The sequence below is a fragment of the Schistocerca nitens genome, chromosome 7, assembly GCF_023898315.1.
Source record: "Schistocerca nitens isolate TAMUIC-IGC-003100 chromosome 7, iqSchNite1.1, whole genome shotgun sequence".
In the NCBI taxonomy this organism is placed as follows: Eukaryota; Metazoa; Arthropoda; class Insecta; order Orthoptera; family Acrididae; genus Schistocerca; species Schistocerca nitens.
Window position 1 is genome coordinate 535,298,465 of NC_064620.1, and position 72,089 is coordinate 535,370,553.

The window sequence follows — 72,089 nt, forward strand, 5'->3', positions numbered from 1 at the left end:
AACGTTCAGTATGTGTGGCCTCTCTATACACCTCATGGCCCAACGTCCCATCCCGTTTAATCACAGACATCCAGAAAATTTACTTCCCCGTTACTCTCCGACTCCATAGTAAATTGGATTTTCGGATTAATGCTGTTTAGATGTGTCAGGAAACCATTCATCTCCTCTACTCCGTGTGTCCAAATTACGAAAGTGTCATTGACATAGCGATACCATCTGGCTGGTCTTTTGCTGGCAGTCGGCAGTGCCCATTGTTCAAAAGTCTTCATAAACAAGTTATCCACCGGAGAAATAAGAGGACTGCCAATAGCCACTCCGTTCATCTGTTCCAGAAAGCCACTATTGTAATGAAAGTAGGTTGTGGAGAGGCTGTATCAGAATAATGCCACAATATCGGTAGGAGAAATATCCGCTATGCATGAGACAGCTTCGTGGTAAATAGCGACACAGTATCAAAACTAACGAGGATATAATCCAGGCCCACGTTCATTTCCTTTAACTTGTCAGCGAAATGAGCTGAATTTTTAATATGACTGTCAGTCATACCAACATAAGGTTACAGCAATGAGGCAAGGTGTCTAGCCAACTAGTGAGTGGGACCGCTTACAGCGCTGACAATTGGCCTCAAAGGAACATCAGGTTTATGCACATTTTGTAATCCATAGGGCCTAGGGGGGTACGTTTCTGTTTTACAAAGCAGCTTTTTATAGCTGGAGGAGAATGACGACGCTTTTACCAGTCAATTGATCATCTTTAAAATCTTCATAGTCGTATCCCTCTGAATATTTTTGTAATTGGAGGGATCCAAAATATCGTAGATCTTTCCATGATAGTCCTCACTCTTCAATATGGCGGTGGCATTACCCCTATCTGCAGTAAGAACAATAATATTTTTATCTGCTTTGATATACCTCAGCCGGCCGTTGTGGCCGAGCGGTTATAGGCGCTTTAGTCCAGAACCGCGCTGCTGCTACGGTCGGAGGTTCGAATCTTGCCTCGGGCATGGATATGTATGATGTCCTTAGATTAGTTAGGTTTAAGTAGTTCTAAGTTCTAGGGGACTGATGACCTCAGATGATAAGTCCCATGGTGCCCAGAGCTATTTAAACCATTTGATATCACTCAGCGCCTTCCTTGGTGCCTGCGACAAATTATTGTTAGGTGGCTTACATGCACTTAAAATCCTAGCTGTTTCCATCCTAATTACATCAGCGGACTGCTGCCTCAATATTTGCTACAATATCCTCCGTGGTTACGTTTTGTGGCTTCACAGCAAAATTGCCTCCTTTGGCTAGTACAGAAATTTCAACTTCTGACAAATCTTTTTCAGACAGGTTAACAACAATTCGAAAACTGTCCTCAACTAATCCTCACAAAATGATCCTCTGCAAGATGACGAACTTCGGTCTATTTACTGATGTTTCTGGACCAACTTCCGTGGTTTTGAATGTTAGACCATCAATCCTATTCCAATCACCACACTGCATAGCATTACTAATAACCAAGTGGAGACGAAAAAGCTTACTGCTAGTTTCGGCCATTGCTCGCCGCGTCTGATGAATCCTCTCCCGTAACGTTGCAGATTCCATACGGTTGTAAATACGATAAGCCTGAGCCGAGCGAAACATCCTCTTCACCTGCAGAAATTTCGAAACGGTCGAAGTGTCCCTGCAGCGTAACAGGAAGGTGAGGGTAAACAGTTGTACTTTATTCATGAACATTCCTCAGAATCGTCGAACAGATGATGACATATCCTCCCCGTAGAGGCGTTTGATCATAAAATGTAGGCTTTCACCGCTGGTATTGTCTTCACTAAAAACTTTCGGGCTGATAGGCCGTGGTCGATGTATGAAACTGTCCCCTGACGTTTCGTCTCCGACTGCGTATACGAGGTGTGGCTAGAAAAAAACCGGACTAGTACTGGTGAAACAATAAAACGAATGCAATAAGGCTGAAAGTCGCGTGGCCTGTCACGTGACTCTCGCTCCGCCTACTGCTCGAGTTTCATCTGCCTCCTGCACTCAGTCTGCCCGTGGCGTCTGTTTTAAGTAGTTGACGTTTTGTCTGTGCGTCGGAAAAAGTTGAGTGTACAGAAAGAACAGCGTGTTAACATCAAATTTTGTTTCAAACTAGGAAAATCTGCAAGTGAAACGTTTGTAATGTTACAACAAGTGTACGGCGATGATTGTTTATCGCGAACACAAGTGTTTGAGTGGTTTAAACGATTTAAAGATGGCCGCGAAGACACCAGTGATGACACTCGCACTGGCAGACCGTTGTCAGCAAAAAGTGATGCAAACATTGAAAAAATCGGTAAACTTGTTCGACAAGATCGCCGTTTAACAATCAGAGCAGTGTCTGAGTTAACAGGAGTTGACAAGGAAAGTGTTAGGCAGATTCTTCATGAAAGTTTCAACATGAACAAAGTGTGTTCAAAAATGGTTCCAAAGTGTCTCTCAATTGAACAGAAGGAACGCCGAAGAATGATTTGTTCTGACATCCTGGAAAACATTGAAAGTGATCCCACCTTCTTACAAAATGTTATTACTTGCGATGAATCGTGGTTTTTTACTTACGATCCCGAAACTAAACGCCAATCGATGCATTGGAAAACTGTTGGTTCTCCACGACAAAAAAAGCACGAATGTCAAAATCGAAATTCAAGGCAATGATGATTGTTTTTTTTTTTGACATCAAAGGGATTGTGCACATTGATTGGGTACCAGAGGGACAAACAGTGAATCAGCATTACTACATTAGCGTCCTGGCTACCCTACGTGAGCGAGTACGGAGAAAACGGAAAGATTTCTGGAGAAAAAAGTCATGGATCCTTCACCAAGACAATGCCCCAGCTCACAGTGCGTTGTCAGTGAAGACGTTTTTGGCAAAACACAACATTCCCATCTTAGATCATCCACCCTACTCACCTGATTTGGCCCCCTGTGACTTTTTTCTTTTCTCTAAAGTCAAGTCAGCTTTGAAAGGAACTAGATTTGAGACTGTTGAAGCAGTAAAAGAAAAAGCGACGGAAGTAATGTATGGACTTACCGAAAATGATCTGCAGAATTGCTATGAACAGTGGAAAATTCGTATGGAGCGGTGTAGAGACCGAGGAGGAGAGTAAATTGAAGGAGATAACATGAAATTGTAAATAATTGTAAATAAATATTTTTTCCAGCATCAGTCCGGTTTGTTTCTAGCCGCACCTCGTACATCCTCTAAGATAAAGCGACGAACTGCAAAGCGCTCTGTACTGCCTACATAATCAGCGCTTCCTCGAGTTCTCTTTGCAGTTCACCGCTTTACCAGGGAGGATGCCTCCCGCAGTCGGAGACGAAACGTCAGGGGAGAGTTTTATAAATCGAGAACGGCCTATCAGCCCGGAAGTTTTAAGTGAGACCCTGTATGCTGTTCGTGATCAGCAGGTTGACGTAAAAATCAGCGTTCAGAATGCGTGGGCTATGCACGAGAGTGCTCCCGGAGTTGTACGGAACACAACAGACCTCCACCCTGCCCTCCAGAGAGATGTAGCCCGACATCACTGCAGTCGCATATGGCCGTGGTTGGGCCCTGTACAATACACTGTACAGAGCGTCTGGTAAATTAACGTCGCTGAAGTAATAGATCTGTAACAGTTCGTTGTATCACTAAGGTGCAAACAGCTGTTCAGACTACTACTGCGGATACAGTGCCATGCTCCGAACACGTTGTTCTTTCCTTTCGGTAGTTCCACGTGGCCGTACGAAGCCAGGTCTTCTTGTGACCGAACTTGGTCGTGACCACCGCAGCCTGCAATCAGGTGCAGTGGCTACTTTCCAGCCAATCGTTCTGCAATGTCGCAGAAGGAATATCCAGCCACGCCTTTTTCAACCTCAGTAATGCGGTGTTCGTAATGGCGTCTTTATCATCTTAGAGGTATTATTGACTAACATTAACTCACCACGTCGACTTCCAAAGGCCACAAATGACCATGACCGTTACAGTGTGTATTTACAACAAACACTATTTGCGTCCCTATAGTGGCGCTACTAGTGCCACTCTCATGCTACTGGCGCGAAACGTGAATAGACATCGCCTTCCAGATGTAAAAACACGCCTACCAACTTTTGTTTACGTCGCTCAACTTCTCCTTGCTGTTGCGATTTTCTTTCCGTAGGTGGTCAGTGAATTTACCCAGGAATTACAGCACTTGTCTTTAATAATGGTATCCGAAATATCTATACTGTTATCCCGTGATGACGTGGTCACATACGGCGAGTAATTGCAATGAAACGGTCTCCACTCACGGAAGCTAATGCTCTGATACGATTCGTTAACAAGGTTACGTAAGACAACATGGTTTCAGTGCCAGAAACAATCGCAACGATAGATTACACCAAGCAGGTAACTGTTAAGTCTTCATTCATGATGAATGACGGTTTAACTCCCTATTTTGATTCCACATGGATTCCCCAAATCTATTACAACAACAGCAAGAAAGCTGCTCTGAGAAGGACACTGTCGCTTTCTTTCCGTTTCCCCCGCCCCAGCTTCGGTTTCATCTGTAATGGCCACTTCGTCGATGGATGCTCGTAGCCTAATCTTTCGCCTTTTTCCCAATTCAAGAACAAATATACAGGAAAACGCTGTGAAATCTGCTAAGGTACCAGCTTCGTCAGCTAAAGAGTCCTCATTTCAGAATGAGTAACAAAAACTACATTGTCAGAATGAAAGCAAAGTAGCCAAAATTTTCTCTTGAGAAGAGGAGGAGTTAGAATCATGCCTCTTAAGTAGTTAACCTTGAGACATACTGGTTCGCTACATCTTTATAGAAAATACGATGTAAATGTATTGGTGTGTTTGTGTGTCAAGCAGCGATAACTAAACTCACCTGGACGACCATTTCTAACGCTTAGTGATGATTTACATATTTAAATGCAATGCTTTCGTTTTATTTGAACGTGTTATTCAAATTAAAATTGATTGTAAACGTATGTTACAAAAAGATTATCTTGTTGTTTTGTAATACAAAACGTTAAATAAGTAACCTTTCCAGGGCAGCTTGAACATAAAATACACAACACTTATAACAGTTACATGTGGTGAGGTAAAACACGAAAGAAAAAGAAGGTGATGTGATCGATATAACACCTAATAAAAGACGGAAGAAAAAGAAAGTGATGTGATCAATACAACATCCATCGAAAGCGTGGAAGCAATGAGAATAACATAAGAACAGGTACAAAATAAAACTTCATTTATAAATTTATAACAAAACTACTTCCACCAAAATTAATATGAAAAAAAGTTTGTTAGTCAGAGCAGAAAAGGAATACGTTGAATTAAAGAGAAGTTGGAAAGCAAGGAAGGAAATCGATTACAGATGAAAACGAATGCAGAGAGTATCTATTTCCTCGAGATTCGAAATGTAACTGTATTTCCTCCAGAGAAGCACGCCGCAAAAACAAAATAACAAGTTTTTTTCTGTAAGAGTTTTCGTTAAAACTCTTTGCCTGCAAACACCCACGTTTAACTTGAAAGAAGTATTTCAAATTACAATTTTACCCAAGCATCCGCTGTGTCCGCAGCACGGCTTCAGGGGCCTAGGTCGAAGCGCTTGTTACTTCGGGTGTCACATTTGGAGAGCTGTCCACAGTGTCCAATAGACAATTACGCTGGTTTTATTGCATTAATCACAGTACAACGCTGGCCCATCAGGAAATCCGATAACAAGCCACAAATAATGCAATTTTTACCGGTACAGCGACCAGAAATTGTTTCTGTCCCGATACGTGGCTTTGAGGTCGGTCTAACTTAATTGTTTTAGTGAATCGTATTAAAAGTCTGATCCTCTCTTCATCTCTCTGCTCGTCAGTTGTATGTTGTCACGAAAAACATTGAGCTGGTTGAGGTGACTGCAGGCAAGTTTCCAGCAAGAACCCATGTAGCTTTCGAAGTAACTGTTGGTAGGCAGCGTCTCTTGAATCAGCATGAGGAAATATTGTAATAACGTTGTGTGTTGGAAATTGCGTTTGACAATGGTGTTTCACAAAAATAGTCCGTGGACTTCCGTTTGTAGCTAGATTAATCAAATCAGTCATATCACCAAGCGTTTAGGCATGACTTCATACACACATTAATTAATTGTGTCTAGCGTAGCTGTTTCATTCGTGAGACGACACAGGTCATGGCAGTGACATAAAACTGGCGAAGCTTTGGAAGTGCTATTCCGTCTGGGAAAAAGTATAGATAAATAATAGTTTGAGACTCAGGCGGCGACACGGTCGTTAAAGATGGAGCAGAAGACAGGAACACGGAAACAATGTGAAGGAAATGTGGCCCTGTTCTTTTCACAGCAAACATTGCGCATTTGCTTGAAATATCGATGGTCAAACAGGTTTCAGAATCTCCGTTATCGCGGATGCAAGTCCAGCGTCTTAGTAATGCGTCTGTTGGCTGCAGTTTTAGGTGCGATGCATGTCTTCACCTCAGTTCAGTTAAGGTATAAAATTAAATTTTTTGGTAAGGTCCTGCATAAATTTGTGAATTACAGCCAGACTACGTAGTTACGGAGTTGGATTTAAGGAATATTTGCTCGTATTTGACAGGATTATATCCCATGTTTCTACACAACCTCAACTCAATGGTTTCGGTTAAGCATCGTTCCGCCATAGACACAGCTTTGTTGATTATACTATGACAATCGTATGCTACAGCGTGCTGAAAAATTATGCCCCCGAACTTGTTATCCTCTTCTCAATATGAATTGAGATATTATATGTCATGCACATCAGTCAGCCGACGTTCACGCTTCGCGGGCACAAGTTTGACCTCACTACCGCTAGGAGCCTTAGAATTGTAGCAAGTAACATGACAGTATATAACGTAACAAACGGATGGTGCATTGTGGACTCTATACATCGCAGGATGCTGAAACATAGGAGGTATGTTCATTAATAGATGCGCTCTCGGAGTGTGTTGAAAAAATAATAGTTCCACTTTTTGCCACCTGAGTATCAAGATGTTGGGAGAGTTCAGGGAAAGGGGAGAAGCGAACAATTACACGATCACAATGGTTATGGCTCGTTTGTTAGGGTATGGTTATAAGTTGCAACATATGTTGAATATGGTCTTCCGACTCAGCAACATGCTGCATCCATAACATGGCATGGTCGACAGTTGCTCACAGCATATACATTGTAATCAGAGCAATATATGATCGCGTACTGTGCTTCAGATTAGGAAGAGTCCCGATAAATCCCTCATACACCGATATTTCACATGTCTCCACAACCAGAAGTCACAGGCATTATATCGAGATATCTGGATGGCTGCAGATCTTGAAACTCGTATCTAGAGACGATGGAGTCGTTCCCAAAGGTTTCTCGAAAGATGACGTTCACCTGCCAATGGACATGTGGTGTCGCCCCATCATGCATCAAAATAGTGATTTGGCCATAGTTGTGTTCTTTCAAAGCTGAAAGATGGAGGTCCTTATAAATTGCAGATGTCACTGTACACTAAACAGGCTCGCAAGACTTCATCTCCTCGAGGAAAAGCGGACTGAGATGAAGGAGTTTGTCAAACCATACCATAAGTCCACATAAGGTGAATGGGGTGGATGTTCCTGCAGAATACGTCAGAGAGTAGAAACCAATATGCGATGGCTGTATGCATCCACGGCAGCGTGCATAGGAAAATGTGCCTCATCCGTAAACAGCATATTCCCTAACCACGCGTTATCTATTTCTATGCGTGCAAGAAAACAAAGGGCAAAGTCAACGGGTTGTAGCCTATCTTGGGGCTTACTTAGATGCATATTCTGAATATTGTCGGAATGCCAGCATAAAAAGCGCCTCAAAATCTTTTGAACTATTCACCGGACGAGACACAATTCCCGTGACACAGCTCGAGCACTGGTTGTAGAATTTGAGGCATGTGCTGCGTGGCAGGATATAGTTGTACCAAGGTCATCAACAACTGTAGCCTCCCACTCTCAACTGCACCGAATAATTCACCTGCTTCTTTAAATTCCTGTGTCGTTATTCTTTAGCCAGTTTAATTGACATGGGACCTCTTCGCCGCTGTTTCAATCAGCGATATTCCCGCAGTGCAGCACTGGTATTGCTACAGTTCTGATGACACAACTTTAACAGTAGTGCACTGTCTTTCTTCACAACAGCCGTCGAGTTTCGCACAGTTCAAAACTCTTAATACTTTACATGAACGGTCACTTCATAGAAGATATCAATAGACGTCGCAAAGCGAAAAGCAGCAGACTGACATTAAAGCAGAGACTTTACACATTATAATCGCTTACAACGCCATATTTCCACGTGGTGGCAGAAAGTGGAACTATTGTTTTTTGAGCAGACTCCTCGGGCTTACCGATTAATAAACATACCGACTGGGTTTCATCATCCTGCAACGTAAACTGCCTGCACTATAGCACTCGAAACACCGTCAGTTACATTATAGCCATGTAGTACATCGATGAGTGGAAAAAATTCGTGCTGTAATCTAGTTTCTAACCGCAGGTAACGTGCCTCCGGTTGATATCCATAGGAGACTGAAAGCTGCGCACGTTGATGATCGTATCGACGATAGTAATGTTCGACGTTTGGTGCTTCGTGTTCGTAATGAAATAAACGGTGGTGCTAACCTTAGTGTATGTGACAGAGATCGGAGTGAACGAACACATATGGTAACCGACGACACTTTTCGGAATCGGGCTGATCAACTAATCAGCGGAAATCGTCGCATTACACAGACACGGCTCTCAGTTAAGTGTGGCATGGGATGATGGGATGAGAAGTTCCGCCTTATGCAAGACACCTTTTTTCTTTTTGTTTCACCCATACATGTTTCACCTACATAAACCACACACCACTAACACCAAATACAATTCAAACTCGCGCGCCTAACCCAGCAGAACACGCTACGAAACAAATGAACGCCACACAGCCACAACAACACATAATGGCAGCGAAAACTCCGCCTATGTTTTGAGTAATCGGAAAAACTGCATTGCCACGCGAACACAGGCAAAGAAGTAAGCCTATTTACTTCGCCAACAACACAGGAAAACGTACCAAAACTTCAAAACTGTATGTTACAGAAAGAAAACGTGATACAGTCTTATTTCCGTTCGTAAACGCATAACAAACAGAAAATAAATTACGTTTTGCTGTTTGCGAATGACAATTTGTATATTGTGTAGCAGAACAGCTACCAAAACAAGAGGACCATAACATCATGTAAGGTATGTTACTTTTGGCCAATTACGTTATAAATGCAACTTTTACATAACGTTGTAAACGACGCAAATTTTAATATGTTAACAACAAATTTACAGTTAAAAATAAAAATAGAACCCACTGACGATAGCACAACAGTGCTGAAACATGTATGGGTGAAACAAAAAGAAGAAAGGTGTCTTGCATAAGGCGGAACTCCTCATCCCATTTTCTTAGCAAGCACGGAGACAAGAAGAAGAACTGCACCACAGTGTGGCATATATCAAGAGTTTGTACAGGCCATGACTGCAGAACTTCGGCACAGAAAAATGTGTCATGGTGGGTGCCTCGAATCGTCACTCCTGACTTGAAACAGAGGACACTGGACATCTGTCAACTGTTTTGAGAGGCCCTGCTAAACCCGCAGGACAGGACAAGTAATAGGAATTGAGGACGGCAGCCAGAATGAGCGTCTGTCAGTTAAACTCCAAACATAACACTTTATTTAGTTGTCCAAACATTACTGCGCTACTTCTAAGCTTGACTATCGACAGAAAACGTCTGTAACACTAAAATGGGTGAAGGCCCATGAATTAAATACAACTGCTATAATAATAATAATAATAATAATAATAATTATTATTATTATTATTGAGACAGAAGGCTCTAGGCTTTAACCTTAAATAGTATTTAAAGCCAAGCGATGTAAGACTTGACTGGTCAGATAGATTAAGTTTTTAAAAGCGGCTGAACGCCCATAAATTTAAAACAACCTAACTGCAATAATCTTTCAATAGGCAGAAGGCCCAAGCTTTATGACCAATAAGAAACCTCACTTACAACGGCTGAAGGCCTTTGTTAAAAAAATAAAAAATAAATAAAAAAAGCTGCAACCAGTTTTCCAAGGCAGATGGCCCAACACTTTTAACCTTAAACAGTATTTAACCTCAAGTGATGTAAGACCTGATAAGTAAGAATCCAAAATTTTAAAGTGGCCGAAGGCCCATCATTTTAAGAACAACACAACGACAGTAAATTTTCAACAGGCAGAAAGGCCACAGCTTTATGCTCATATGAGCAATACTTGATAATTAGGTTCCTTAAAACTTAAAACGGCTAAAGGTCGATGTTTTAAAAACAATAAACTACAATAAATTTTCAACAGGCAGAAAGCCCACAGCTTTATGTTCCAAAAGGTAATACTTGATAAGTAAGATTGTTAAAACTTAAAGCGGCTGAAGGCCGATGCTTTTAAAAACAATACATTAAGTTTTCAACAGGCAGAAGGCCAAAGCTTTATCTTCAGACTACGTAAGGCTTGCGCAATTTAGAAAACCTTGCTTTTAAAACGGCTGAAGGGGTTTGTTTTTAAAAACACACTTACAAGCATACAAAATCCAACCATCGGCTATGAGCCATTAAAAATACACAATTAAAGGCTAATAAGAAGGCAGTATAGGCAGCAGTGCTCAGACGTTTCTTGGGGGCTCAGTCTGCCCTTGAAATCTTAAACTTCACTTAGGTGAGACAAGAAGTCGGCCGAACTATATTCGATCCGCCGGCAACACAACGAAGAGACAGTCAGCGACCAGCCGGCAGCTGGTGGCCGAGCGGTTCTGGCACTACAGTCTGGAACCGCGCGACCGCTACGGTCGCAGGTTCGAATACTGCCTCGGGCATGGATGTGTGTGTTGTCCTTAGGTTAGTTAGGTTGTTCTAAGTTCTAGGGGACTTATGACCTCAGCAGTTGAGTCCCATATTGCTCAGAGCCATTTGAACCATTTTGAACCACTTGAGTCAGGGACCCACCGACAAGACGACTTGCTAACCACCGACCAGTATACGAGAATACCAAAGCCAAAACTTTACAGAGACAGTCGACCACAACCAAAAATACATTAAGCTGTCAGAAACTACACACCATAACAGGTGAGGAAAGGACACTGCCTGAATTTACGTCAGCGACCAGGGCAGGTAACCGGAACACTAATGGCCACAAAGCAGAAAATTCCGTTGGTGCACTTGCATTTCAAACCGACAAATATAGTTAATTCCACCACACGGCGGCTAAATCTTCGCCAACTCTAATACTCGCTGTTGGTCCCAGGAATACCGCCAACAGCGAATCCCCAACCAAGGGGACAACGTGAACAGACGTGGTTTGGGAAATAAAATCACCACTCAGCTTTCATGTGCAGGGTCGGTGAGCCACGAACCTCGTAGCACTCGGAACAGCCCCCACATGCTGCGATACTACGTAGAGACCGCCATTGGGCCCGGCCGACTGCGCTGAGCGGAGACTTGCCTGCTGATCCGCTCCAACCGACCGACTCACTGCCAGTACGCCGACAACATTTAAAACAAGTTGTCAGTGGAAATGACGCCAACTACACATACAGTTTGACAAACACTAGTACGAAGACTTGAACGACACACAGCAGTGGCTGTGCAATCACGAGGACAAATCACGAGTCGATACAGCCACCCATAAGCGATCGGCGAGCCCATTCGCGAGGTACAGCAGGACGACCGACAGACGATCCACAAAGAGTGTCCCCAGCTCAGGTGATGTGTGGCGACAACGGTTGGGCGAGCCATGGACATCCAGGCATCACTGCCGCTCGAACCTGACTGAACTTGTGCCGCATTCCAACTCCACGACTGGCAGGTTCGAACTGCCCTCCTCGCACCTTCTAGCTTAATCACGACAGACGACAACCGGGAAGTAATAGCAGTGCAGCAAAGATAACACGTGAGGGCTATATCGATAGACGCTGCTGCTGCCACTGGTGAGCAGACAAAGCAGCAACTCCGTGGCAACAGAAATCGAAACTAACGAGGTGGCAACACGAAAAAACAGGATGTAAAATAACAGATGGCACGAGCGTGAGCCACGCATGGCTAAGTTTGTTTTGCGTTTTGAGCGTGAGGTTGATGGGTCCCTTATCATAATTGTGACAGTTAATGAAAGCTCTGCTTATTTTGACCTTGAAACCAGAAGCGCATCAGTGGAGGCCCGTCACGAAGCATCACCAATTCAAGACCATGCTAACAGCAGGCAAACTCATTCTAACAGTGTTTTGATATATTAGAGGTGTGGTGCATTTATAATTCACTACTACAGGCACTGCCTTAAAGTCTACCATGTACTAAGCAAGTGTGAGAAAACTGAAAGCACGAATTGGAAGTGGTTCGTCCACACACGGAGCAGCCCCTCCTTCAGCAAGACACTGCCAGACAACATACCAGAGCAGCGACATCTGCAGCAATCAGGCACCTTGGGTTCACCGCCATCGATCCTTCTAGGATTTCACTTCGGTAACGACGAAGCGATGCAAACTGAGTACTGGTTGCAGCTCCATTAAGAAAGCCAAACTGGTCTCTAATTGGGAGACATTTGTCTTCGCCTTGGTGACTACGATGAGAAATAAATATGTATGGATGAAGGATAAAGATGTATAATGTTAATAAAGTTTGTTTTGTGTTCGCATAAAACATTTGGAGCATTACTTTGCAGCAGGACCTGGTAGCTACCCTTCATGTTTTATTTGTTGCGAAAAATTCACCTTTTACTGTGATGACACTGTTTTCCACAGCGGAATTTTTTAGTAAGAAGTTTTGCATACATATTCGTAGCCACATTAAAATTAATATACCGGGTGATCAAAAAGTCAGTATAAATTCGAAAACTTAATAAACCACGGAATAATGTAGATAGAGAGGTAAAAATTGACACACATGCTTGGAATGACATGGGCTTTTATTAGGGGGAAAAAAACAAAGTATTGCTAGGCGCTTGAAAGATCTCTTGCGCGCATCTTTTGCAGCATCGTTGACAGAACCGACTGTGGACCTTTGGTGCAGAGCCGGGTCGAGGGTCTGAATCAGAGGCTCAGACAGTTTTGCGACCGTGTTGGCTGCACATTCCTTGACTTGCGCCATAGGGTGGTGGGGTTTCGGGTTCCGCTGAATAGGTCAGGAGTTCACTACACTCAGCTGGCGGCTACACGGGTAGCGGAGGCTGTGTGGCGTGGACTGGCGGTTTTTTTAGGTTAGAAGGCCTCGGGAAAGTACGGGTTGGGCTGCAACCTCAAAGGGTGCATGGCAAATACAGGACGTGCTTGGATCAAGTACACTCGGAATTGTAGTTATAAATTGTTGTAGTTGTGCTGGGAAAGTCCCTGAGCAACAAGCGCTAATAGAAAGCACAGAAGCTGAAATCGTTATAGGTACAGAAAGGTGGATAAAGCCTAAATTAAGTTCTGCAGAAATTTTTACGAAGTCTCAGACGGTGTTCAGGAAAGATAGATAGGCAGAATTGGTTGTGGAGTGTTTGTGTCTGTCAATAGTGGTTTATCTTGTAGTGAAGTCGAAGTAGATACTCCGTGCGAATTGCTATTGGTGGACGTTATATTTAACAGCCGAACAAAGATAATAATTGGCTCTTTCTACGGACCCCCAGACTCCGATGATATAGTTGCTGAACAGTTCCGAGAAAATTTGAGTCTCGTAACAAATAAATACCCCACTCATACGGTTATAGTTGGTGGGGACTTCAACCTTCCATCGATATGTTGGCAAAAATACTTGTTCAAAACCGGTGGTAAGCTGAAAACATCTTCCGAGATTGTCCTAAATGCTTTCTCCGAAAATTATTTCGAGCAGTTAGTCCACGAACCCACGCGAATTGTAAATGGTTGCGAAAACACACTTGACCTCCTAGCCACAAACAATCCAGAGCTAATAGAGAGCATCATGACTGATACAGGGATTAGTGTTCACAAGGTCGTTGTAGCTAGGCTCAACACCGTTTCTTCCAAATCCACCAGAAACAAACGCAAAATAATTTTCCTTAAAAAAGCGGATAAAGTGTCACTAGAAGCCTTCCTAAGAGACAATCTCCATTCCTTCAGAACTGACTATGTAAATGTAGACGAGATGTGGCTCAGATTCAAAGATATAGCAGCAACAGCAATTGAGAGATTCATACCTCATAAATTGGTAAGAGATGGAACTGATCCCCCATGGTACACAAAACAGGTCCGAATGCTGTTGCAGAGGCAACGGAAAAAGCATGCGAAGTTCAGAAGAACGCGAAATCCCGAAGATTGGCTCAAATTTACAGACGCGCAAAATTTGGCACGGACTTCAATGCGAGATTCCTTTAATAGGTTCCACAAGGAACCATTGTCTCGAAATTTGGTAGAAAATCCGAAGAAATTCTGGTCGTATGTAAAGTACACAAGCGGCAAGACGCAGTCAATACCTTCGCTGCGCAGTGCCGATGGTACTGTTATCGACGACTGTGCCGCTAAAGCGGAGTTATTGAACGCACTTTTCCGAAATTCCTTCACCAGGGAAGACGAATGGAGTATTCCAAAATTTGAAACACGAACAGCTGCTAGCATGAGTTTCTTAGAAGTAGATACCTTAGGGGTTGCCAAGCAACTCAAATCGCTTGATACGGGCAAGTCTTCAGGTCCAGATTGTATACCGATTAGGTTCCTTTCAGATTACGCTGATACAATAGCTCCCTACTTAGCAACCATATACAACCGCTCGCTCACCGATAGATCTGTACCTACAGATTGGAAAATTGCGCAGGTCGCACCAGTGTTTAAGAAGGGTAGTAGGAGTAATCCATCGAACTACAGACCTATATCATTGACGTCGGTTTGCAGTAAGGTTTTGGAGCATATACTGTATTCGAACATTATGAATCACCTCGAATGGAACGATCTATTGATAAGTAATCAGCATGGTTTCAGAAAACATCGTTCATGTGCAACGCAGCTAGCTCTTCATTCGCACGAAGTAATGGCTGCTATCGACAGGGGATCTCAAGTTGATTCCGTATTTCTAGATTTCCGGAAAGCTTTTGACACCGTTCCTCACAAGCGACTTCGAATCAAGCTGCGCGCCTATGGGGTATCGTCTCAGTTGTGCGACTGGATTCGTGATTTCCTGTCAGTAAGGTCGCAGTTCGTAGTAATAGACGGCAAATCATCGAGTAAAACTGAAGTGATATCAGGTGTTCCCCAGGGAAGCGTCCTGGGACCTCTGCTGTTCCTGATCTATATAAATGACCTGGGTGACAATCTGAGCAGTTCTCTTAGGTTGTTCGCAGATGATGCTTTAATTTACCGTCTAGTAAAGTCATCCGAAGACCAGTATCAGTTGCAAAGCTATTTAGAAAAGATTGCTGTATGGTGTGGCAGGTGGCAGTTGACGCTAAATAACGAAAAGTGTGAGGTGATCCACATGTGTTCCAAAAGAAATCCGTTGGAATTCGATTACTCGATAAATAGTACAATTATCAAGGCTGTCAATTCAATTAAGTACCTGGGTGTTAAAATTACGAACAACTTCAGTTGGAAAGACCACATAGATAATAATGTGGGGAAGGCGAGCCAAAGGTTGCGTTTCATTGGCAGGACACTTAGAAGATGCAACAAGTCCACTAAAGAGACAGCTTACACTACACTCGTTCGTCCCCTGTTAGAATATTGCTGCACTGTGTGGGATCCTTACCAGGTGGGATTGACGGAGGACATCGAGGGGGTGCAAAGAAGGGCAGCTCGTTTTGTATTATCACGTAACAGGGAGAGAGTGTGGCAGATATGATACGCGAGTTGGGATGGAAGTCATTAAAGCAAAGACGTTTTTCGTCGCGGCGAGACCTATTTAAGAAACTTTCAGTCACCAACTTTCTCTTCCGAATGCGAAAATATTTTGTTGAGCCCAACCTACATAGGTAGGAATGATCGTCAAAATAAAATAAGAGAAATCAGAGCTCGAACAGAATGGTTTAGGTATTCGTTTTTCCCGCGCGCTGTTCGGGAGTGGAATGGTAGAAAGATAGTATGAGTGTGGTTCCATGAACCCTCTGCCAAGCACTTAAATGTGAATTGCAGAGTAATCTTGTAGATGTAGATGTGGATGTATATGTGGATGTAGATGATGATCGTGTGCTCAGCCGCCACTTTCGTCATGCTTGGCCTCCCAGGTCCCCAGACCTCAGTCCGTACGATTATTGGCTTTGGGGTTACCTGAAGTCGCAAGTGTATCGTGATCGACCGGCATCTCTAGGGATGCTGAAGGACAACATCCGACGCCAATGCCTCACCATAACTCCGGACATGCTTTACAGTGCTGTTCACAAGATTATTCCTCGACTACAGCTATTGTTGAGGAATGATGGTGGATATATTGAGCATTACCTATAAAGAACATCATCTTTGCTTTGTCTTACTTTGTTATGCTAATAATTGCTACTCTGATCAGATGAAGCGGCATCTGTCGGACTTTTTTGAATCTTTGTATTTTTTGGTTCTAATAAAACCCATGTCATTTCAAGCATGTTTGTCAGTTTCTACCTCTCTATCTACATTATTCCGTAATTTATTCAGTTTTGAAATTTATACTGACTTTTTGATCACCCGACACATATAAATTTGTAAAGTTTTTCCCGCTTTCCCCGCCTTAAACACGCATACATCCAGGTATCTGTGAACACAAAGGTTTTGTAGTCTACATCTATGCGAAATATAATAGTAACTTATGGTAGTCGAAGGTGGAAACGATCTTTTACCTGTTTGATCCTACATCAAGAAAACCAGACCTCGATTTCTCATTTATCGCTTTTTCTTAGCAAACAGGAGCAGGAAAGCGTTCTTACAACGCCCGTGGCTTTTCATTGTGTTTAGTACGCGTCTGAACGTACCCTGTACTAGGCAGAAGAGTAATAAGCCAGGCAAGGTGCAGTCTTCTTGGAGGACCACAGAACAATAGTTTGGACTGAGAGTTACGTCTGAGGTGTACAAATCGGACTTGTTGAATGCGGGCCATATAGAATCGCTGTTGCATTACCTCCCAGATGTGGATCAGTGCGCAGGTGGGTGTAATGTTTTGGCTGCTCAGTGTACACTAATATCTCGCTCTCTTTCGTTTAATTACTATTGGATAATAGGAAGTGGTTAATAGTTTGACATCCCTCACACCATTTGCAAAGTGCATATTGAGTCATTTAGAAGCGTTTATAATGAGTTTTTGGATTTGCATGACCCGTCAAAATTTCTGTAAGGACCGGTGATGGTTTTACGTTTATTCCTTTTTCTAGTTTTTTGCTACTCAATGTCGCATTTATTTTCTATGTTTTTTAAAAAAACACTCTGTATATAATATTCTGTGGCTCACTGTTTTTCACGACCTGGATGTCCTCTTAGATAAGTAATCAGCTAGTTCATGGTCCATCTTTGTTGTATGAGATACGGTCTACCCTAAATGTACGTGTTAGCTGCGCATTTTCAGTCTTATGATATTCCGTCAAGTGTAATCAATCTGGTACCATCCTTCGGATTTCCTAATGATCCAAAGTTATCCTCCTCTTAGTATATACTACAGCAATTCTGAAGTATTTCTGGGCTCTGGAGCATCTTTAATGGCTAAATGTGCTGCTTGATCTTTTTAACAGTCATTGACCAATTCGGGCTGTAGCTGGCAAGTTTCTCATTGATGAATATTGCAGGTTTTGTATCAGCCATATCGTTTGAATCGCTTCCATCTGTCCGTGTGCCAACGGAGTGGGCCTTACTTCCGTCCAACTCATTCTTGAAAAGTCTCCAGGTTGTGGTTAGCTTCTGTACTGTAATGTACTGTGATCTACAGTTTATTACGTGAATTGAGATTTAACTAAAATTCGGTTTTTGCCACTCATTGTTTTTTAATCACTGTGGATTCTAAAACACACATTACTGAATTTGTTGTTAATTTCTCACTATCCTTAAACTAAGTAATTGGCATTCTTCTTTAATTGCAAAACTGTTTTATTTTCCCTCCAGTGCAGCGAGGCTCTAACTATGTTACCACCGACCGGACACTGTACTCGTAATCTGTCTTTCTCACTTTACTAAATTATTCACTTCAGTAAGGAAACAAATTGCCGCTACTTCATAGACTGAACTTTACCTGTTTTCCTACGCAAAGTTGTATGGGTTCTCTTAATTTACATGAACTTGCCTACAGATAATCTGAAGAGTGCTCGGAGAATCTATACGGACAACAATATCTTTGTTTCTACCTGTCACTTGTGTGACTAATCATTTGCTTCCCACCAACAAAATTATCTACAGCTCTGAGTTCACATAACAACTCTGAAAGGCGAGTTGTACAGATTTAGTCAACTACGATGGTAACCCGAAATCAGGGACTGCCGTTAGTGCGATCGACTGAGTAGCCCAGTTACTGTCCATGTATGCGGTGGCCTGACTAGTATATCCTGCGCAGGCCGGAATCTCTTGGCAAGAGAGGCATGACAAGTGATTCAAAACCCTCCACACAAACTAGAAACTAGAAGAGTTATAATGACGTGAGAAGACATTTACCGTTCAGGTGGCGTAGAAATAGGTACTTAAACCAATGTGTATGACTTCATTGACTCATCTGCTTGGACAATAACGGTAAATATGAGTCTGATACTTGTAGCCTACTCATAAACTACTAACTAGATTGACAGTAGTACCGACTGCTGGACGATGTTGTTGCAGTAGCCTCCAGTGGAAGCAAATGGGTATACAAGCACTCAAATTCGCAACAGTGTGGTTAGCAGGTTAACCCTGTTCTTAGCATCTCTCTGTCTCCATTCTTTCTATTTCTTTCATACGATGACCCATGTTAAGCTCTTCCTCCAGATAATCTTCCACTAGCAAATTCCTCTATCATTCCATTCAGGATCCTCATGATTAAGTAGGTGAACAACAGAAGACGAATCATCTGCTCTCTCCTACCCACAATCTATTTTCACAAATTTTCTAGTCGTATGGTGAAATTTTAATTTTCAGCATGCACCAGTAAAATTACACTGTAACACCACTCGACTGAATTCTGCGGAATTTTACTACAACAGTCCCATCATTGAAATAAAAACTGTGGAGTTTCTATTTCATTTCTACGAAGTCCATGACTTTGTATGACGCTGTGGTCTCCAGGCTAAACTAAACGCCTATGTACTTACAGTTATTTAAGTTGGATGTTCTCCTTCCTTTCTAACCAATAGCCCATCCTTGGCCACCATGAACAACAAAAATTTTCATACCTTCCATACAGCAACAGAAGAGCTCCAAAGCTCCATCCCCTCTCCATTCCCATATATGCATCTCACTGTTGACAGCCCAAATTACTACGTCTTGTCCATCTCCACCAGAACGCCGATAACACTGCCATCCCAGATCTCTACAATACGCTCCATAAACTCAAACGGTCCTTTCACCTCCGTTTAAACCAGTAGACTTCCTGCTGCAACAATTTTTTCCTCAAGAAAATATATATAATAGCATGAATGTATATTGTAGCACGAACAACGTTCAGTTTCTGTCTCTGCAGCTCTTTTCCAACAGTTTATTACCGTCCTGTCCAATTTACAAACACTAAAATTCCTTTAACACTTGACCACTAATAAAGAAACCCAACTACTAACCATCCAACAGAAAGCTCACAACGGATTTAAGGGGGTCTATACTGGTTGAAATATTCAGATTTTCAAATACGTTTCTGTTATTGATCTTAATCTATGGAACTTCCTCATTCTTATGATCATTCATCATTTCCATGGGCCTTTGTCCCACTTCAACGCGGGGTCGGCCTTGTTACTACGGATTTGTCAATGTTATGGTTGGGGGGTGGTCGGATGCCCTTCTGTCAACCCCCCCTCCCCCCTCACCGTACCCACCAGGATGGAATTAGTGTACCCCAGCTGTCTACATCGAGTGTAGGCCATGAAATTTTTTTTCAAATGTCTGCGAGTCTTTTAACTAAGGCGGGACATGGGGACCAGCCCGGTATTCACCTAGTGGGATATGGAAAACCACCTAAAAACCATATCCAGGCTGGCCGGCCCTCATCGTTAGTCCGCCGGGGGGATTCGATCCTGGGCCGGCGCGCCAACCCGAGTCCAGGAAGCAGCACATTAGCGCCCTCGGCTAACTTGGTGGGTGAATTTCCTCTTTCCTATGATATATAATACATATATACTATTGCATTATTTCAGGTTTAGTAATTCATTTAAACAAAACACTGTATGGTTGTGACTATTTTCCAAAAATTTGAAGAGTTGAAGAATGTGCAGTAACCAAGTAATACAAGAAACCGATGCAAGTGGCACAAATATGGCTTTATTGATAAACCTCTGAACAACAACGGAAATAAGCCTCTTTTGAATCCACATGTAACAAGACACAGAACAACTGATGTATGTGGTACAACTGCTGAATGTAGAGAGAGTCAGTCAACGCTGCTCCACACATATATACTCGTATATATGCGCAGCAGAGACTGAGTCGCACGCACGGCTCCCACAGTTGGCCATCAGCAGCCGGCCCATGCTGATACAGTTGGCGACCAATTCAAGTACATACGCGCGTCGCCACCACACTTGGCGCACTCACATTCACACACACTAGAAGCAGGATGCAGCACACCTCTCCTTTGTGTGAAGTGGACACGCAGGCAACAGAGGAGACGCTGGTGACCCAACGAGAGACACATCCGTCAGACCCCGAGCGGCGGCAGCCAGTGTGGTGACCAGGGAGGGGGAGGGGGGAGGGAGGAATGATGTGCCAGGTGGACACTGGAACATAGGGCTCGAATGCGCAGAGATGCAGGCACACCCTTGGTGACAGCACCGGAGAGGTGGGTGCCATAACCGTGTCATTATCAGCAGGCAAGAGACTGGACTGCACCAACTGGCGACAATGGGCGAGGTGGCCAGTTGAGCAACCTGGTCAAAACAGTAGACTGCAGCAATGGACCCAGGCTGGTGAAGGAGGAACACCCAGCGCCAGAAAGCTGTAATCACTGAGTGACATGCATGGAGGAGGCAGCCAATGAGATGTGGACGCCTCCACAGCAGGAGACGATGGGCTTGACACAGTGGGCGATGGGCAGGCTGCAGTGACTGAGGCTGCACCTGTGAACTGGTAGCTCCCGGTGGTGAATGGGATGCAGCTGATTAAAGTGGCACACTACCAGCCCGTTAGCAAGACGGCGTCCCTAGCGGTGGTAAACAGTGACTGGTGCCCTCTTGGACGGTGGCGACCAAACCTTCGCGCCCACACCCACGATCCCGACACAAAGCCTCCACACGAACCCGATCGCGACAGCTGCAGCGCAGGCAGCAGAAAGTAGGAGGAGAAGTGTGCATGGCTCCTGGTCATGAAGCAACTCAGCTTGACTCAACTCCCCCACAAGTGCTCAGAAAATGGAGAAAGGCTTCGTCCAGCAAATAATCCACAACAAACTTTTCCATTTGCGACTTGAATATCAACACTAATCGTTCTGCTTCGCCATTTGATCGAGGGCAGAATGGTGGAGCCATAACATGACGAATTGCATGACAGGAACAAAATAACTGAAAGGGTTGAGAAACGAACTGGGGTACGTAATCAGAAACTAAGGCATATGGCAAACGATCAGTAGGAAAAAACCCTTAAATGCTCATGAATTGTGACATCAGCCGACGTCGATTCACACTGGAGAATGTAAGGAAACCGGGAAAACGCATCCATAATGAAGAGCCAATACAAATTCCAGAAGGGATCGCAAAGTCTGCATGAATGCGCTCCCATAGGTGGTGGGGAACTGTCGACGGATACACGGATGCCATGGGAGTTTCCAGTGGATGAAACTCCCCAATGGGCATAGAGGAGAAGGCGTAGAACCTCACGGGAATTGCCACTCTGTGAGATAAGTCTTCCGTCAAACAGACAGAGGCGATATCATAAGGAAAAACGATTGTGCAGCAGTTCAGAAGCCTGACCCAACAATTTATCTGGCCAGCCCTGTTGACAAACTGAACCACCTGGCAGAGAACCGGGTCGGCAGCAGCGGCAGCTGCTATGTATGAGCACGTAACTGGGTAAAAATCTCGATCTAAGCCTGTGTTTCACTATCTGGATGGAAGTAATTCATCACGATGAAAGTTGGGATCAGAACCTACTGGAAGGCTTCCATTTAGCATGTTCAGACGTAAGTCTAAAATGAATTTTGTCTTTGTAGTGAGACAAGAACAGCGTCCAGCGTTGTAGGCGGTTAGGTGGTGTGCTGCCTAGTCAGGCAAGGAAGTGTGAGGGTTAAACAAGGAAACCGAATGTTAATGGTCAGTAATAAGGTGAAACTTGGATTCATACAAAAAAAAAAAGAAAACATCAAATATCTGGAGTACATAGACTACGGAAAGAGCATCTGTTTCCGCCTAGGAGTAATGCTGCTTGGCTGGAGAGAGAGAGATTTAGAAACAAAAGCAACAATTCGTTCAAAGCCATCAGCTACTGGTCCGCAGGCATCGTGCCAAGGCTTTACTGTGAAGCATCAGCCGCCAAATCTGCAGTGTGTTTTGATCCGGAGGGAACATAGCTAAACAAGGGGCCGAGGTTAGTTTGGATTTCAATATTTAAAAAGATATATTCTTGCAAAAAAGCATGCAACGGGTGAGCCTATGTCGCCACCCCCTGGCAAGAATTTATGGCAGAAGGCTATCTTCCGTAGGAAGTCCTGAAGCTCCTTCGTGGACGACGGGAGAGGCATTGACGTAACAGCGAAAATGTTGTCTGGCAGAGGGCGAACCCATCCTGCGGAGAGACCTCGGACCCCAAATAGACAATAGGAGATTGGGAAAAAAAAAGATTTCGCGAGCTGTCACTGTAAGCCTGCAGACTGTAAGACAACAATATTTTCAAGTGATCGGCTGTGGAGGAGCCAGTGACGACAATACATCCAGATAACGAATTCAAGCCAGGACAGGCATATTCAGTTGCCATAAACTCACTGGAAAAAAGCAGGGACGCTAGCCACACCGAAAGTAAGGCGCAAATATTGACAGAGACAAAAAGAAGTATTCAAAACCAGTGCTGCCCACCCGATATTTTCGCCAGCAGTTCCTCCTGGCGTGGAAGAGGACGCTTATCCACGATCGACTGCACGCTGGCAGTAGTGCTGGTACTGCAAACGGCTGAACCCAGGGGGAAACTACAGCCGTAATTTTTCCTGAGGACATGCAGCTTTCCGGAGGTAAAATAGCCCACCATTCGGATCCCCGGGCGGGGACTACCCAGGAAGCCATCGTTATCAGTAGAAACCAAACTGGCGTCCTACGGATCGGGGCGTGGAATGTCAGATGCCTTAATCTGGCAGATAGATCAGAAAATTTAAGAAGGGAAATGGATAGGTTAAAGTTGGATATAGTGGGAAATAGTGAAGTTCGGTGGCAGGAGGAATAAGACTTTTGGTCTGGTGAATACAGGGTTATAAATACAAAATCAAATAACAGTAATGCAGGAGTAGGTTTAATAATGAATAAAAAAGTAAGAATGCAGATAAGCTACTACGAACAGCATAGTGAACGCATTATTGTAACCAAGATAGACACGAAGTACACGCCTACCACAGTAGTACAAGTTTATATGCCAATTAGCTCCGCAGGTGATGAAGAGATAGAAGACATGTATGACGCGAAAAAATAAATTATTCAGATAGTTATGGGAGACGAAAATTTAATAGTCATTGGGGACTGGAATTAGACTGTAGGAAAAGGAAGAGAAGGAAAAGTAGGAGATGTATATGGACTGGGGGTAAGGACTGAAAGAGGAAGCCGCCTAGTAGAATTTTGCATAGAGCATAACTTAATCATAGCTAACACTTTGTTTAAGAATCACGAAAGAATGTTGTATACATGGAAGAGGCCTGGAGACACTGGAACTCTCCAGCCTAAAACTGAAGAAACTGCAAAAAGGTAGGAATTTATGGAAATGGGATCTGGATAATACGAAAGAACCAGAGGCTGTAGAGAGATTTAGAGAAAGCTTTAGGGAATGATTGACAAGAAGACGGGGAAAGAGATACATTAGAAGAAGAAATAGTGAAGGGAGCAGAGGATCGAGTAGGTAAAAAGACGAGGGCTACTAGAAATCCATGGGAAACATAATAAATATTGAATTTAATTGATGAAAGGAGAAAATATAAAATTGCAGTAAATGAAGCAGGCAAAAAGGAATACAAACGTCTCAAAAATGAGATCGACAAGAAATGCAAAATGGCAAAGCAGGGATGGCTAGGGGACAAATGTAAGGCTGTAGAAGCATCTATTACTAGGTGTTCAGATAGATACTGCCTACAGGAATATTAAAGAGACCTTTGGAGAAAAGAGAAGCACCTATATGAATATCAAGAGCTCATATGGGAAACCAGTCCTAAAGAAAGAAGGGAAAGCAGAAAGGTGGGAGTATATAGAGGATCTATACAACGGCGATGTACTTGAGGGCAATATTATGGAAATGGTAGAGGATATAGTTGAAGATGAAATGAGAGATATGATACTGCGTGAAGAATGTGACAGAGCACTGAAAGACCTAATTCGAAAAAAGGCCCCGGGAGTAGACAACATTGCTTTAGAACTACTTATAACATTGAGAGAGCCATCAATGAGAAAACTGTATCAACTGGAGAGCAAGACGTATGAGAAAGGCGAAATACCGTCAGACTTCAATAAGAATATAATAATTCCAATCCCAAAGAAAGCATGTGCTGACAGGTGTGAAAATTACCGAACTATCAGTTTAATAAGCCACGGTTCAAAATACTAACACGAATTCCTTACAGAAGACCAGAAAAACTGGTAGAAGCCAACCTCGGGGAAGATCAGTTTGGATTCCGTCGAAATGTTCGAACGCGCGAGGCAATACTGACCCTACGACTTATCTTTGAAGGAAGGTTGAATACTAATTAGTATTCGATGAATTGTGTACAAAGCCAGACCAACAGGCATTACATGCATTGACAAAAGAGGATAGTGCATTGAGAATGGCTGCTTTGTAGCTGAAATCTAGATCTGCCAATAAAAATTCCAAAGGACGACTGATAGCTGAAATCTATTATTTACAAATCAAAATAATGGTCGGTGCGTGCAACAGCCTCTGAATTGAGGGTAACCTGATTAAAAAATCTGATAATACGACTAGCTTGCACATACCTTCTGTGGCATCTAGCAGTGCAGAAATTAGGCTCAATTTGGGGGGGGGGTTTAATCAACTCTGTAGATTTCTATCGAAGGTCTTACACAGATGAAAGAGAAGTGAATTGCAGCCGAGGCTGTTTTGACGATTGGGACCCGCTTCTGGTTTCATTACTGATAGTGTATTGAGTGGTGAGTGTTCCCAGCACAAGGACGAAATGTTTATAATGATTAGTCTTTCGTGGGCCATATGTCTCAATTATAGCACTTTCTAATAACTCTACCCATTTCGAATTTACCCTAATTTTTTCTGGTACCGGTACACTGATAATGGTCTTCCACAATCTCTGCAGCTGAACTAGGTTATCCGACAACACACTTAAAATCTTTCGAAACTCACTGTCAAGTAGTTTCCTGTAAAGCATTCGACTGATTGCACTGAAAGTTACAGTTTACAGTTTACTGCGTTTCTCTATAAGAAAAATAGTAAATGGCATAATAGTCAGAAAATTAGAAGGTAAAGGGGACTAGGACATTTCAGTCTTATGTAGGTCGTTTTCCTTCGTGCCGAACTTATCAACTGAAATGACGTTCGATCTGGCGCGTCCAGGAAACCACGCGCAAAATTTGTGGTAACTGCACCAAATGGTGGTGTTGCGTCAAGTACAGAGCAATTTGTAGCTGTAATGGAGAGAGACGAAACGTAAATGCAAATCGAGGGTCAGCTACGCCAATTTCAAAAGGCCACTCCGTATTTGCTCGCAATTACCGAGAGTGGAGTGTTCTATACGTATTTGATGCTTTAATAACGACCAGAGGATCCAGCTTCGTGAGACAGCGAAACACATACCGACCAGGATAAAACAGTACTCCACAAAATTGCTGACCTCTGGATGTTAGCAAATAACACACTACCGACTGAAAAACACTCACTATCTGAACTATAACGTTTGCAAAGTTGTGTTCGTGAAATAAAAGTGGAATATTTGGGTGAAAAGTAGTGAGCGACGATACCAAAAGTTACCAATATTTTCCAGAAATAGTTTGTAAGCAAAAGATACAGTTTATACTCTTATAAAAATGTTACACCTAGTAAGGCAACGAAATAATTTTATCAGTCCTCGATCATATTTTATTCAGTCAGAATTGATGTTGAAAGTATAGGACAGCGGAAGTGAGTGTGTAAAATAAAGATAAAAAAAACCCAACCTAATCACTTAAGATGTCATGACTAGCAATGAAATTTTGCATTGTGCCCGTGAACTTGACATATTTAGTTTTTCAGCAGTGTCAGTAACATACACAGATTCTGCAGCCACGCACGATCATCTACGTGACATTCGAAAGAGGGGAACACGTTCTGACAGGCTGACTTTAGGATCAGTCTTCGTGAGTTTCTGCTATACCCTTTTCTATATAGAGAGATATATCTAATATAAAAAAGTGCTGTATGGGAGACATGTACAGTCCACAGCTTTGAAAAGTAACATAGTCAAGAGAGAAACATTTAAGTCAGTTTACTGTTTTTAAAATCGTAAGCGTGGTGTGGATACTTTTTATCATAATTTGAAACAAGTGAAAAACGCTGAACTCCTTACTCGTGGGTCAGGTAAATTACGATAGCACCACGAAGAGTCGAATACGTCATTACATATCTGATCGTGCTGCAATACAGGCTGTTAATCAGCATCGGTTTAAGATTAGTACACGGGTTCGAATTGTAAGTAACTGTCTTACAGGTGCTGTCCTTTTTTCTTCCCATCTTCTAACCGGTTCCATGCACAAATTCTACTCCTGTGTCAACCTTTTCATTTCAGAGTGGCACTTGCTACTTACATCCTCAATTATTTGCTAGATGTATTCCGATATCAATCTTCCTCTACAGTTTTTGCCCTCTACAGCTCCCGCTAGTACCATGAAGTCATTCACTGATATCTTAACAGATGTCCAATCATGCAGTCACTTCTTGTCAGTGGTTTCCGTATACTCCTTTCCTCGCCGATTCAGGGGAGAACCTCCTCATTCCATATATTGCCCACCTACTTTTCAATATCCTTCTGTGGCACCATACATGGAATGCTTCGATTTTCTTCTATTCCGGTTTTCGCACCGTCCATGATCCACTAACATTCAATGCTGTGCTCTAAACGTACAGCCACAGATATTTCTTCCTCAGATTAAGGTCTATGTTTTACAGCAGTAGATTTCTCTTGGTCAGGAATGCCGTTTTTGCCGGGGATAGACTGCTTTTTATATCCTCATTTCTCAATCCGTAATTGGTTATTTTGCTGCCTATGTGCCGGCTGTGTGGCCGAGCGGTTCTAGGCGCTTCAGTCTGGAACCAGTCTGGAACCAGTCAGGTTCGAATCCTGCCTCGGGCATGGATGTGTGTGATGTCCATAGGTTAGTTAGGTTTACGTAGTTCTAAGTTCTAGGGGACTGATGACCTCAGATGTTAAGTCCCATAGTGCTCAGAGCCATTTGAACCATTTTTTGCTGCCTACGTAGCAAAATTGCTTAACTTCATCTACTTCGTGTTCAACAATACTAATGTTAAACTTTTCCCTGTTCTCACTTCTGCTCCTTCTCATTGCTTTCGACTTTCTTCGATTTACTCTCAGTTCAAATTCTGTACTCATTAGACTGTTCACGTCATTCAACGGATCCTGTAATTCTTCATCAAACTGAAGATGGCAATATTATCAGTGAATCTTAATACTGATGTCGTTTCATCTTGAATTCTATACCCTCTCTTGACCGTACTTTTATTTTCGCCATTGCTTCTTCGATATATAGATTGAACAGTGGTGCCGAAAGGTTATATCCCTGTCTTACACCATTTTTCTCCGAGCACCTCGTCCTTTGTCTTCCAGGCTCATGATCCCTCCTGGCTCTTGTACAGATTGCGTATAACCAGTGTTTCCCTATAGCTTACCTCTGTTTTTCGCAGAATTTCGAACACCTTGCCCATTATACATCATCTAATGGTTTTTTTTTCAGGTCGAAAATCCAATGAACGTGTCTTGATTTTTCCTCAGTCTTTGTTCTATTATTACCTGCAATATCAGAATTGCCTCTCTGGTGCCTTTATCTTTTCTAAAGCCAAACTGGCGGTCATGTCACGGATCCTCAATTGTCTTTTCCACTGTGCTGTGTATTATTCTGGCCAGCAATTTGGATGCATGAGGTGTTAAGCTGACTGTAGGTTTTTTTTCTATATTCGGAGACAGACCTTCCGACAGTCATTTCCTTTTCGAGTGCTTTACATTTTTTCAAGCAGCCACTTCGCCTTAGCTTCCCTGCACTTACAGTTTATTTCTATTCCTAAGCGACTTGTATTTCTGTATTCCTGAATTTATCTGAACATTTTCGTACTTCCTTTTTCGTCAATCAAGTGAAGAATATCTTCTATTAAACTCGGTTTCTTCGCGGTTATTATCCTTGTACCTGCTTCCGAAACTCTGTGTTTTTCCTTTCGAGGCATGTCCATTCCTCTTCAACTGAACTGCTTCCTCAAATTCTCATTATCACACTACATACCGCCTCAGAGAACTTCAAATTGATCTCTTCATTTCTCAGTAATTTCGTATCCAACTTCCTGGCCCACAGATGTTTCCTGACTAGTCTTTCAAGTTTCAACGCACTCTTCATAGTTACTAAAGTGTGATCTGAGACCGTATCTGCTCCTGAATGCCATCTACAGGGACTTTATTGAGAATACCCTCAAAGACCCTCCAGACAATGTGTCCCTGCAAATAAAAAGAAACATACTGTTTGTTCGTGATGGAGCTCCACCACTTTTCTGTCTCAGTGTCCGAGGTGAACTGACTCTCGTACGGTGACACATGGATAGGAGAGGAGAACCAGATCCATGGACTGCTCGTTGGTCCGACTTCAGTCCATTGGATTATTATGTTAGGGGCACGTTACACATTTGGTCTACGCAGCACACAATCCAGATACAGAAACTCTTCATTGACGTGTCATGGTAGTTTGCTCAACTATTCGAAGCTTTCAGGGAGTATTTGAAAGTGTGAGCATTTATTATGAGTTCATGTGTTGATGAGCACCAGTTACCTAAACTGTTAACTTTCATTAATCTTCAGTCACCTAAATTCCAAACTTTCATTAATAACTCGAAAATGACGGATCTTCGTGGAATGACTTTTTGTCCTTGTTTTGGTTAAGAAACATATCCCTAAAGTTTGTGAAGTATTGGTTCAAATGGCTCTGAGCACTATGGGACTTAACATCTATGGACATCAGTCCCCTAGAACTTAGAACTACTTAAACCTAACTAACCTGAGGACAGCACACAACACCCAGTCCTCACGAGGCAGAGAAAATCCCTGACCCCGCCGGGAATCGAACTCGGGAACCCGGGCGTGGGAAGCGAGAACGCTACCGCACGACCACGAGCTGCGGACTTGTGAAGTATTTTCTAAACACACTTTATATTAAGTACCTAGGACGCATTATTTGAAAAATACATTCCGTTATACTAAACAGTAACGATCAGTCGTTCTGTACAAACGTGAAACTTCCTTGATGTATTCAGATATAAGTTTTTTGAGTAATTTTACATTAACGTTAAACGAGGTGAGCATCCTAGAGTCTCCATATATCTGATCCGTGATCTACAATATCCGATCACAAACTTCGTACAAAAATTAGCACGTGTCTTTCTGATGTATTGTAAGTCATTAATTTCCATTCAGTCAGTCGAAAGACGGAGGAAAACTGGCAATTACAATAGTGATTTTGTGGACTATTGCAAGCAAGTCTTTTAAGCGTCATGAAACTTCTCCTAAATGTTCATTGATATTGTATCAAGTTTCTGAGAAGGACTATAAGTAAACAATACATTTTCATTTTCATAAAATCTTTCTCCTGTATCGATTATGTTGTTTGCAAGTTACTGCCTACGGTGCCCAAATGCAGACGGAAATCAACGTAAAACATTTACATATTTGCTGTGTCCTAGGACACGCTCTCTGTACAAGAAACGGAGCTAACCGCTTCCTTATTCGCATGTTTCGTTGATGATGGCAACCACGGTTGCCAGGATCTTTAACTCGTATTCGACACACCTTTCCGACAAAACACCTCACATTCCTACAACTAACCTTTTAGCAGATGAAGTTTTCCTATGTATGGGAGCACACCCAGAAACAGGAGGTAGCAGAAATTAAAAACATAATGTCTCCTTTTTGTGGGAGCGGCATACAGTAATTGTCAGTTACGGTGCATACTAAATGAATTCCATTACCTCCGGTCTGTGAACATTCTGTTATGTGTCTACGACGTCATGAAAGCGAAACCTCTGACCTGTGTGTGTTTTCGAGCTGTTCCCGGCGGTACCACTTTGTTTTATAAACAGCATTTCATTCCCTCACCACCTTTAATCTTCAGGAAACTGGAAATTTGTGGTAAGGTCTTATGGGACCAAACTGCTGAGTTCATCGGTCACGTAGCGTACACACCGCTGAATCTCACTTAAACTAACTTACACTAACGACAACACACACCGATGCCCAAGGGAGGACTCGAACCTCCAACGGCGGGAGCCACGCCAACCGTTACCAGACGCCCGAGACCGCTCGGCTAGCCCTGCGGCAATCTCCAGGAGCTACTCTGAATATAACCTACTTTTATCTCCACGTGTGTTCCACAGGGTCCGGTTACATATCCATTACAGTTCTTGCTCTGTATTAGTTGTTTATTATTTTATTTGTACCTGCGGAAGGAATCAGTCTTTTCCAAAATTGATATATGCATTCCAGTCCAGCCGAATAAACATGTTGGGCAGGCAAAATAATAAATTAGGTATTTGCACAAATTAACCAATTTTGAACTGTAATATTCGGTCCATTCAGTTCTGAACAGTCAAATATACTCCAATTTGTAACTAAAAATTGTAAACAGAATAGAGTTTCTGAATTATTGAGTCTGCATATTGAAGTAAACATCAACTAGAGAAACCATTTACTACACCAGTTATTCTTGCCTTAACAATGGTTGCTAACTTGTGAGACACAGAAATCAGTAAATTAACTTATTTTGCATTTTTTTCATTCACTGATCACCTATGGAAAAATACTTTGGCAGAGAGGTATTCGTCACATCGAGAATCATGGTCACTATTGAACTATAAGCCCAAACAGGGAACAATGTAGATCGATCGTTTGAGATCGCTCAGTGAAAAGATTGACAACTAAATTCATTAATAAATTAAAACATTATTTCAGCTATCTTCATAGTGTGTTGGTAAACGTTTGGAATCAAATACGTTAACTATTCTGTGCGGCTTAGATCCAATAACGGCATGGTAGTTTCCAGATGTATGTGGACCAAGATACCTACGCACAGATGCCACAGTTCCCGTAAGTTACGGACCAGTGGGCGCAGAGATGGCGCCTGATAGCATCTCTGAAGTGTTCCATCGGTTCGTATCAGGTGCATCCCGTGGCCACGACGTCACCATGAGTTCACTATCATCTTCCTCAAACTGCTGTAGTACGATTCTGATCTTGGGACTATCGCTGTTATCGCGTTGGAAGATGCCACTGTTATCTCCACAATGCAGGTACTGTGCAGTAATTTTCTGGTAGTTCACAGCTGTCACGATATCTTTCATTACTGCACAAGGTCTCAGGTTAGTGGCGTATCATAATCCTGTTACGACTGGTACGTATCCGTGGCACAGTGCTTGTTTAGTGCAGCGGTTCACCTGGATGCCAGAGTATACGGACACGACCATCGATCGCGTGTAACAAGAAACGTGATTCATCAGACCACGTGTTACGTTTCCGCTGATCTACAGTCCATTCACGACGGCCCCACACACCGTGTGATAGTAATCTACTACATAGTTGGGTTATCATAGCAAAACGTAACGGTCGTCTGTTAAAAAATTTATGCTGACTGGTGTGGCTCAAAACACTTGTCCCTGGACACAGTAGTTACATGTGCCACTGATCGCCATCTATCCTTCTTTGCAAGGCAGACAAGCATCCAGTCTCCACAATCTGTCATGAGCCAACTTGTCGGCTGGTCGTTGTTTCACCGTCCTTCATCCACTTTAAAAAAATGTAAATGGCAGTAACACGCGATTATTTCCTATTTACATAAATGATCTGACGAACAGTGTGGGCAGCAATCTGCTGCTGTTTGATGATGATGCTGTGGTCGACCTGACGTTGTCGAACTTGAATGACCGTGACTAAGACAAAATTTCTAGTTGGTGTGATGAACGGGAGCCAGCTCTAAATGTAGAAAAATGAAAGTTAATGTAGATGAGTGGGAAAAAAAACCTGTGATATTCGAATATAGCATTAGTAAGTATCGTGCAACATACGGTCGCATCGTTTGAGCATCTGGGCGTACCTTTCCAAAGTACGAAATGGAATGAGCATATGCGGTTTGTAGAGGGGAAGTCGAATGGTCAACTTTGTCTCATTGGGAGAATTTTGGGGAAGTTTGGTTCATCTGTAAGCAGATTTGTTCTTGACTACTGCTCGAGTGTTTGGGAGCCTGTGAGAATGGCGGTAGGGAAGTCAAATGGTCGCCTTCTGTTTATTGGGAGGATTTTGGGGAAGTTTGATTCATCTAGAGAGGAGACCGCATATGGAGGAAGCTAGTGCGACCTATTCGTTTCTACTGATCGAGTGTTTGGAAGCATTACTGGGTCGAATTAAAGGAAAACATCGAAGCAATTGAGTGGTAAGCTGATAGATTTGTTAACGATAGGCTTCAACAACACCCAAGTGTTGCCGATATGCTTCGGCAACTCAAGTGGAAATCCCTCTAGAAGGCGACGTTCTTTTCGAGAAACACCACTGAGAAAGTTTGAAACTAACTTCAGAAAGATTCTGCTGCAGTCAACATATATTTTGCGGTAGGACCACAACGGTAAGATATGAAAACTAGTGCTCTTACTGGGGTAAATAGATAGCCGTATTTTCCTTGTTCTGTTTGCGAGTGGAACAGGGAAGGAAATGGCAAGTACAGGTAGAGGGTACCCTCCGCCACGCACCGTGTGGTGGTTTGTGGAATACGGATGTAGAAGTAGAACAGGCGATGGGCTTCACGGGTTCCGAATTGCTCATTCCTATGCGCAGGCCCATAAAATATCAGCTCCTCCTCAAAGTCGGTCACGTCAGTTGATTTCCCCATTTTCGGCCCGTATCGTAACTAGAGTGAATCGGATCCGTCTCTGCTCCGTTTATATACTTTTCTTACTGCGTCGCGTTTACACGCCACCAGGAAGCATTATGTTTCGCAGTGGGCAGTGATTCTGGCTAATAAATTTACTTCAGGACAGAATGTACGACGTAGTTTAATCCTTGATGTTTATGTCTTAAATATCCTGTTGAACACAATTTACCAGCAATGTTAAGCTGTTCGACAAAAAGCAAGCTACTTAACAAAAGCAAAACATACAGTGACTTTATAGTGAAGAAATAAGTAATGAGGTACTGCAGGAACAAAAGTATGAGAAATAAAATAAGTGACAACCTCTAAGATTGAATTAAAATAGTGCCAGATGTAGTGTGTTTCATGGCACTTGTTACGTTCTCTACTGAAATTTTCAAGCGTAATTGTGAACAGAAGCGGTTAATTCGTCTGAGTGCCTCAGAGACGTACGACAGGAGAGGATGGGCACGCATTAATAGCCTCTACGCCCATCGTAGTTACCATTAACGGCTTACCTACTTGCGCGGCCCTGGAGTGTGAAGTTGCCAAGTCGGCGCCGCCGGCTGTCCCAGAGGTACGCTAATGGTGCATACAATATAGTGTGCGGGCTACGGGCCCCCGAAGCAATCACGCTGGCAAATTCCCAGGAATCGACAGGCGTTTAAGTATTTAGGAACCATTGCCAACGTCAGCTGCGTGACCGCACCGTGCGGTAGAATTCTGTGAGGCACGGACTAGGGCAGCGCTCTAGATCAAGACACTGATTCTCAGTTATTTTATATGCGTTAATAGTGTAGGAGCATAAAAGCGACCTAGCAACAATTACGTATGAATAGTATTTCTATGGAAGACCCGCAGTTTGTTGCAAGAGACGTGGTATCAAGCTGCGAAATATAATAGATAATATAAGAGAGAGATGAGATCCGACGAATAACAGTGTATTAAGTCATGGCATCGTTTGGGTGCTGCGAGAGACTTATAGAGACGGTCAACTAATTCCAGTGGCAGTGGCTGCAACAGGAGCTTTGTGCATAACCTAATGGTTTACTGTTTAAACTTAGAGAGTGAACGTTCTGGGAAGAGTATAGTAACATGCGTCTCACGAAATGACCACAACAGGAGAATCTAAAAAACTGTAAAGTATCTTCCGCTCCATTAGGCCATCAGGTACAGCAGCCATGTGTAGAATATTTGAAATAAAATTTTTATTAACAACGCGTTTCGCCCTCGTGGGTCCTCTTTATACTATCTACAAGCGTAACAAAATAAGAAAAAATCAGGGTATGGTCTTAGCTTGCATGATTGTAAATGTGAATGAGAAATTTTTACTAACCTTAAAATTTTCCTCTCACATCATTTCAAAAACCATAAAACGGCTCCGTGCTAGACTGAATCACACGTCGATTAGATGAACCCTCTGTGGGGTCCTACCCACTCGTTTCTTACAGGGTGCCTAAAGGATGCCGCTCTCTCACAACAGCTACGCAACAATTCAAGCAAATAACATCAATAGTCTTTATTACGATCAAGAAAGATTGACAATACTTAAATTTGAATTTACAATGATGTCGGAAGGTGTGGGTGAGATGAAAACAAGTAAGTCCTTCACTAGATATAATGTCCAAGTAACCAGTAGATATGGGTCACTTCAAACTGCTATCGTAACGCTGCCTGCTAGGCCAGGTCTAGTACTGTGCCGGTCTGCTAGTCGGTGTGGTACTATGCTAGTGCTGTCTAGTACTGTGATAATACTGTACGCCCGAGGCTGGCAGGAGCGGCGCTTATATTCTCTTCTTTCAGAGGCCAATCCTGTCGTGGAGTGGTCCTCGTCACGGGCTATTGGATGACGTCGTCTCACAGCCTTCTCTTCTCTTGTGTTATTCATCTTCGTGCTGGCGCTTGTGGTTACGCTGGAACACCCTCAGTGCCTTTTTCCTTTTACAGCATTTTCAAAACCATGAAAGAGTTCTGTGCTACACTGAATAGCGCGTAGAATCAGATGAACCCGCAGAGACATAGTGAAAAGCAACTACGAGGGTGAGTCAAAAGAAAACCTTAAATTTGTAATAACAAATCGAAATTTCGTGCCGTTATCCTGTAAGTTGGTAAGCGTCCTACAAACAGCGTGCAGAATGGCCTGTAGGTGGCAGCATGGTGAAGAAGCACACATGCCGTCGCAGTATCGATATAAAGATGGCCGCCCCACTTGCGACTTGCGCCAGGATAGAACAGCGTTCTGTTATTCGGTTTTTGCGTAGTGAAGGTGTGAAACCTATTGAAATTAATCGACAAATGGAGGTTCAGTACGGTGATGCATGTTTGTCACAGCAGAAAGTCTACGAATGGAGTAGGAAGTTCGCAAATGGTGTGACTCCAGTGGAAGATGCTCCTCGTCCTGATCAGGCACAACGAGAGCAGCTGCTAAAGCCATAGTGAAGGAAACCGCCGAGTGACACTGAATAACATTGCAGAATGTTTACAGATTAGTCATGGGTCAGTAACCACATTGTGCATGATGTGCTCCAATGGTGTGTGCAAGATGGGTGCCACGGCAGCAGACTTCTGAAATGAGAGAACGACTTGTTCATGCTTGAGAAGAACTTCTTCGGCGCTGTGAACGAGAAGGTGATAGCTTCATTGCAAGAATCGTTACTGGGGACGAAACATGAGTTCTCTTCCACCCAACGCAAACGAAGAGAGCGAGCAAGGAATGGCGCCATTCCTCATCACCAAAACCAAAATGTTTCGAACAGAATCATCAGCAGGGGTGGTTATGCTAACTCTCTTTTGGGACGAAAAAGACGTCATTTTGGAGCATTACATGCCTAGAGAGGCCACTGTCACCGGTGCATCATACACTGATTTCCTAAAAAATAATCTGCGGCCTGCAATCAAATTAAAGCGACGTGGATTGCTGTCAGCAGGTGTCCTTTTGCTGCATGACAATGCAAGGCCCCACACTGCCCGTACAACAGTTGCAACAATCACAGGCCTTCATTTTGAGTGTCTTCCTCATCCACCATACTCACCAGACCTTCCCCCAAGTGGTTTACATATGTTTGGACCACCCAAAGACGCAGTGGGAGGAAATAAGTTCCGTTCTGATGATGAGGTAGGCCACGTAGTGCATGAGTGGTGGCGCGGACTACCGAAAGAATTTATTTCCAGGAATTTATGCACTTTGTAAGCGCTGTAGGACTTGCATCGAGCGTGGGGGAGATTATGTTGAAAAGTGATACAACTTTGTACCACTTTTGCACAATAAATAATATTTAATAAAAAATTTGAGGTTTTCATTTGACTCCCCCTCATAATACAATGCCGCCTAGCGGGCGACATAATTTTAAACAAATAATCATATTAAACGAAACATAACTTAATGACTTCGTACCAGAAGCTGAATGGTGTTATGATAGGACCACACTGACCAAGAAGAGTACACATTTAAACGTAATACACACAGAGGGCGCCGCAACTTCATGGCAGACGCGTCATTCGGGATACTGGCGGAACAATGGAATGAGGCTTGTATGTAACTGAAACACACATAGGCGGCGCTCAAAGCAGTTATATGACAGTCAAGATATATAATACTTCTACAAAATGTAAAAATGGTTGAATCATTATAATGAAATTAAGAGGTTACCATTGATGAGAACGTAGTGGTACATATGGGAAAACTTTAAATACTCCAAAGAGGTAAAATAGTAACATCAGTCCTAAGTAAATAAAACCGTAAGACAACTACCAAAGATGGGCATCATTCCGGTTACAAGGGATAAACAGGTTCCTAAAACAGTAGGTCCTGACTCTACTTTAAAACCATAATGTCTGAAAATACATCAATTGGCCAACATGATGAGTTGGTTGGGGGAGGTGAACTAATGAAACTGAAATGTAAACTCATTAGGAAGGCATAACCAAAATTATGCAAAAATTTTAAAAAGTGACATCATTCAGTCATAACAGCCTTGGTTCCTACTAGTGACCTGATGATCCATTTATTGTTCGTCGACCATACTCGTGTATTTAAGGATGTCTAACTCTTTCAGTCTAACTCTTTCATTTCTCTCTCTGAGAAAAATGTAAAATGTCTGCTTGACACTCTTGCCATGAAGTTGCGGCGACATCTCTGTATGCTTAAATGTGTATACTTCGATGCACCATTCTGACCTGCTGGTACGACTACACTAAGGTATGATTCGTTTGATTTGATTTTTCATTTAACATGCTATTCCACGTTCACGCTATTGTGTTAGTTTTTTCCGACTATGTCTCTGTGAGTTCATCTGATTCGACGTGTACTTCTATATGGCACAGAACTGTTTCATGGTTTTCAAATATTGAGAAAGGATAATTTCAACGTTAGTAACAATTCCTTATTGACATTTAGAAGGGTGCATGATGTGTGGAATTCCTTCGACACATCGAAATTAAACACAAAACCAGTTTGTAGTTGCCACACACTTCTTTATTACAAACATATTGCTCTTATCAAATTAACAGTAGCGACCATTGTATAAAGAGGCTTGCCTTATATAACCACATATTTTTCAAAATTGTGTCAACCAAATTTCATTACTTAAAACAATGTTCATAAAGGAATCATTAATCAAATATGACTGAGTGAACTAAATCACACACACTTCATGACTTAGATGGAACTGTATTTCACATGACTCACATCAAAACTCTGACTACTTCCAACAGCTAAAGAATTTATGAAGTCCAACAAACTCAGATCTTTCAAAATTTGCTTAACCAACTTTCATTAAATAAAACAATGTTCATAAAACCATTATTAATGAAATATAACTGCTATAAGTAAACCTCACAAGCTTCATAACTTACATTGAAACTGTTTTTCATATAATTCACATCAAAACTCCAAAATTACTTCCACAACTAATGGGGTGCATTAAGTCCAACAAACGCAAATCTTTCAAAATTTTCTTAGCCAACTTTAATTAATTAAAACAATATTCATAAAACCACAATTAATCAAATCCCAAGCATGTTTCAACTAACGTAGAAACTGGTTTTAATGTAACTCAGGACCTGGCTAAGAACATTAATCCACTTAAATCCAATAAGCTCAGATCTTTCAACAAGTTGTCTCAAAATTTCTGACAAGTTAACAGGATTGTAATATATTCAATATACTAATAACATATGAAATCGTCTTAACACGGTACCGCCTCAGATTTACGATAAATTGGTGATGGACGCGAGCAAACCGAAAGCTTCTAACACATACAGGAAATGAACGGATCATAAGGTGAAATAAAAATATACTCAACTTTGATTAACAAGTAAGCTTACGGAAAACCACCCACCGGCAAGATGGAATTAGTGCACGATAACAACGTAACCATAGAAACCGATCCAGGTCCTTAATTTTCACTCTTCCACCGTGGTACCCCGATCGGAGCTTGCTCGCGTCGACCACCGCCAATTATCTGAAACATAAACACATCAGTGGCAGACAACATTCTGACGCAACAGATATACAAGGTTATTAACGGAACCAGTTATCAACAAACCTTTAATTCTACGCGACACAAATGAACCTTACGCAGACGTAACATACGTGGCAGTGGGTCTTAAGATTTGATTAGAGAACCTCTAAAACAACAAATAAAATAATAAAATATGAAAGGAATTAGGGAAAATATATCGGCCCGCTCCTGAACCGGCTGGTCCCGGCGGAGGTTCGAATCCTCCCTCGGGCATGGGTGTGTGTGTTTGTCCTTAGAATAACTTAGTTTAAGTAGTGTGTAAGCTTAGGGACTGATGACCTTAGCAGTTAAGTCCCATTAGATTTCACACACATTTGAACATTTTTTTCGCTCCTGAACGCCTGGCACAAACTTACACATTACTTGGTAAGCATTAAACACGGCTTCATGTCTATTGGTTGTGTTTCACTAACAATCCCTTAAATGCCGTCAACGTATCAGGCAGCCAGATAAAAGGTAACCGAAACAGCCAAGATAGTTTTCAGTGCACACGGGTAGTCAGTTACCATGAACAGAACCCACCGATGGACACTTATACGACTCCAGTTGATTGACTTTGAATCACATGCAAGAGACACGAAGGAAATCTGTCCTTCACATGTCCATGAAACCCCAATCACCGTCGGCAGCGAATCCGCATTACAACGGCTAAACACGCCGCAGCAGCGGCCCACGCTCCTTCGTCGAACCGACTCAGCTACTCGCCACACTACATACAGGCGCAACGCCAGTCGTGACTGTCGCTGACACAGCTGTTACCCGAACTGAAGACCCAGAGAGTGCGCGCGCGCCGCAGTTAAAAAGCATCCGCCAAAGATACGAAGCCAAGCAGGCGTCGAAAACCGATTCAGACGATCGTGATGAGAATCGATGGCGACTGGCGCCAGCGGCGCACCAGTTCAGTGCATGCTAGGATCACACCCTAAGTTTTCTTATTTTGGAATCTGAAGATGGCCCACTAAGGTGAATCGTGTTTATAATAAAAGAATTAACTGCAGCCAAGACTGTTTTTTACTTCTAATAAACTTCGCTTGTATGGAATTTCACGGAAAATAATTCTTCCCACGCATTTTTCGCGAATCTAGACAGTTCTTACCAGAATGAACCTCCACCACATGATGAAGGTGGACTATGAAGGGTGGACCTAGACGTGGAAACGTTGGGAAATGGTGTCATTGCAGAGAACAATATTCTTCTAAATTTTCTAGTTTCTCGCCATCAGAAAACAGAACATTGAATTTAATTTCCTGTTCAAATGAGTAGAAGTAGAGAATGCATTGGAACATGTTGGAACTGAGGGTTACTAGTAATTCTGCCCAAACATCCATAGTGGTACAAAACATGTTTACTGGTATTGGTCAACAAACTAGGTGGAAATCGCACACTTGATCTATCAACTTATACTGTTTGGCGCTAGAGCAGAAATGTCGCAACATAATAGAAAAAAACAATAACATTTATTGACGTAGTTTGTAAACTGGTATTTACCTTTGTTACAGTTTGATACGTTTCACTTGGTGTACCAACCCTAAAGCAATGATATCTAAATAACCTTGCTGAATCTTGGCAGTCTATGATATTTTCACAATGAAATTATGCTGTCACCGTCTGAATGTATCTAATTTTTCATAAATAGCAATGGGTAAGTAGGGGTGTTGCGTTTTCAGTGGAATTTGTATAATTGTACTGTGTAGAGTGATTACAGTAGCGATCTGAGCTGGTTGCAGGCACTGAGCTGGGATGTCTGAATGCAAGATTAGCACTGCCTGAATGTCCATCGCGTTCCATTTTTTGTTCCTCTACACTGAAAGAGTTGCATCAACACCAGTAAAAGGTGGAAGCAATGTAGTCCATGGTTGAAACCGCTGCCTTTGGTAGATGCCAACGCTGTCGGCGGACGAGTACGGTGCGCAGATGGATGTAGCACAGAAGCAGACAGTAGTCTGAATTCGTGAGTTCCATCTGGAGGCTGCTGCTCGGAATTGAGAGGCACCAGGCGACCAGCGGGGAGGTCGTGTCTGTGTGACGGTGGCCTTTGTCCTATTTGTTGTTTACCCTTAACGTGGTAAGCAACAAAACATACCTGGGACACGAAAATTAATTTAGAGATATCCACTTTAGTAGTACAAATTACATCACAACCATGTCCAGTTATGGGATTTTAAAATGCCATCTGCAGGTGTTTGAAACTGTTGTATTTGGTAACTCTTGGCATGCTGTTGGACCAGCCAGTGTAAGAGCTCCAATCACAGTACTGGCTTTCATGTCGTGTGGCTGCCCGTCATCAGACAGTGTCCGCCTACACCCAGTGATTGGAGTTCTTGCACAGACTGGCCCAAAGACAATAATTTCACAATCTGAATGCAGAATTTTAAAATCTCAAAACCATTCTGGTTTTAACAAATAATTAAAGCAACTGAAATTAATTATGTTGCCTCTCACTTGCGGATATCCTACGTACCAAATCTTGTGGGACGCTATAATTCGCAACTTGACTGACCACATTCCACCAGTCCGTAATTTACGGTAACTGCGTGACCTGTGCATAAGCAATGGCTGAACTAAGAGTTGGAAGTTCCACTAATAGCAGGAGAACGGAACTTTCTTATGTTATGAAGAGAGCCCTTTCGAGATAACCATGTCATGCTGAAATAAGCACGGCTTATAGAAAATAATGTTCTTCTTTCGAGTGCAGCTTTCCAGTTTCAGAGAACATCTGAAGCAAGGCTTGCTGGTGGGCGCTAAAATGCGCTGTTGGTACATGTGTCACCGATGACATGGAGATGGAGCTGATGCGACCGTAGAAGTATGTACAGAAATGAAGATGGCATTTTATTGCGACGTTTTGTCTTGGGAGGATTTTATGTGCTACGCGAACCCTCACTATTAGGCGGCCATATATGCTTTTTCTCCTATTGGCGGGTATGTTCTGTATGTTAGGAAGAAATAGCAGGGAACAATATTGAGCAAAAGGTTAAGGGAGAGTCGCCGGGTAGATGCAGAGGTGGGTGCATCTTGTGCACATCTGAAAATTGGAGTTCATGGGGCCTCATAGAGCTGTCCATGTCTCGTGCGTATCAGGCAATTATGCTGCAGGAAAATTACGGTGCGCATCTTGGAAGACGAATGTGGTCCAAAGTTGTTACGACGACAGCACATACATCGTCCTCTACCAAAGGGCCTTCTGCACACCAGTGGCGTTCTTCATGAATTCTCAGTGAACAGTAGTGGTGAACATAATTAGCAGCACCGGCCTGACAGGGCTTTTCTTGAGCCGAACTTGCAGAAAACGGCTTGATCATCTGCCTCACGTCTAGTGTTGCAGTAGTGAATGCGTGAGTTTCTCAAAACAGTATCAGGGTCACAGTCACTGGTTTTCGTCGGTTTTAATGAGATTTCAGGACAATTTTCAGACTGCCATTAGCATCAGAACGGTATATTTTCAGAAGGATATATTTTCGGTTGGTTCAAGTAACGCTGAAAATAGACATATCCAAAAGTTACAGTTTCCATAAAGAGTTTGCAAATCATTTCCTATTCGTTCATGATCTGCTTGGAATAATTATGTTTCAGTTGAATAAACTGCTATATTAATTGAATACTGTTTCTGTTGGACACCTTTTATTCATGTTACATAATTTCTCCATGTAAGCCTCCACTATAGGATCTACAACTAATCATTTCTGTTAACCATTAAAGTTGTTGCACACTGAATTATAGCTTAGACTTTCAAGACGAGTCTGGCTCTTATTTAGTTGTGGGTCCTGGTAACATTTCACAAGCTGGGAGTGTCATTGATTTATGTATGACTGGGTACAATCCCATTTTCTACGGTTCGTGTGACAGTATCTTGCTGCAACATTTCATGGGAAGTACTATGGTCAAGGAGACCCAGCAGCATGGCCTGTCTGCTCAGTGGACCTGAATCCGTTGGATTTCTAGCTATGGGGTCATTTAAAGGCATCGGTGTATGGCCAACCCATCGACAATATTCAGACGCTACAGTAGCGCGTGACAAATACTACATGTAACGCAATCTCAGCGTCCAGGTGTGTTAGAAAGAATGTATGATTCACTGCAAAGAAGGGCTGAAAGATGTGTCAAGATATGTAGTAACCATACACAGTGTTACCTGTTGGGTATACTTCTATGTGCAGACAGGTAGGAGTGAGAGGAGAGATTAACCCATTTCTCAACAGATTTTCCAACATATAAATATATAAATTTTTCTTCTAGATATGATGAATACTACCTCTTGTAGGGACATTTGACACTTTTCTTGGACATCTTGACACCAACGAAGAATCATCGAAGCAGGGAAGAAAGAGAGAGAGAGAGAGAGAGAGAGAGAGAGAGAGAGAGAGAGAGAGAGAGGTGGGGTGGGGGAATGCTGCAGGGAATTAAAAAGGGATGAACTTACCAGAAAGTGGAAGAAAAATCAGAGAATAAAGGAGAGTCCACTTGATACCGAATCAACCGAATAATAAATTTCCGAAAAACCTTATAAATGGCTAGTGTCATTTATGTTTGTTTCCTAAGACATGTTCAGTATAGAAGAACTGTTTCAGAAACAAAATATTATCCTTAAAAAGCAATCTGTGGTTGCGTGTGCAGGGCAGTCTGTGGTTTCTTATGCAGCAAGATATTATTTACGAAATAATTGTTTAGAAATTGAAACAGCAATCAATTAAGGGAGAAGGAAAAGAGTGCATCTCATCAGTCGACCTAAACAAAATATATTTGCGTGTGATTCGCACAATACGAGCTGCCACTAAGATAATAAGAAATTTGTTAATGGTATTCTATGCCGAAATATTGTTTTCACACTTAAACGACGAATTGTATGGAAAACTCAAGACCATTTCGAGAAATTGTTAATTACAAATGTCGCCGTTTCGTTTTATCAATAGAGTAATTGTATTGTGTCTATTTCCGTTGATGTCAGTGAACAAGAACGTATCTCGCTGATTCTTTGAGAAAGAAGATCTGAGCTGCAGAAGAAAGTAGCAGAAGTAGAGAGTACTTATACCAAAACACATTTTTTTAGTCACACAATATCCTTGTGTTATTCCACGCCTGTCGACAGCTTCCGCCAATAGATCTAACCCAATGAAGGCGAAGCCATATGATATGGGCTTGGAAACTTCTGATATGATACTAAATGTAGAGCTGAATCAAGCACACACTTTTAACACTGAGTAATCGAAGCTGATCATGGGGCTGTAGGTGAACAGAAAGAGTAGTACCACTGTAGGTGCATAGAAGGGGCCGTAACACAATCACAACAACGACAAGAGCGCACATTCGACCACTTAGTTGCGACATATTATACAGTCAAGGTTTAGAAAGCAACAGAAAACGAATTATATGCATCGACAACGGAGGAAAGAGTTAGTTCAAAATGAAATTCGCAAGTAATCATGCGTGTATCAAAATAAAAGTCACAAAAACGTAATCAATGAAGTCCCTATAAGGTTAGGACGAGCGACAGAGAGAAACGCTAGCAACGAGGAGGAGTAATGGAACATAACGGCGCGTTACGTAGGTCATAGCTTGTAGGCATGTAGCCGTATGGTGGCTAGCGGTTCTCTCTCTATGATAGTCAAGGGTGTTACGAGTTGACTGCTCCGGAACAGCGACAAAATTGAGCCAGAGTGACTCTGCTGGATGCTGTCTAAAATCTCCTTATCTGCTAGGGTGCAACTGTCAGGTTGGTCCTAACCGCCAACTACCTCACAGCGTTGTATCCCTGCGCACCTAACGTCGTTCTTCAAAGCAAGGAGCTTCCCTAATGGTCGCCCCTTCTTGATGACCACCAATAGTTACAGTCCGAAAGGCTTGCCTTAAACTCCAACTGGTCCAAAATCCCCCCCCCCCCCCCCAATAAAGAGGCAATAATGTTCTGTAACAGAAAGGTTCAAGAGTGGAATTAGGAGAGTCAAGTTGAAAGGAAATCAATGATAAGATTCACTGATGGCATTGCTATCCGCAGTAAAAATGAATAAGGTTTACAGGATATGCGAAAAGGAGTGAACAGTCTAAGGAGTACAGAATATGAACTGAGCGTAAATCGAAGAAAGACGACACTAATGAGTAGTAGTAATAGTATGTATTCTGCCTTAAGCAGGTCTTGTCATAGGTTAAGCCTCTTCCAGTTTTGTCTGTCCATAGCCAGTCTTTTCATTCCTGAATATTTGTCTCCTTGGATATTGTCCAGCATTTGATACCTTCGTTTTCAAAAAATGGTTCAAATGGCTCTGAGCACTATGGGACTTAACATCTATGGTCATCAGTCCCCTACCTAAACCTAACTAACCTAAGGACATCACACAACACCCAGTAATCACGAAGCAGAGAAAATCCCTGACCCCACCTGGAATCGAACCCGGGAACCCGGGCGTGGGAAGCGAGAACGCTTCCGCACGACCACGAGTTGCGGACTCTTAGTTTTCCTCTTCCCCTTTTCCTCCACCTTTCCTTCAATTCCTTCCTTCAATAAACAGTCCCTCCTCAAACAATGTCCAATCCAGTTACGTTTTCTCTTTCGAATTACTTTCAGCATATTTCATTCTTCTCCAACTCTTCTTAATACTTCTTAATTCCTTACTCGGTCTTCTCATTTCACTTTTTCCATTCTTCTCCATATCTACATCTCTAGTTCCTCCAATCTTCTTTCATCTTCCTTCCTCAAAGTCCAGGTCTCCGCACCATACAGTGCAACGCTCCAGATGTAGCAGTTGGCAAGTATTTTCTCAGATCTTCGTTTAGTGGCCCGCAAAGTAATTTCGGTTTCCTATTGAATCCTTCTTTTGCCATTGCAATTCTTTCCCTAATTTCTGTTGAGCAATATATACCATCCACTATTACACTTCCCAAGTAACTGAAGTTTTTCACTTGCTCTCCCCCTATTTTCATACGGCGTTTTCTCTCCTTTCCTCCAATTACCATGCTTCCCTAATGAGAGTAATGTAAGTAACACTAATGGGAAGTAGCACAAATATGAAGGTCGAGAATCTTAACATCTGGATTGGTGACCACGAAGTAGATGAAGTTTAAGTTCTGCTACCTCGGTAGCGAAATGTGACATGACGGACGGAACAAGGACATAAAAAGCATACTAGCACTCGCAAACAAGGGAGTCCTGGCCAAGAGATATCTACTAGTTTTGAACATGTACCTAAATTTAAGGAAGATATTTCAGACAGTATACGTTTGGATCCCAGCACTGTATGGTAGTGGAACATGGGTAGTGAGAAAATCGGAAGGGAAACGAAACAATTGAGGTGTGGTGCTACAGACGAGCGCTGAAAAGTGGGAGGACATATAAGGTAAGAGATGAGTAGGATCTCGGCAGAATCAGCGAGGATAGGATTGCATGGAAAGCACTGCCAAGAAAAGGGAGCAGGATGGTAGGACATCTGTTAAGATATCACGCAGTAACTTCCATATTGAGCGATATGGCATAGTGCTTAGCACAGTGGACTCGCATTAGGGAGGACAACGGTTCAGACCCGCGTCGGGCCATTCGGATTTAGGTTTTTCGTGATTTCCCTAAATCGCTTCAGGCAAATACTGGGATCGTTCAGTTGAAAGGACACGGCCGTCTTCCTTCCCCATCCTTCCGTAATCCAATGGGACCTATGACCTCATAGGTCATTACTCACATGTTGTGTTTAGTGTTATCAACAAAGGATTTCAAATTGATTCCGTATTTTTTGATTTCCAGACGGCTGCTGACAGAAAACCTGACAACCGACTCGTAATCAATTTGCGTGCTTAAGGAGTATCGTCTCAGTTATGCGACTGGATACCTACCAACCAATAACATACATACATGGTGCTAGAGGAAGACAGAGATTTGAGTACATCTAGCAATAACTGAGGAAGTACTTTGGAAGAGCTACAGTAAAATGAAGAACTTGGCACAACGTCGGAATTCGTGGCGGGCTGCATCAAACCATTCAGAGGACTGATGAAGAGAAAAAATTCCGACTCAATCTCGTCCGAAGGGACACAGAGAATAGGGCGGCAGGTTTTTCTAATTCTAATTTGTAGCTTAATTCACTAACAATATAAATGTCATATCAGAAACTGCAACAGGTTTTATGTTTCTTTTCGTAAATAACTTGATTGAAACTTTGATAGGCAGAACAGAAACTCTGAGATTTAGGAAGAAGAGATAACATGGTAAACGATTTGCAAGTAATTGATAGTGACAATTATTAATTACGACGACTTCAAAACACTGTCTAATTCACTCACACGTTAAACAAACAAGCTTAACGCGAAGGAAATCACCGGCTGGTTATAGTTGAAAGCTTGAGTGGGTGTAATTTATGATTGTTCATCGTCACGGGCTTCGCTATGTTTGTTGTAGTCGGAAAACATTAAGCTGGACGCCGTTGAACGAGACCAACGCAGCAGATGCTGTTTGACGACTCACAGTTTGAGTAATATGGAACGGCGCAGCAGCCGACAGAACAAAGGTTTGCCTTCCGCTGAGAAACCAAGTTAGTGCGTAAACATCGCGCCCCGATATGCTTGCACAGCGAACGTCGGTTAGAGTGATTCACAAACAGGAAGGCGTGCTAGCTCCCGGCTCGAGTTTCTGGGAAGGCCACTACTGCGTTATTGCAAAATTCAGTACCAAAAGAAAGTGCTGTCATTTCCTGCTCAACGGTTGGGGCACAGAGGTGGCTTTGATGATTTTTCCTAACGTACAAAGTTTATTATGACGTTTTTCGAGTACATATGAAAGTAAATAAGCAGACTATCAATTATGTCTGTTCTCACCATATCTGTTTTACTTTTTTGTACGCCAAACTACTAACATGATAATAGCACAACAGCACATACGTCAGTACATACATGGACCGGCAGTATAAGAGTAATATCAATAATCTGAAATAATATGATACACAACTGCGAAGCTGTTTCTGGTTTCACAGTTATAACAACAGAATGTTTGTCTCCATCAGTAGGTTCCTCACACTGCTAATCTTTAGTTTTGGCAGTTTCTTTTAAGGTGTTGCTTTAACGCAATTGATTCAGTTCCATATGTGCTTTACGTCACAGTTAATCCATGACTCTTCACTTGCAAGCATTTATTTTTAGTTTCGACTGAAGGCGGTGACACCACACATACAACGTGAACGAAAGTAATAAATACTTCGTGTCGATATCTAATGTATACCTATTAATTTAAATAACATCTGGTTTTTGGCAATTTCGTATCAGAACTGGGATATTTTTAACCTCCTGCTTCTATTAAGCTAGCTTAATTTCTCAAAATTCTCTTTGTTAAACCTATTTTTTTAAAGGCAGTGCAGTGCTGTTTTATCATAAGGTTACTGGAAAGAGTTCATCGTCCGCCGCCAAAGGTATTACCTCACTGCGAATAAAACGTTGTTATGACTATTAATAAAGGTTAGGCACCAGTTACAACAAGGAATCAAGATTAGCGACCAACATGAGTAACATAGAAGTATACTCGGAGTAGCGAAGCAACTTAAATGACTTAATAAAAACACGTATTCCGGTCCAGATCGTGTACCAATTAGGTTCTTTTCAGAGTATGCTGAGCAATAGCGCCATACTTAAATTACTAATAACCGCTCACTCGACGAATGACCCGTATCCAAAGACTGGAAAGTTTCAAGGTCACACTGATATTCAAGGAAGGCAATGGGAGGAATCCATTACAGACCTATATCATTAACGTCAATATGCAGTAGGAGTCTGGAACATATTATGGAATTATGAATTACCTCGAATAGAACGGTCCATTGACACATGGTCAACACGCATTTAGAAAATATCGTTATACTGAAATACAACGAGCTCATTACTCACATGAAGTGTTTAGTGCTATCAACAAAGGATTTCAAATTGATTCCGTATTTCTTTATTTCCAGACGGCTGTTGACAGAAAACCCGACAACCGGCTCGTAATCAATTTGCTTGGTTAAGGAGTATCGTCTCAGTTATTGGACTGGATACATTATTTCCTGTCAGAGAGGTCACAGTTCATAGTAAATGATGGAAGGTCATTGAACAGAACGGAAGTGATTTCTGGCGTTCCGGAAGGTAGTGTTACAGGTCCCCTGTTGTTCCTTATCTATATAAACGATTTAGGAGACAATCTGAGCAATCATCTTAGTTTGTTTGCAGATGATGCTGTCGTTTATCGTCTAGTAAAATCATCAGACGATCTAAACCAAATGCAAAATGATTTAGATAAGAGGTCTGTATGTGGCGAAAATTGACATTTGACCTAAATAATGAAAAATGTGAGGACACCGACGTGAGTGCTAAAAGGAATTCGTTATACTTCGGTTACACGATAAATCAATCACATACAAAGGCCTTAATTCCAGATAAATACCTAGAAATTACTATTACATTTTCTATGTGTTATGGTGAAGGAGAACCAAAGACAGCGTTTTATTGGCAGAACACTTAAAAGATGCAAGAGAACTACTAAAGAGACTGCCTATACTACGCTTGGCCGTGTCTTTTAGAGATGTAGTATCCTTACTAGATATAACTAATGGAATACATCGAGAAAGTTCAAAGAAGGGCAGAACGTTTTGTATTATTAAAAAATATGGGAGGTAGTGTCACGGACATGGTAAAGATTTATGGTGAACATAATTAAAACAAAGTGGTTTCTCCTAGCGGCAGGATATTCTCACGAAATTTCAAGTACCAACTTTCTCCTTCGAATGTAAAAATATTTTTGATGACGCAGTCCTACAGAGGGAGAAAAGATCATCATAGTAAAATAGGAAATCAGAGCTCGCACGGAAACGTATAGGTGTTCGTTTTTTCCTCGCGATATTCTAGCCTGGAATAATAGAATTACTGTGAACGTGGTTTGGTGAACATTCAACCAGGCACTTACGTGTAGTGTAGTTTGCAGAGTAGCCATGTAGATGTACATGTAGACGGCAAAGCGAAGTAGTAGCCGTATGTATGGCAGCTATTTGAGGAAATGAATATTAAGTTATTGATATGGATCGAAATCGGAAATTTCAAGAATATTTGTGTTGCAGTCGAAATAGCTGCTATATATGCGAAACAAGTGTATAGAACAAGCGCATGTATTGTATATCTACACAGGTAAATGTGACCAATGGTTGGATTTTTTTTCTTCTAAACACTACTTTTGGAGCCTTTTGAGAATTATTTTCCGATAAGGCACGCAAGGATGACTTTTATTTCAATGTGTGATTCAAGCCAGTGTGCTGCAAAAATGAATTTGTCACTTTTACATGTCCTACATGAAAATGAACCTACATGGGAAAAAAGTTAATGTAAGGAAAGAAAGAAACATTTCACAAGAAGCTGATCGCAGTTACCGGTATTTTCACCCAAATAAAGAGTGACTGTTTAGGTCAGAGAATCAAAGAGCTCTCAGCCAGAAACAAGAAATGAGATATCGATTGACTGCTTGCTTCTGACCTGTGAGCTGTATTCAATTAAAGTTAAACAAAAAGTTTGAGTTATTAACAAACAGAATGTTTTCATTTGTTTGCATATCTACTTTTAACCGTATTTCTGTAGACTGCGATAAATTCTTATGCAAGATATATTCTTGTACAAGTATTTAAGGCACACAACAATATAGTGTCATTTGGTTTCAGTTACACCTGACATAATTTTGTACATGTAAACCTACGATTTGAGTTCAATATCACTGCTACACTGCTACTGTCGAGACTTCATATAATTCTCTCCTCCTCACCGCCCCTCCCCCTCCATCTGTGAGTAGCACTGCTGATTTTCGATGACGTAATGTTTTGTATAACTTTACGTATTTTTCGAATGATCACTGCCACAAGCGTGTCTGAAACTTAAATTACATAATGTCGTCATGAATCATGTGTATTAAATACCATAAAAAGACAAATGAATTGTTTCGGATGCCAGATTAAACACCTTTCAGCCGTCTAGTTCCAGACTTATTCTATTGAGCTAATAGGTTCGGCTATCTATTACGCTATATTCAGGCCCCTGACCGACGTACAGGAAGATTCCACCACGGTTCTGATAAAAACAGGGCCAAAATATTAATATTAGCAGGTTTCTGCATGCTATATCTGTGTGGACATACATATGCTAAAACTATATGGACATACAAAGACTTAATTGTTTATCAAATACCAGTACATTAACTTCAATTGCCGGCCGGAGTGGCCGAGCGGTTGTAGGCGCTTCAGTCTGGAACCGCGCGACCGGTCCGGACGCAGATTCGAATCCTGCCTCGGGCATGGATGTGTGTGATCTCCTTACGTTAGTTAGGTTTAAGTAGTTCTAAGTTCTAGGGGACTGATGACCTGAGAAGTTAAGTCCCGTAGTGCTCAGAGCCATTTGAACCATTTTTAACTTGAGTTACATTTCTGAATAGCCCAGTTCTATTATATATTTTTGCGACAAAGCCACTTGATCGTTCTTAGATGTAATGACACGGTTACATTTTTGTCTCGGGCAACAACATATCCCGTAAGAACCAAAGTGTGTGTAGCGAACATCCATGTGCTCATTTCAGTACTAACCGATAAACTGTAAGCAAACTAGGTCCACTGTGAATTAGACGTTACAAAACCAGATTGAAATTCCGCTCATGGCTTCTTATATGCAGAAAATATAAATCCTAATGTTTGGTAAATAATGCATGAGGAATACCGTACTATTTGTGAAAAATTCAGCATGAAAATTTCAAGTACTAAAACTGGGTGTCACTAAAATTGTAAAAGTAAACGAAAATGTACACATTAATTTCCCTAATACATTGAGAACTAACGCCATGAAGCTGCATTTTAAGTGAACTTTTTTTACCTAATGTACTGCGATATCGTACCTAGAAAAATGGGCATCATTAGAATGTTTTTTGCCTTCTGGATAACAAAGTACAGCATGTGAAAAAAAAATCTGGAAACTTTAAGAGCCTGTCAGCCCATTAAACGCCTGTGATCCAGTTACATTTTTGCGGTTGTTTTCGAAAATTGACTCAAAATACTGTAGGTTCATGTGATGTTCTTGGCCCATCCTCGACTCCATTGACGTTCTACCATTCACAACCACCATCTCCGTCCTCCCCCGTCACTGAATTAGTTTTTAAGAGACGTTAACGACAAACCAGTGCATACTTACACGACACTTCTCTACAGAGAAGGGATGGATTCATAGACCATGATTACCAAGTACTTGAATCTTACCAGTCATAACCTGAAATGTTTATCCCCAAATAATATGAAATGAAATGAGCGTATGACATCGTTGGCCGGGAGGCCCCATCCGGGGAAGTTCGGCCGCCAAGTGCAAGTCTTAATTCAGTCGACGCCACATTGGGCGACTTGAGGCCGATGAGGAGGATGAAATGATGATGAGGACAACACAACACCCAATCCCCGAGGGGAAGAAATCTCTAACCCGGTCGGGAATCAAACCCGGGCCAGCTTGCATGGGAGGCGCGCACGTTACCACACAGATAAGCAGGCGGACCCCAAGTAATATATTCCCGTGCCAACAACAACAACAACAGATGATTTCTAATCCTTATACAATGAAATGTTTGAAGTTTCCCTTAGTGATAGCCATTACGTTTTTAAATCTATTCGCTCTTGAATCTCTAGACAATGAAATAATATTTCAGGATCATTATTGAAGAAGACAATAAAATTGTCCCAAAATATGCCCTACGCGTTTCAAATATAAGACGCCATACCAGAACGTCGTGTGGAGGGCAGTGTATGTTTGGGGAAATCAGTACCGCGAAAATTATAAGGTGTGACAACTTTCGTTGTATCCTTCAGATTTCCTTAAGAAAATCCAGGTAGAGAAAAAAGTGGAAGTAACCGAGGAGGAGTACAACAGAGGTGATACTTCCATGGGGTGGTAAGCAATCTAAATTTCTTGAGAGATTTTCCGGCCACGGCAGTCCCAGTTGGCAACCGTCGGTCCATTAATCTTCAGGCCCAAGGACAATGCCATCACGTAAAATCGTGACCAGCTGAATAATTCGGTGTTTAAGATTTGTGAGAAACGTTGGTGATTTCTGCTAGCCTAAATACAGTTCAAAATAATCCTTTGAATATAGAGCCAATAATCCGTTCCTAATAAGGTACAGATATTACTTAACTGTTGTAACCGTTCCGTTACATACCACGATGATGCGCTTGTTGTGGAGACGTGTCATTCCCCTTGAAGTAAAAAACTCCTCCCGAACAGGCCATGAAGGCCCAACGATACTGACCGGCCGCCGTGTCATCCTCAACCCATAGGCTTCACTGGATGGGGATATGGTGGGTCATGTGTTCAGCCCACCGCTCTCTCGGCCGTATGTCAGTTTCCGGGACCGGAGCCGCTACTTCTCAATCAAGTAGCTCCTCAGTTTGTCTCACAAAGGCTGAGTGCACCCCGCTTGCCAACAGCTCTCGGCAGACCGGATGGTCACCCATCCAAGTGCTAGCCCTGCCCGACAGCGCTTAACTTCGGTGATCTGACGGGAACCGGTGTTACCACTGCGGCAAGGCCGTTGTCCTTTGAAGTAAGATAGAAACGAAATTGGATATACCGTATTGTAGTGCCTAAGTTGTTAAGAAGAACGAAGCAGTGCTCCATCGGACAAGCGTGAATGAAGTGTATTTACATTTGCAAATACGAACAACCGTTGGCAGTAGAAAGGAATGATTATATAGAAAATTTGTGCTGGACTGGGACTCGAACCCAGGTTTCCCGCTTTAAGCGAGAGGTCGCTTTAACCACTTTGGCTATCCGCGCACGAGTCACGACCAGAGCCAAACTTCCATATGTCGTAGTTACTACGTCACAACCTCTACTGGTAGACACGTTATGTAATTCCCTACAGGGGAGGACATTTTACTTGAAAGGCACTGCCTGCTATCGGCGGATAAATACGGAATTGTAATGCCTGTTAAGAGGAACATTGCACCGTACTCTTAACAAGGACGTATTACAACATAGCAAAGATTCAAACAACAGATCATAACAAGAGAACACTAATTAGCTAGAGTATTTTGCTTTAAGGCTGTATCTTGTGAAGTGAAAAAAGCACGGCTGATTATGTTGACACAAGAGGGGTTTGTACCGATGGTTTCTTACGCCGTTCCCTATGTACGCAAAGGACGCCACATTTCTACTAAATAACAACATATTTAAAAACGCTAACAGATAAGTTGGTGTTCCTGACCGTTGTCCGGTTGTGTCTAAATGTTAACGTCGATTGGGACTTACGGTGTGATGAACTGTCATTGGCACTATCCATACTAGAATATCCAAAGGCTGAATGGACCATTGTAATTGGAAATCATTTGAAGGGTGTCCGTTACATTTTATCATCTCGAAAAAGTAATTTTACGCAAATTTTCTTTTTTTCCTGAATGAAACTTCCATTCTGCAACGGAGTGTGTGCTGACATAAAACCTCCTGGCAGATTATAACTGTACGCCAAACCATGACTCGAACTCGGGACGCTAGCTCCTCGCGTGGGAGTGCTCTACCGACTGAGCTACCCAAGCACTACACAGCTATACTTGGGAAAGTATCTCATCTCCTTCCCCGCCCACCTTCACAAAAGTTCTCCTGCGAAACGTGAAGGACTAGCACCACTGGAAAGAGGGATATTGCGGAGAGATGGCCCAGCCACACGCTTGACGGTAGAGCGATTTCCGGCGAAAATCAAAGGTCCCGAGTTCGAATCTCGGTGTGGCACACAGTTTTTCAGCAGCGGTGGAAAAACTGCAGTTGCATCAGGTCAGTCCACATGTCTTCATTAGCCGTCTGGGTTCACCTAACACAGCTCCAGCATTTCCTCCGCTTTGGAAAAGACTAACCACACGACACACCACGTTATTAATAGCCAGACATCTGCCTCCAAACACTGCTCAGGAACAGTATGGTTTCTTAAACACTGAAATACTGTTCAGTATTATGAAACACCAGTTACAATTCAAAAACGTTCTGAAACAAAATCTATTGACAACTAACACAAACTTTCAGTTTCAAGACAGGGAAAATCGTTAAGAAATTAAAGTAGATGAATTCATTTGCATATATCACGTGCCGTAAGGTAGGATAACTTGTTCGTTGTGGAGATGCAAAAATATGCCCGATCGACGAAGAGATGCTGAGCCAACCACATATTACGTACCTGGTTTTAAAAATATACTGAATTTTTTCACCATAAGACTGTAACTGAAGAATTAACAATATCCTCTAAATACTTTTAATGTTTTATATAGTGTTTAAAGACGTAGAACTCTTAATATTTAGAAACGTTGCAAAAACACAAACTCGTCTTTCACAACAACAACAAAAAATGGTGGAAAACCACGAAAACTGCTTATGGTGGTTTCCTGTGTGCAATCTGTCATGTGAGTCTAAAACCAGTCACTAGACCGAAACAGCACCAGGAAACATCATCCTGGATACACTATCCTCCTGGTACAGCACCCTGCCAGAGAGATATCTCACTTTCATGTACGCTCATCTAATTTTTTTCAGTTCTTATTTCAATTCATACACAATGCTTTTATGTACCTAGAAGTGTACCTGTCATGGTAGTGCCGTCACATTACGGTTGTATGTTCTTAAGACCTTCATATATTGTTGATGTGTAATGGATGGTTTGCGGCCATGTTCTAGAAAGGTTATAAGTGGCCATGTTCTGGAAAAGTTGAATAAATATTTTACTATTTGCACAATTTAGAAGATGTGCAGTAGTTGAGTATATCTTCAGTTACGAAAGAGGCGGTAATAGATACGTCGAGCGTTTCTTCGTTTGTTCTCTCAATGAACTCATCAGATAATTATCTCAGTGACTTCAAACTATTCACAGTCCATACCTTACCCAGAAGACATTGCGTTGAGAGAAATAATCGTTAAAGCACATTCACCACTTACAAGAAGAAAAAGAAGAAGAACAACAACAACGAAAACTCACAACGTCCAGGATCAACTGAGGAGGCAGCGAAAGCCTGAAGAGTAAGTGTGCGCGCGTTTGTTGCTTGTTTCTTTCAGTTTACGCTGAAATAAAAGATTTGTGCCATATGAAGAGGTTATACTGTTGAAATTTCCGAGAGCGTACGTTCCATATAGTCAGCGAACACACCTATTTCTCCCACATCCATCTCCAGCAATTATCATGAAGGGAAAGTCAGAGAAATTCGAGCCCTAGCCGAGTTCTCTCAACAGTCGTTCCTCCTACGAATGGGAAATGGAAAGTAGAAGTGATAGTAGAAGCTGAAGTAACATCCGCTACACACACATTATTTAATGTAGATATAGGCAGCTCCGATGGGTAGCATACAGTGACCATTATGTCTCAGTTATGGGCGTAATTCACAAGGGACGTGACGAAAGGAATACGTTCTTCAAGAAATTACCGTCTTCTGTTCGTATCACCTATCTAAGCTGCTAATCGGTTAACTCCTTAAGGCCGGTCGCGGTGGCCGTGCGGTTCTAGGCGCTGCAGTCCGGAGCCGCGGGACTGCTACGGTCGCAGGTTCGAATCCTGCCTCGGGCATGGATGTGTGTGATGTCCTTAGGTTGGTTAGGTTTAAGTAGTTCTAAGTTCTAGGGGACTGATGACCTAAGATATTAAGTCCCATAGTGCTCAGAGCCATTTGCACCATTTTTGAACTCCTTAAGCAGTTATTTAGTTGCATAGTACTGACAATACATTACCGCTTTAGATCACTTGTCGAAAGATGGGAGACATATCATGGAACTGCAGTTTTCAAAAGGACGTACATACATGAGTTTTATTTACATACAAGTTTTGTTTGACAATGGACATAATGTCGGTCATGTCTTCTTAGTAAGAAGTACCTTGACATGTGCCGGAAATAATTTAGGAAAACCACAGAACACAAAGTGACGGCTGGATGGAGACATGAGCCTCCATCCTCTTGAATACAAAACCAGTCCCTTTAGAACAAAGCAGTCTCATTCGATTTTTCCCTAGTGCACAATACATCCTACTGCTACAGCGGTCATCCATTTCTCATTACCAATCACTACACACACACACACACACACACACACACACACACACACACACTTGCGCGCGCAATCGTCTGTCATCGCGTTTGGATCCTATGCTGTGTACCAAAAATGCCCCTTTGCGTACTTGGAAAATAAGTTACTAATTTTTCCAAAATTTACTTTTTTCTTTCAAATTCCTCCTCTCTATTATCCAAATTCCCTGTGCACAATATATTGCTTAACACGTACATTTTTACAGACATTTCAGATAAATTTATTTAAATAAACTCTCCATCCTTTTCAGAAAATTTATTGTACAACTTCATTCCTTAATAGAAAATGCTGCCTGCAGCTTTACGTTTATTCTCTCTCGGTAAACGTAAGCTCAGTCTGTATTCTCTTCCACGGTCATGGAAAGAACTGTCTGTGAATTAATTATCAAGATGATTTTATGTGTACATAAAATATTGGTGGTTGTATTTGTATGATGTAGATAGTAGGCTTAGTAATGAATAAAATAATATGAGCGCTGCTAAGCTGCTACGAGCGCATTATTGTAGCCAAAATAGACACGGATCCCACGCGTAACACAATGGTACAAGTTTATATGCCAACTAGTTCCTCAGATGTTGAAGAGATTGAAGAAATATACGATGCGATAAAAGAAATTATTCAAATAGTGAAAGCAGAAGAAAATGTAATAGTAATGGGGGACTGGAATTCGATAGTAGGAAAAGGAAGAGAAGGGGAAGTAGTAAGTGTATATGGAATGGGGCTAAGGAATGAAAGAAGAGGTCGCCTGGTAGAATTCTGCGCAGAGCATAATTTAATCATAGCTGACATTTGGTTTCAGACTCATGAAAGAAGGTTGTATACGTGGAAGACGCCTAGAGACACGAGATGGTTTCAGATAGATTATATAATGGTAATACGGAGATTTAGGAACCAGGTTTTAAATTGTAAGACGTATCCAGGGACAGATGTAAACTCTGACTTCGTTTTATTGGCTATGCATTGTAGATTAAAACAGAAGAAACTGTAAAAACGTGGAAATTTAAGGAGATGGGACCTGGATAAACTGAAACAACCAGAGGTAGTAGAGAGGTTCAGAAAGAGAATTAGGGAACGATTGACAAGAACGGGGGAAAGAAATGTAGTAGAAGAAACTTTGAGAGATGAAACAGTGAAGGCAGTAGAGCATCAAGTAGGTAAAAGGACGAGGTCTAGTAGGAATCCTTGGGTAACAAAAGAAATATTGACCTTAATTGATGAAAGGAGAAAATAACGCAGTAAGCGAAGCAGGCAAAAAGAAATACAAACATCTGTAAAATTAGATCGACAGGAAGTGCAAAATGGCTAAGCAGGATGGCTAGAGGATAAATGTAAGGATGTAAATGGATATATAACTAGGGGTAAGAAAGAAGCCGCCTACAGGAAAATTAAGGAGACCTTTAGAGAAGAGCTCAAATGGAAAAACAGCTCTAAGCAAAGAAGGGAAGGGAGAAAGGTGGAAGGAGTATATAGAGGATCTATACAAGGGCTATGTACTGAGGGCAATATTATGGAAATGGTAGAGGACGTAGATGAACATGAAATGGGAGATATGATACTGCGTGAAGAATATGACAGAGCACTGAAAGATCTAAGTCGGAACAAGGCTCTGGGAGTAGACAACATTCCAACTATTGATAGCCTTGGAAGAGCCAGCCTTGACAAAACTCTACCATCTGGTGAGCAAGGTGATTCAGAGACGCGAAATACCCGAAGAGTTCAACAAGAATATAATAGATCCAATCTCAAAGGAAGCAGGTGTTGACAGGTGCCAAAACTACCGAACTATGAGTTTAGTAAGTCATTGCTGCAAAATACTGACACGAATTCTGTACAGACGAATGGAAAAACTGGTAGAAGCCGACCTTGGGGAAGATCAGTTTAGCTTCCGTAGAAATGTTGGAACACGTGAGTCAATACTGACCCTACTTACCTTAGAAGATAGATTAAGGAAAGGCAAACATACGTTTCTAGCATTAGTAGACTTAAAGAAACCTTTTGACAATTTTGACTGGAATACTCTCTTTCAAATTCTGAAGGTGGCAGGGTTAATATACAGCAGCGAGAAGTTATTTACAATTTGTGCAGAAACTAGATGGCAGTTATAAGAGTCGAGGAGTATGAAACGGAAGCAGTGGTAGGGAAGCGATTGAGAAAGGGTTGTAGCCTATACCCGAGGTTATTCTATCTGTATATTGAGCAAGCAGTAAAGGAAGCAAAAGAAAAATTTGAGTAGGAATTAAAATCCATGGTGAAGCATTAAAAACTTCGAGGTTCGCCGATGACATTGTAATTCTGTCAGAGACAGCGACGGAACTGGAAGAGTTGTTGAACGGAATGGGCAGTGTCACGTAAGGAAGATATAAGATGAACATCAACAAAAGCAAAACTAGGCTAGTGGGATGTAGTTGAATTAAATCAGGTCATGCTGAGGGAATCGGATTAGGAAATGAGACACTTAATGAAGTAAATGAGTTTTTCTACTTGCGGAGCAAAATAACTGATGATGCTCGAAGTAGAGAGGATATAAAATGCAGACTGGCTATGGCAAGGCAAGCGGTTCTGAAGAAGAGAAATTTAACATCGAGTATTGATGTAGGTGTCAGAAAGTCTTTTCTGAGAGTATTTGTATAGAGTATAGCCATGTAGTGAAGTGAAACAAGGCCGATGAATAGTTTAGACAAGAAGAGAATAGAAGCTTTCGAAATGTGATGCTGCAGAAGAGTGCTGAAGATTGGGTGGGACGATCAGATAACTAATGAGGAGGTACTGAATAGAAATGGGGATAAGAGGAATTTGTGGCACAACTTGACTAGGAGAAGGAATCGGTTGGTAGCACACATTCTGTGGCATCAAGGGATCACCAATTTAGTATTAGAGGGAAGCGGGGGATAAAAATCATAGAGGGAGACCAAGGGATGAATACACTAAGCAGATTCAGAAGAATGTAGGTTGCAGTGGTTACTCGAAGATGAAGAAGCTTGCACAGGATACAGTAGCATTGAGAGCTGCATCAAACCGGTCTCTGGACTAACGACTATAAACGACAGTGTTACTAAGCAAATGAGAATGTGAAGTACGAGAAATGCTCTACATTCTCTAAGTCAATAATAGCTGAGCATGAAATGTGTTTACTTATTCATGGGTACCTGTAGATCTAAACAAAAGAAAAATGAAAAGAACAAATTTCTTAAGACCAATAGGGGTGAAAACTGGCGGCATGCGGTCTAAACCTAGCATAAGGCGTTCTTACAGGTGTAAGGAATCAGCGAGGCAGTTTCTTCAAGGTTACCCGAGCATTGAATATTGTTCTCCGGTCTGATATAAATATCTATTTTAAGTGCTGGAAAGGAGAGAGGTATCGGAGAGTGTGTTGTGTCGAAGTGAGAATGGCACACACATCAGTAAGGTAATGTGAGGGCAGGCGCACTGAGAATAGTGTGCATCCGAGACTGGCATCCTACTAAACAGCACGTCCAGACGCTCCGTAACTAGTCAGGAATCACATTAGCTCCTCAAGAAGATTTGTTTCCCAACAGCCACGATGGCGAAATTATAGAAACAGGGCAGATTGCTTCAGCTTATCTACATCGATTCTATCTAAACTATCGGCTCATTCATTACTAAACATGGCGGGAGTGAGAAATAAACGGTGATTTTTGTGTAGTATGACACACCGTAGAACTGACTCGTGGCATAAGAAAGTGGGGATGAAGTTAAATGAGATGGTGAAGGTGTTGTCTCAAATCCCGTTTTAGAAAGAAGAGCCTCGACTCTGAATATACATTGTCTAATTATAACGTGTCAAAGGAAATATTCATTCAAACCCTTTCAACCAAAGCTATTTCATATTACGGGCATCCACAGCTTTTGAAACGCTTGCTGTTTGGAAGAATTTCGCTAAAAGCTGGTAAAATTATTGTTTATTAAAACACAACCGGTTTCGTGGCCTAACGTCGCATCTTCAGATGCCACCTACATTTTAAAAATCAAAGTACAGTGTCACTACATTTTGTGGATATTAAAATTAATAAAGAAATGTCTAAAATATACTCACAACATTAACAGATCAGAGGATTACCCACGGCTGCTAGACAAAATTTACTCTTCAGTGAATGCTGTCAATACTATGACGAGCGAAAGGTAACGAAGACGCCCTTCATCCTTTAAAATTTTCCTGCATCTAAAAAGGGGGAAAACCATAGTAAGAGAATGCTAAGACTTTTTAAAACAGGTCGTATTGGCAACAAAAATTTGTCACTGTTAACACAATTAGTCGGACCACTATGTAAATTATGAAGTGGAATGTATCAGGTGGTAGTGTCTTACCGGTGCGGCGGTAGTGTAACTTGGTGTTGGGCGAAGTAAAAGCGGCCCGCACAAACGACAAAGAGAGACTAGCTAGCTGGTAGAACGCAAACTACCCATGTGGACAGCGTGACGTTGTGTACTAATGAGGAGGACCGCTGCGTCTTTGCCTTTACAAAAAAAAAAAAAAAATAATCCTGAATTTTATTACGTACCAATACCTAATAGTACAAACAATCAAAATTAGCCAGTTTGCTATGTTTCTTTAGTTTTAATTGATTATTCGACGTGAACTGTGCATTTTCTTTCTTGTATCTAAAATTTTTCTACAGCTTCTAACATACGGTATTCAAAATATGACTATTCTTCCTTTTCATGAAGTATTTTTAAATTGTGTGAAGGGCTTTTGATGCTGTGCCCCTCTTCGCGTAAGTGCGCTGTTAATGTCGATCAAACAAAGGAACACTCAATTTTTTGTAGGATACCGTATTTGCTACAGACGAATGTTGGAAATTAGGTAGACTGATAAGGTAAGGAATGTGGAGATTCTGCACAGAATCAGAGGACATAGGTTGCAAGTGATAGTCTGAAATGAAGAGTTAGGCGCAGGAGAGGAATTCGCGGAGAACCGCATCAAAGCAGTAAGTAGACTGACGTTGCAAAAGAAAAAAAAAAAAAAAATCGACAATACGGAAGGCTGCTTATCACGCTTGGAACTGTAAATGCATGTCTCTTAGCACTCTAAGGGCGGCCATCTCCTCTCCACCGTGGTTCGCCTCGGTGCAGCTTTGTAGACGTCGTGTGACTTGTGTCGCTCGTATGAGGATAAGACACAGGTGTTACCCCGCGCAGCTATATCGGTTGAAGATTATCACCTCAGGCCACTGTCATAAGGACTCAACGGCTATTCCAGGCACAGGACTGCGCAATCAGTCTTGCATAAGAAGGTTACCTTCTCCCCACCAGCGTTCCAGTTTTACTCCACTGGTTTGATAAATATAGCTTGTTCACAGACTGTTTCAAAGCCACCGGCTTCCAAACTTAATTTGTGAGTTGCCGAGGTCTTAATTTTCACGTGTCATCAGCCCGGTTCGGATTTGGGTGCGTAATTTTATGTTTCAATTTGTGTACAGACCTCTGTTTGTACATTAAATTTTCATTATTGTTCTGTTGTGCATTTTGTGTCACTGTTCTGCTGGCACTATTGTACGCACCGTTGGTTATGTTGTGTTTGTCACTTTGGGTTTTTCTTCTACTTTAAGTACGTCTGTCTGTATGCTACATTTCTCGTATGATGTTTTGTTCTGCAGCTGTTATTGTATTTACTGTATGATGTACGTTGTTGGCCCTTTCATGTTTTACCTTTTACTTTGAGAACATATGCATGTTTGCCATAATGTTGCTGTATAGTGCTGTTTGTAATTCTGCTCAAATGTTATAGCTGCAACCGGCTGTCTGGTGTTTGTGTCATTATGCTTTTATTTTACTTTTAATGCGCTTTTGAATGCTGACTTCGTAATTTTGTTCTATTCTGCTTTTATTCGATTATGTTTCTTTAGCACTTTGCAACCGCTGCTGGCTGTATGGTCCCTGTAACCTAATGTCAAAATAAAGAAATAAAAAAATATTCAGGTGCAGTATCCGAAAAAATTGGAAGATGTATGAGACCTACAAACATTATTTCAGCGTATTTTACATTGTCAGATACAGTCATTAAAATCCAGGCTCAAGGAAAAAGCTACAGAAATAAATACAATGAAGCATGTGTATACTACATTACATGCGATGACTGCCGTAAGAAATATATAGGGCAAACCGGCAGGCCATTTCGAGTTAGATTTCAGGAACCCACGATCTGCATGTTGCGCATTTATGCGAAGAGAAGCAGAGCAACACAAGACTTCCTGAAAATTTAAAAAAAAACTGCATAAAAAAGAAATAAGCCATATTTTATGTTAGAGGAGGTAGTAGTGAGGCGAAAAAGAACCGTGTCATTGTTATAAAGGTACAGAGGCGAGTGAGTGTGCCGGGACATACGCCAGTTCACTGCTACCAGCGCCGCGTCACCGTAAAGTGTCTATGCTTCACATACAAAGGAATGCACCATAATCTAAGAGCGAAATTAAAAATTAAAGTAACTTTCCCGAACTTGGTCAGTGAACGTTTAAGTGTATCAGTGTTAACACTCCGGCTGAGAAATGATCAGAGTAATATTTGGGCGAAAATCGGCTCTAAATATTAAAGTAAGAAAGATGAGAATTCATATCTAGCCTGCTTTTCATATAAAAACCATGTATAGGTGACACCAATAAGCTACCTCTATTACTTTTCATTTTCTAAAAACCAGATTTGGAACGAAAATGCCGGCCGGAGTGGCCGTGCGGTTCTAGGCGCTACAGTCTGGAGCCGAGTGACCGCTACGGTCGCAGGTTCGAATCCTGCCTCGGGCATGGATGTGTATGATGTCCTTAGGTTAGTTAGGTTTAATTAGTTCTAAGTTCTAGTTGACTGATGACCTCAGAAGTTGAGTCGCATAGTGCTCAGAGCCATTTGAACCATTTTTTAGGAACTAAAGTGTCCTTATTCATGGTAGATTAAGTATAATTTGTCGTCCTAATAGAAACGTCTAATTACAGCACTCAGCCGTCCGGTGTGGCCGAGCGGTTCTAGGCGCTTCATTCTGGAACCGTGCGACCGCTACGGTCGCAGGCTCGAATCCTGCCTCGGGCATGGATGTGTGTGACGTCCTTAGGTTAGTTAGGTTTAAATCTAAATCAAGGGGACTGATGACCTCAGATGTTAAGTCCCATAGTGCTCAGAGCCATTTGAACCGTTTTTTTACAGCACTCAATTACAATAATGCTATAACACAGCTACAATAAGTTTCAAGAATGTGTCGTAAGTAACTATGAATACAAGGAATCTTAAAGAGGAAGTTCAGAGGTCACACTCTACTCTCGGTTCCGTTCTAAAAATTCTAGCTGCAAGGTTTAGATGCAGTCGAGCTACAACTATTGCAGTAACTAAAGCAAACTTAACTCTATTTATATAAAAATTGAGGAGATCGTAAATTCGACAGAGATATTAATTATACCTGTCTGACAAAGGGGCCATTTTGATACTGTTAACGGTGCCAAGGGCGGTTGATAGCAAATGTGCTCGTATATAAATACAGCCAGAGACATAGACAAAAGCGAGACTTCGCACCGAGATATCAATCTGTCCGCCAGCAGGAAGTGAACTTGCGAGGACTGAGCACTAGCCTGGACCGCTTGTACTTCACGGAAGTAACTGTTTAGCCCCAGAGAATGAGATTTTCCCTCTCCAGCGGAGTGTGCGCTGATATGAAACATTCTGGCAGATTAAAACTGTGCGAACCTCGCAGAAGAGCTTCTGTGATGTTTGGAAGTTAAGAGACGAGGTACTGGCGGAATTGAAGCTGTGAGTACGGGTCGTCAGTCGTGCTTGGATAGCTCAGATGGTGAAATTCTACGTACATCCATAATAACCTACGGTAAATGGGTGGCGCGAAGAAAAAAAGAATTGGTGGCAGTGCACTTTTACATTGCATGCGATAAACTGTATATTTATGCTTTATGGATTACGGAATGTCTTGTAGCAAGTCGTTGACAGTACGGAAGACACTTTAAGAAAAAAACAGGCGTACACTAAGTACACTGAAGTTTTGACAAAATCATATCTACAGTTACGTGCCACGAAAGCCTCAGGGGCCTGTAAGTTATTCTTTTAAGACTTAATTTGTAAAGCCTTTTGATGCTTAGAGAGAATAGAAACCTCCTCCTCGACAAGCATGTAGCACTGTACCTTCACCTCATTACATCATACAGCATCAAAGAAAGTTGCAGGTAAAGCCTTAACACTCTTATTAGTTTTTATGTTGCAAATTAAAATTCAGGAAATTGGTTTTTTGCCAAAATTCTGTACGGAAATTATGTCATTATGTCCAACAGTCAGTCGTGGAAGTGCCACAACCGGAATATTATTTGTGACATGTATGTTTTGTCAGATACATTTAGATATAGATGTACAAACAATGTGCAGTTTATAATAAAAGGGTCATAAAGCATTTAAAAGAAAAAAAAGAAAGTTGATAGAGCACTTGCCCGCGAAAGGCAAAGGGCCCGAGTCCGAGTCTCGGTCCGGCACACAGTATTAATCTGACAGGAAGTTTCATATCAGCGCACACTCCGCTGCAGAGTGAAAATCCCATTCAAGTGGCGAGATTATTTTTCCACTTTTAAGTCGAGCAATTGAGGTCGGTGATTATAAGTCAGCGCGACAGACCATTTTACCTGGGACTTTCAGTAGAGGACTTGTTGATAGTGCTGCTTCCGATAGGGATATTATTATTATCATTAAATATGTTGTTATATTTTATGTGTGTCAAACAGTGGAAACTCAAAAACTTTCATTTATAACCATAGTTCCTGATCACACTGAGTAAACATAAAGCAGGAACACTTATAATTAAAGCGCGATATCATTCTGGCTAATTTTGATTGTTTATACGACCAGATTTCACTACGTAATAAAATTCTATATTATTCTCGCTTGTAAGTGCAGTAACCCAGTGCTCCTGGTCATGAGTATATGTTGTCACACTGTCCTTTCCTCCAACCAGCTAGTCTGTCTTTGTAGTTGGTGATGGCCGCTTTTACTTTGCCCAACACCGGGGTGCCCTGCTTTTACACCAGTAAGATACTGAAACCAGATACATTTCACACAGTAATCTGCTTAGTTCCCAACTAATTACGTTAGCAGTGACAACTTTTTATCGAAAATCCGGCGCGTTTGGCAAACTTTTAGTGTCGTCTCACCATAAAGTATTTTTCTTTTTTCCTTTTTAGAAGCAGGCAAATTGTAAATAATGGAGCACGTCTTCTTTATCTTTCTCTCGTCATAACATCGACAATATTCCCTGAATAGTAAATTTTAACAAGGAGCCGTGGGAATGTCTACGATCTTTTAACGTTGTGTGTATATTTTAGACACTCCTTTATTAATTTCAAATCCAGAAAATGTGATGAGACAGTAATTTACTTTTTACCATGTCTCTCGCACCTGACGATAAGACCGTAGACCATGAAGCCGGTTGTGTTTTAGTAAACAATAATTTTACCAGCTGTTAGCGAAATTCATCCCTTCATGTCTTTCAAATGAGCTGGATCGCTAGCTACACTCTGAAGGCGAATTAAAGGTTTTCGAAACCCCGTAAGTCCCACCCACTGCGACGCACGAGTTGGAAATTTGGCACAAAGGTGCGTACGACCTTCCTCTAAACCTCCACCTACATCCCCGGCCTCCATGACGCTTGAAATGGGAATTGGCGACACTTGAGAGAATAAGGCCACATCTCAAAAGTTCACGTGCTGTGTAAGGTGGTTGAATGACGTCATATTGACACCAAAATTCCCCACAAATCTGCTCAACGCCACCGTGGACTTGTCACACGATAGGAAGGTCGTCGTAAACCCACTAACCCACATTTAACCCTTCCCTCGACGCCTATGCGATGGAGGTTAAAACCGCGTAGCCCACCTCTGAAATGATGCAGTTTTCGTTTTGAGTGGCCGACGAAAACTTTCCATAGCCTTCGCCGCTCTGAATCGGCACGAGAATGCCACGGGGGATGGCATAAAGGACGTCAATGAAACCATCCCTGAGGGCTCTCGATCTTCCACGATAACCGAGTCCATCAACATCAGGTAGCAAGTATGAGGTAGCCAAAGAGGTGGAAACGTGGCTTCTACTATGCCAAGACAGCTTGGTAGCTACAACAGGAAAACACAATTAACTAGCAGCAGTACCAAATATGAAAGTATTCATTATTTAACTTTGTTGCAGTCCATGATCTGTTGGTTGACAATTATAGAAGACGCGACTAGATTAAGCGTCTGTAGAATGACATAATTTAAAAGTCAGAAACCTTGGCCGGTCGTTGTGGCCGAGCGGTCCTAGGCGCTTCAGTCTGGAACCGCACGACCACTACTGTCGCAGGTTCGAATCCTGCCTCGGCCTCGGATGTGTGTGATGTCCTTAGGTTAGTTGCGTTTAAGTAGTTCTAATTATAGGGGACTGATGACCTCAGATGTTTAGTCCCATAGGGCTCAGAGCCATTTGAACCATTTGAATCACTAATCTTGCAGTGACGAATTAATCTCTCGTAATCTTGAATGCCGAATCCGGTGAATTTGAAGAGTAACTTAGAACTGGGCTACAAAGACTTCATTGAGCTACAGACTATGACTAACTTCGGCGCTGGCTGACCACTGAGCGCGCCTACGGACTGTAGACTGGCGCAACTGCACTACACTCCTGCTACACATGAAGTGGCCTAGCGGCGCCTCGCGGCCAGCGTAAGTACTGGGACTGGCTGTGTACTCTTTGGCTAACACAGCCGTTCTTGTGTTCCGTTTATGGAGAAAATCGCATCCGGCGGATCGATCTCTCAGGCGGCGGTGTGGTCGTTGACTCACGACATCACAACCCCTTGCACTAGGATGTTGATTCCCACATAGTTTGCGGTCGAAAACGAAAGTTAGCAGTCCGACGAGCAACAGGAGGAGGTTCTCGACAACATTTGACGCTGCTGATATCTTCGGATGTTTCAAACTTTCTTCGAGGACAGTGTGTGATGTCCTTACGGCTACGGACTGTAGACTGGCACAACTGCACTACACTCCTGCTACACATGAAGTGGCCTTTTAAACATGATGCGACCATTTTGGACCGCAGCGTGGTCACAGTTTCTGCTCTTGTGTATAGAAAGAAATCACTAGGGGCCGCTCAAACCTATTCGACGAAATTTGAACGTGATAAGTGGCAGGAAGTGTTACATAAACCTTTTCATCCTTCCTATCGCGTCGTCCTGTGTTGTGATCACGGCGGAGAGGAGGAATGAGGTGCGACGTTCACATTTATGTGAATAAAATGGCAAAGAGTCCCTCTAAGACTCCAGTACGGTACAACCGTCGAGGGCAGCTGCCCACCTTTACCGAGAATTTTCAAAGTGAGCGCATACAGGCGCCGCGGATAGGCAATTGAACGACACTGCTCCAAATCCAGTTGCCTACCTGCCTCGGACTACGTCAGAGGTTGTTACAGCACACCGACGGCTTTGCTGAATGCTGAACTTTGCCGTTTTATTCACGCATGTCTATATCTCCCACGTCCCCGGTGACACCGCGGTCACGCCACAGGCGGGCGCGAAGTAGGAGCGATGAAAATGTCTAAGGACCCTTGTGTGCCACGGATGGCGGCCAAATTTCATCGTATGGCTTTGAACTGTCTCTTTTTTTTTTCTCTCTACATTTTTTTTGTGAGTCATCAGTTTTCTTACTGGTTTGATGCTGGCCACGATGAATTTCTATCCTGTGCCAACCCCTTCATATACGTCTTCAATTACCTGCTGGATGTATTCCAATCTCTGTCTTCCTCTATAGTTTTCGCCCTCTAGTACCATGAAAGTCAGTACCTGAGGTCTTAACGGGTGTCCTATCATCCCGTCCCTTCTCCTTGTCAGAGCCAGCCGGTGTGACCGAGCGGTTCTAGGCGCTTCCGTCTGGATGCGCGCGACCGCTACGGTCGCAGGTTCGAGTCCTGCCTCGGGCATGGATGTATGTGGTGTCCTTAGTTTAGTTAGGTTTAAGTAGTTCTAGGTTCTAGGGACTAATGACCTCAGATGTTAAGTACCATACTGCTCTGAGCCATTTGAGCCATTTGAACCTTGTCAGTGTTTTCCACTTATTCCTTTCGTCTCCGATTCCGCGCAGAACCTCCTCATTGCTCACATTATCAGTCAACCTAATTTTTAATTCTTCTATAGTACCATATCTCAAATGCTTCAATTCTCTTCTGTTACGATTTTTCCGCAGTCCGTGTTTCACTACCAAACAACGCTGTGCTCCAAACGTATATTCTGATCAATTTCTACCTCAACTGTCTCCAGTGGTTCCAATCTGTACCCGAAAGCAAAAATTGCTGTCGCGCTGTAGTCCAGAGAGGATAGATGACATTTAATGCGGATGCAGCCCCGCAATGTCCTTAGAGAAGGGTTGAAACGTCAGAGGGTGTCGAAAGTGTCAAAGGATATCAAGACCGTCTTCCTGTTTCTTATCGGACTGCGAACTTCTGTTAATGGCCGCGAAATGTGTGGGAATCAAAGCCCCACAGGAAAGAGGCGGTTTTACTGACGTCATTCGTGCCAAACCCGGAGCCCTTGTCGCACCGATTCTGAACGGCGAAGTTCCTGTAATGCTTTCGTTATCCAGCCTGTGTGATTTCCACACCGAGCGTCGGGATTCTGATTCCATCGCAGGGTCGTTAAAAGAAGTGGTGAAATGTGGGTTAGAGGGGCTGTGATGACATTCCTGTTGTGTGAGACTGTGACTCGGGCAGAATTGTGGAGAAGTTTGGTGCCAATATTACTTCATCCACCCACCTTACATGTCACATGAACTTCTGAGTTGTGTCCCATTTTTTCGTGTGAAACCGAGCTCGCGCTATTCGTCCACGAGACTCAGAGGGCCATAGACACGGGTTCCCAGGCAGATGCCGTGTTTCTTGACTTCCGCAAGGCGTTCGACACAGTTCCCCACAGTCGTTTGATGAACAAAGTAAGAGCATATGGACTATCAGACCAATTGTGTGATTGGATTGAAGAGTTCCTAGATAAAAGAACGCCTCATGTCATTCTCAATGGAGAGAAGTCTTCCGAAGTAAGTGTGATTTTAGGTATGCCGCAGTGGAGTGTCGTAGGACCGTTGCTATTCGCAATATACATTAATGACCTGATGGATAACATCGGAAGTTCACTGAGGCTTTTTGCGGATGATGCTGTAGTATATCGAGAGGTTGTAACAATGTAAAACTGTACTGAAATGCAGGAGGATCTGCAACGAATTGAGACGCATGGTGCAGGGAATGGCACTTGAATCTCAATGTAGACAAGTGTAATGTGCTGCGAATACATAGAAAGAAAGCTCCTTTATCATTTAGCTACAATATAGTAGAACTGGAAGCAGTTAATTCCATAAATTATCTGGGAGTGTGCATTAGGACTGATTTAAAATGGAATGATCATATAAAGTTGATCGTCGGTAAAGCAGATGCCAGACTGAGATTCATTGGAAGAATGCTAAGGAAATGCAATCCGAAAACAAAGGAAGTAGGTTACGGTACACTTGTTCGCCCACTGCTTCAATATTGCTCACCAGTGTGGGATCCGTACCAGATAGGGTTGATAGAAGAGATAGAGAAGGTCCATTGGAGAGCAGCGCGCTTCGTTACAGGATCGTTTACTAATCGCGAAAGCGTTACGGAGATGATAGATATACTCCATTGGAAGACTCTACAGGAGAGACCCTCAGTACCTCGGTACCGGCTTTTGTTGAAGTTTCGAGAACATACCTTCACCGAGGAGTCAAGCAGTATATTGCTCCCTCCTACGCATATCTCGCGAAGAGACCATGAGGATAAAATGAGAGAGATTAGAGCCCAGACAGAGGCATATCGACAATCTTTCATTCCACGAATAATACGAGACTGGAATAGAAGGGAGAACCGATAGAGGTACTCAAAGTACCCTCCACCGCACACCGTCAGGTGGCTTGCGGAGTATGGATGTAGATGGATGTAGATGTAGATGGGTAGATGGTAGATTGATGTGTCGATACCTTCCTGTTCGAAGTGTCGTGGAACCCGAGGGTGACGTCATAGGATGCAACGCTTGTTCAATATAAGAAAAGAAATGCGCATATTTGAGTCAAATTTGAAACATATGTGTAGCAGTGGAAGATAATTAAGGTGTTTTTAAAAGAAAAAGTGATCCTTTAATGCTGTTGCCTAGTGTATAATATTCTCCATACGGGCGACACATCAAACTTGAGCCTTCCAGTCCATTATTTTCGTCTGTGACTGTGTGCCCTGCCAAGCTAATCGGATGAATTATGAACTCTAGAAATGCAAGAGACCGTAACTGCCTGACTACGGCAATTTGTCATTTAGTGCCCCAGACGAATAAGAAAGCTCATCCACGCAGCACGCCAGCTGCGCAACTCTAGTATTACTGTCGCGACAAAAGCGTCGTTACTACTGGCCGAGGTTGTGACGGGATTTCCCTCGCGCCTAGCTCGCAGTGGAGGATAATTGCTTGTTTGGTTATGCAAATTATCTGCGCCAAAATACGCCATTAAATTCGGCGACTGGATGGAGTGAGCGGAGCCGCTAGAGCCGCCATTGTAAATAAGCCCCATATCACTGCTCGGCGCCTGGGCCCGGCTTTTAATCACGAAGCGCAGCAGCTCCCATCCCGGGCCTGTGTCTCCTCTCCGCCTCGCCGTCTCTTCCCTGCCTTTGGCACCACCTCAGCTCCCTCCGATGGCGCCTTCCACCTTCTTCCATCCTGCAGCAGCCGATGCGCTTCTGTTTTCGGGTCTCGAGACAACAGCCGACCAACCTTTCATTAGGCGGCCGCAGCTTAAGCGTGGAAGGCTCTCTGTTTCCATTAAAAGGAAACTGCGATTCTAATAGCCGCAGCACCGGAGTACCCGCCGAGAAACAGAGGGCCGCTGCAACGGATTTAGTTTTTTTTTGTTTCCCTAGCTAACAATGATTTAAAACATGCATTGCAGGGGTGCCGAAATAATGAATAAAAGCTAGGTTAGTCTCCTGATCGGTTGTGATGAAGGTTTGGTCGTCGTTTCACAGGTTACATACCTTGCAATTCCTTATGCACGGTGGCACTGATTCAAACGGAGACTGAATTTATGT

General features: G+C 42.3%; 1 pseudogene; it reads right to left on the reverse strand.

Moving 5' to 3' along the window:
- Window positions 1-53,356: 53,356 nt before the first annotated feature.
- Window positions 53,357-53,474, reverse strand: LOC126195924 (5S ribosomal RNA; annotated as a pseudogene).
- Window positions 53,475-72,089: the final 18,615 nt, after the last annotated feature.